The sequence below is a fragment of the Protomyctophum parallelum genome (genome assembly GCF_964188405.1).
Source record: "Protomyctophum parallelum genome assembly, chromosome: 23".
Taxonomy (NCBI): Eukaryota; Metazoa; Chordata; class Actinopteri; order Myctophiformes; family Myctophidae; genus Protomyctophum; species Protomyctophum parallelum.
Genome location: NC_139715.1, coordinates 24,840,905 through 24,912,993, shown reverse-complemented (window position 1 = coordinate 24,912,993; position 72,089 = coordinate 24,840,905). Strand labels below are relative to the sequence as shown.

The following is a 72,089-nucleotide window of genomic DNA, read 5'->3' as shown; positions in this document are numbered from 1 at the left end:
AGTCTGGCAGTGTGCCGTGGGTTCGACTCCCGATCCCGACGGACTTTACTGCATGTCCCCCCTCCCCGTCTCTCTCACCATTTCCTGTCAGCCTACTGTCTGTCCCTCTATAAAAATAACGGCGAAAGCCTAAATCCTAACAGTTTTCTGAAAAAGCTATGTTTCTATGTCAGTCGTTCTTCGATTTCTCAAAAAACAGCAGACCTACAAGCTTGTAGATCTGCTATTTTTCAATAGCTGAAGCATAACATAATGCTAAAACCAAAAGGGGTTGCGAGGGGATTGCCTCCACTTGCCGATCTCCATTACCTCCGTGACAGAGCATCTTATCCACTTAACTCCTACATACCTCTACCTAGCTGACTGGAGTCCCACAGGGCCTCTATACAGGCCCTGCTCACATTACCCTGCACTCCACTGCACCTAGTCCTCTTACGCCCCGTCAGCTGATTGATTGAACACTTTATTAACAGCAGAAAGTATACAGATCCTTTTAACAATCATGTTAAAAAGGATAACACAACAGGCCCCGAGGGCTTGTTTCCATTGTGGTCCTCCTGTCATACTCCTACTGTATGTACAAAAGTGCTTTACAATCATCATTTAAAAAATCATTATACATCAGCAACGCAGTCAGCACGGTCTTAGGAGCAACAGCAGACAGTACAGTCGTAGGAGCAACAGCAGACAGTACGGTCGTAGGAGCAACAGCAGACAGTACAGTCGTAGGAGCAACAGCAGACAGTACAGTCGTAGGAGCAACAGCAGACAGTACAGTCGTAGGAGCAACAGCAGACAGTACGGTCGTAGGAGCAACAGCAGACAGTGAGGTCGTAGGAGCAACAGCAGACAGTACGGTCGTAGGAGCAACAGCAGACAGTACAGTCGTAGGAGCAACAGCAGACAGTACGGTCGTAGGAGCAACAGCAGACAGCAACGCAGACAGAGTACAGCAGTCGTAGGGGCAACGCAGACAGAGTACAGCAGTCGTAGGGGCAACGCAGACAGAGTACAGCAGTCGTAGGGGCAGCAGACAGAGTACAGCAGTCGTAGGGGCAACGCAGACAGAGTACATCAGCATCCATGATGCTGCTACCAGACAGCCTGCTGCCATGCAGAGCAGACGTCCTTTAGGCAAACTCACCATCTGTGCGTGCGTGCGTGTGTGTGTGTGTGTGTGTGTGTGTGTGTGTGTGTGTGTGTGTGTGTGTGTGTGTGTGTGTGTGTGTGTGTGTGTGTGTGTGTTTGTATGTGTGTGTGTGTGTGTGTGTGTGTCTGTGTGTCTTTGTATTTCAAGCACACACAAGCAAGCACCTGTGAGTATACAAAAAAACGATACACACAAAATGTGTGTGTTTGTACCGCGCGCACACACACACACACACACACACACACACACACACACACACACACAGACACAGACACACACACAGAGGGAGTGATGCAGTGCAGAATGTTGGTGCTTTCATTAGCCAGATAGATATGGAGATACATAAAAGAGTTCTGCCTGGCCTGAACACTGTCTTCACATCACGTTCCAGACCCAGACATCTCACACACACACACACACACACACACACACAGCAGACCCAGACTTCACACGGATGTCTGCTGATGGTCGATGTCGCACCGCACAGGAAATAGCCGGGATTGTGAGAACGTACGCTCTAGACCACCGCTAAGAAGAACATATTCCATGTCCAGAGAGAAACCATAATTATCTAGAATGTAGGACAGTAAAGATAGGATAGAAAGTAGAAAGTTAGAAACCATATCTACAGTAACAGTACTCTGGTTTGGTGTTACCATGTGGTGTTACCATGTGGTCCTTAAATAGTTTCCGATCCCCGTTTGTAAAAATAATTTGTGAGGGAAAAGTAAAATGTCTTCATGTGACCACCGCGCTCTGACTAAAGGTGCGTTTCCCGTTCAAATCATATCATATCAATAACGGTAATGGGTCGCAGACACCAAGACTGCATTACAGTAATTTATTCTTGCATTTTGGACAGGAGACAAACGTTTTCGGCTATCCAGCCTTCATCAGTGTGACACTGATGAAGGCTGTCTCCTGTCTCCAAAATGCAAGAATAAATGACTGTAATGCAGTCGAGGTGTGCACGACCCATTACCGGAACAGTGAAATGTTAAAGATGGAGTGCCACAGTTTTTGTATTTTTCCAGTTTTTCATGTGTCTATGAGGTGACATTACTTCATTAGACACCCTGGAGTCGTTTTTATGTGCAATGGTGTATTAACTTTGTATTTAGGGTTTCTTCCTGGAGGCTAAACCTTTGAGTTGACAGTCAAACGTGCCAATGAAATAAACAGTAATATCATGACATCACACTATCAGCCCCTCCCATAACCCCTCCCCCTTTATCATACAACTACTGCCGTGGGTGCGGCTTCAGTTCAGGTGGATCACCAGTTTCACCACCCATCACCACCCACCAGGCAAACCGGGCATACTTAATGCACTGGTGGGCGTGCCCACATAAAAACAAATGTAACAAATACTGTACACTTTTTTGTTATACCTCCTTATATAACAATAAGACCTGATGATCATGTTTTAGATTGGAAAAAAATCACGGCACTCCATCTTTAAATGAGAATGATTGACAAACTTGTTTTACTGAGAACCTGCCGTAGATCCAGACAGGTACGGTTTTCATTCTAGTGTCAGGGTTTTTATAACTGGAATTAAGATAAACTACCTGATCGATAACTAGCATTAGTTTTTTAATCACTGCTGCAAGCAACATATAGAAAAGCATGGTTCCCTGCATGCACTCCCCCATGAGAATGCTCCACTGTTGTTGGCTGCGTGCTACTGCACTATGATCCACAACTCTGCACTTTATATTTATACTTCTTGCACGGTGTTGTATTTGTGTTGTTCGTATTTATTTGTTTTGTGAAAATAAGGAATGCACACACGCAAATGCCAAAGCAAATTCAAATTTAATTTGACATAGTGGCAAATTAGGGAATCTGAATCTGACATTATTTGTCATATCCCTTTTTGAACTGAAGCTATAGGCCTCTCTCCCACAGAACACATCGCATGTGAAAGCAGAGAGCCAGTGTACGCTTATATATGTATGGGAATTAAAAACAGAACTCCTCTGTCGCCGTTATCCATTATCAGAGTGTTGAGGAGTCACTGACTGAACTCAAGTGCTTTAGAATTTAGACGTATTATTGTCTGTAATATAGGAGTCTTGACAGGTCATTGTGTGTGGAGTCATTCTGAGAAAGACGTCCATTATACTATTATACTGGGGTCTGAGGAGGGGGAGGGGGGGAAGGGGTACCTCTTTAGAGACCCTCTGGACACTCCGCGAATGACCCCCGCGCGGATGACCCTGTGAATGACCCCGGAAGTAGGCGAGCTAAGGGCGCTGAGAGAGCCCAGGAGGACACAGCAGGCTAAAAGGTGGAAGCCATGGTGCCTTCATAGACATAAAAAGGTAGACGCCTCTTTTCCGGCTCTGGGGCGCGTGTCTCTGTTGAGGGCAAAACATTTTCCCCGAGATTCCTTAGCGAAGCGTGAGTGGAAGCTTGTCAAGCTTCCGCGTGCGTAACAGAAGTCACCCGGAAAAGACGCGCTGCGATTGGCCAGGAGTCACATGAGTATAACGTCACTCGGGCAGCGACGCAGCGTGCTTTCATGGCTTCCCTACGGCACTTCCTGCTTTACTTCTGCTTCATTGGAAGACACGTCGCTCCAACGAACTGCAGCGCCCAATGAGGCGTCTATATTTTGAGGGTTGCTATAAGCCCCTCCTATATTCAGCTATAAACCCCTCCTATATTCAGCTATAAGCCCCTCCTATATTCAGCTATAATGTAGATTCTTGTCCTAACACAAATATTAAATCCCATTGACAATGAATGGAGAATTTACGTCATATGTGTGTCTGAGCAAATCGGTATATTTGTGTTGATGGGACACTTCAATATATATGTTAAAACACTTTCGGGGCCTTAGATGGATCTATCCATCCTATCTAGGCTCCTATAACATCTCTGGGCACTACCAGGCGCTCAGTGCAGACGTATAGGGACTGGTGTCTACCAGGTACCAGTGCAGACGTAGAGGGACTGGTGTCTACCAGGTACCAGTGCAGACGTAGAGGGACTGGTGTCTACCAGGTACCAGTGCAGACGTATAGGGACTGGTGTCTACCAGGTACCAGTGCAGACGTAGAGGGACTGGTGTCTACCAGGTACCAGTGCAGACGTAGAGGGACTGGTGTCTACCAGGTACCAGTGCAGACGTAGAGGGACTGGTGTCTACCAGGTACCAGTGCAGACGTAGAGGGACTGGTGTCTACCAGGTACCAGTGCAGACGTATAGGGACTGGTGTCTACCAGGTACCAGTGCAGACGTAGAGGGACTGGTGTCTACCAGGTACCAGTGCAGACGTAGAGGGACTGGTGTCTACCAGGTACCAGTGCAGACGTAGAGGGACTGGTGTCTACCAGGTACCAGTGCAGACGTAGAGGGACTGGTGTCTACCAGGTACCAGTGCAGACGTAGAGGGACTGGTGTCTACCAGGTACCAGTGCAGACGTAGAGGGACTGATGTCTACCAGGTACCAGTGCAGACGTAGAGGGACTGGTGTCTACCAGGTACCAGTGCAGACGTAGAGGGACTGGTGTCTACCAGGTACCAGTGCAGACGTAGAGGGACTGGTGTCTACCAGGTACCAGTGCAGACGTAGAGGGACTGGTGTCTACCAGGTACCAGTGCAGACGTAGAGGGACTGGTGTCTACCAGGTACCAGTGCAGACGTAGAGGGACTAGGGACTGGTGTCTACCAGGTACCAGTGCAGACGTATAGGGACTGGTGTCTACCAGGTACCAGTGCAGACGTAGAGGGACTGGTGTCTACCAGGTACCAGTGCAGACGTAGAGGGACTGGTGTCTACCAGGTACCAGTGCAGACGTATAGGGACTGGTGTCTACCAGGTACCAGTGCAGACGTAGAGGGACTGGTGTCTACCAGGTACCAGTGCAGACGTAGAGGGACTGGTGTCTACCAGGTACCAGTGCAGACGTAGAGGGACTAGGGACTGGTGTCTACCAGGTACCAGTGCAGACGTATAGGGACTGGTGTCTACCAGGTACCAGTGCAGACGTAGAGGGACTGGTGTCTACCAGGTACCAGTGCAGACGTAGAGGGACTGGTGTCTACCAGGTACCAGTGCAGACGTATAGGGACTGGTGTCTACCAGGTACCAGTGCAGACGTAGAGGGACTGGTGTCTACCAGGTACCAGTGCAGACGTAGAGGGACTGGTGTCTACCAGGTACCAGTGCAGACGTAGAGGGACTGGTGTCTACCAGGTACCAGTGCAGACGTAGAGGGACTGGTGTCTACCAGGTACCAGTGCAGACGTAGAGGGACTGGTGTCTACCAGGTACCAGTGCAGACGTAGAGGGACTGGTGTCTACCAGGTACCAGTGCAGACGTAGAGGGACTGGTGTCTCCGCCCATGTCTGTCATGCCCACACGGTCACACCACTGCCAACAAGGCATGTCACATCCAAGCCTCCCGGTCCGCACAGCAGCAGATGGTGTGTGCACGTGTGTGTGTGCGCGCGTGTGTGTGTGTGGGGGGGGGGGATTAGCATGTGAATGTGGGCATGCTGAGCGACGGGGGGTCTGTCCCCCTCTTCACTGTGGTTAGGTGGGGCGAGCGAGAGAGACGAGGAGAAAGGGAGGCTCCGGAGAGAGAGAGAGAGAGAGAGAGAGACGAGCAGAATAATTGGTACCCTCCGCCTGACTGACAACAACAAAAGACGAGGAAAACGCCGGTGATTTAAACCAGTTAGACCTGAGGACCTTTGTCATGTCAAGGACCCCCAGAATTATCTGTATTGGGCCACGACCCCCATCTGAAAATATGTAGTTCCAGCGACCCCCTCCCAGAATCAAAGATTTGCGTTAAAAACGTTCACTGTGAAAGAATATATTCATTCTTGTGCCACATTTTCATGATTAAAAAAAGAAATTAGCAGATCTACAAGCTCGTAGCGTGCTATGATCTTGTAGATCTGCTATTTTTCAATAGATAAAGTTTTTTTTTAAATGGTTAAAACACCAAAAGGGGTACCGGCCCGAAATGGGTTAAAGCAGGCGTGACTCCGCAGGAGAAACTACTCAGTCTGGTGACGAAAAACGTTCAGTCACAATGAGCGACATTTTTAACGTCCATTGTTTGGTTATGCTTTATATCTTTTATGCAAATGTATATACTTTACTATCATGTGACAAACAAAGTATCCACGTGACAGCCTTATTTCCCCGTCGTGTGAATAATTGTACCACTTTAATCCAGGCACCATAATGATTAGCCAATTTAGATGAAATGTACAATTACTGTCCAACTTGCTCTCACCACCAACAGTTTTAAAAACATTTAAAGTTAAACCCATACGCACAGCATGTGGAGAAACAGGATATATAGGTGACAATGCACAGCCCCCCCGTCGGAAAACGAACCCGACTTACTCCCGAGCACAGCTCTGGCTTTGGGTCGTACAGAGATTGGACGGGCCTCAACAAGGTCCCCCTCACCCTCCCCAATATGCTCCCACAGAACCTCCCTGGGGGCGACCCGCTCATATTATATGCCTTCTCCAAAATCAACAAAACACATACACAGACCGGATATGCATACTATAGTCCCAGGCCTTCTCCAGGATCCCTGCAAGAGTATATAGATCTGGTCAGTTGTTTCCGCAGCCAGGACAGAATCCACATCGCTCCTCCTGAAGGTTCCACTATCGGCCCGGACGCTCCTTTGCACGTTTAGGTTTAGGTTTATTTATTTAGCATGTAGTACAAAAAATAGACAATAACATATCAAAGAACAAAAATACCATCCAAGGAAGGGAAGAAGCCAGAAGGCTTATTTTGAATCCTTTCCTGTAGGAAGAGGTCATTGGTTTAAAAGATTAAAAGTTCATAAAGAACAGTACATAAGTCTACAAGTTGGCAAAGGGGGGCAGCTGTGCACAGTGTGCAGTAAAGAAATAAAAACACAGACTGCACAAAAAACAGAAATAAACAATAAAACAACAAACACACAAAAGAAAATATAACGCATCAAGGTAAAACATGTAATCTACACTACAGAGAGGAAGAAATAAGATATTTTAAAGTACGTCGGCGTAAGCTTTCCCGGTGAGGGCTGAGTAATGTGATATGTAAAATGTGAATCAGATATGTAAATATGATATCTGATATAAATATGATATCTGATACATAAATATGATATTTAAATATGATAATATAATATGTAAATGTGAATCTGATATGTAAATGTAATTGCGTGTCTCCCAGCCAGGCAGGGGCCTGTACTTAGACCAGGGGTTCTCAACCCGTGGGTCGCGACCACTTCGGGGGGGGTCGCCAAATTATTTTGGGGGGTCACCAAATTATAAATAAAGGGGGGTTTTGTTAGTTTTTTTGCAACTGAATGGCTGGAAAATGGAAATGAAGAGTTTACATAGTACATGCATACACCTTCCCTAATGTATATCTGGTTTCAGTATTTATTTATGGTGTATTGTCTCCATTATTATTAACCGTCTTCCTGCCATTGCCGAAGCCCTTCGGCAATTGAAGCATTAATTTGATATTAACGCTTGCTGCCATTGCCGAAGCCCTTCGGCAATTGCTCTTTTATAGTGCTTATGATTGATCAAGCCATAATGCTACTCACGTTAGCCGGTTAGCTAGCAGTGTTGTTAGCACTGCAGTGGATCGTTCATATTAATTCACCGTCGCCATAAGAATCCATTCTATCCGTTTCTTTCAATCGCCTGTATCTCCTATTCCTTGTCCCAGATGGCATTTTTGGTCAAAACAGCGTTTCTTTGACGGCACGAGCCGACGTTGTGGAGTGCTAAAATGTACCGGCATGATTCGATCATGTAAACAAAGGTTGTCTTGGCAACGTAAAGCTGGCAGGGATAAGCTCACTTCCGGTTGAGGCAAAATGTGGCTTTTCAAAATAAGAGCTCAAATTAAAAAAATGCTGGCATGAATTAGGTCCTAATTTCTCAATAAATGGCAGCAGTAAAAGGGTTAAGGTTATTGTAGCAGTCAATTTATATTGGGGGTGGGGAGAGGGCGGGGGGGGGTCCCCGAGACATTGCCAAAGCATTTCCGGGGGTCCCCGGCCAAAAACGTTGAGAAGCCCTGACTTAGACCCCTCATTTCTCCCGTCTCCACCAAATATCTTCGCTGAAGATAGCCAATCTACAAGCTCAGAGTCACAACACTATATGAAAAATATTTACCTATTTATTAGACAATAGGGAGGATATGGTTCATGTGTTTAAAGAAGGTTGGCAGACATACTGTAGTCAGTGTAAAACAAATAACTGCTTTATCTCAACGCCATGTATAGAAGCAGTTCAGCTCAATGCATTTAACAGAATGTTATGGTCGGAAAAACAAGTCCTCTATGAACACAAACCTGTTGTCGTGGTATTGTATTTGACACAGAGAGAGATGACAATCAGACTCGTGTAGACAACACAGGTATAGAGATAGCGTCACAGCACATAGCAGGGAGATATGGACTGTCACGTGTCAAAGTGCCAGGTGAATTTTCTTTGAACCCATTTAGACCCAAGTTCGATTCTACAAAATGTATTCTAAATCATGACAGTTTTCAGAAAAATAAACATGTTTCTATGTCAGTGGTTCTCAACCTTTTCCATGTCAAGGACCACAAAAATTATATGTAATTGGCCGCCGACCCCCCCCCCCCATCTGAAAATATGTTGTTCCAGGGACCCCCCCCCCCCAGAAGCAAAGATTTGAGTTAAAAACGTTGGCTCTGAAAGAATATATATTCAAAGATTTGCGCCACATTTTCACGAATTTTCAAAAACAGCAGACCTACAAGCTCGTAGCGCGCCACTCGGTGGCGCGCTACAAGCTTGTAGATCTGCTATTTTTCAATAGCTAAAGTTTACCGTAACGCTTAAACCCAAAATGGTTTAATAATGCAACGTTTCGGTCCCTCCGGACCATGTTCAGGCAACTGCCAAGCAAGATGCCTGAAGGAGGTCCGGAAGGGACCGAAATGTTGCCTTATTAAAATGAAATACTCATGTACTGAGCAGATACACAGTGTGCGGGGTGTATTTCCATTCCTTTCATTGATGTCCACTGTCCTATCCTATACGCACCTATGCATACGCCTGACTTCTATGGTGTGCGGAAGCTTTTTCCTAAAGGGCCAAGTGTAAAATGACTTATACAGGATCTCTTGTCATGACTTAAGTTTTGAGGATTTGTTTTGTTGAGAACCAGAACTCTTATTGAAGAGTTCCTCAAACAGCCAATTCTGCGTAGGGCCTACTGTATATATGCTATCCTATTCTATGCTATCAGACTCCATACAGGATGTTTTGACATGGGCGCCGAGGTAAAACAGGACAATATTATCACAGTGTATACGGGTGAGTTTTCATCGACCTCTCAGGACGACTCGGGTGATTCCTTCTGCAGCTGCTGCTGCGAAAAAAAGAAGAGTTGGCTCTCCTGGCATTCCTCTGTGAAAACATCAGCCTCTTTAAACACAGAGAACAGCCCCATGTTCCATCAGACAGACCCAGAGAGACTGTTCCATGTTCTATCAGACAGAGCCAGAGAGACTGTTCCATGTTATATCAGACAGAGCAAGAGAGACTGTTCCATGTTCTATCAGACAGAGCCAGAGAGACTGTTCCATCAAACAAAGCCAGAGACTGTTCCATGTTCTATCAGACAGAGCCAGAGAGACTGTTCCATCAAACAGAGCCAGAGAGACTGTTCTATCAAACAGAGCCAGAGAGACTGTTCCATGTTCCATGTTCACACACACACACACACACACACACAATGCCCATTGTGCGTGTGAGCGAGGCTTGAAGGCGACAGTGCAACAATATACGATCTCCCTGGAGGCCGTTCCAACGTTTATGAAGCAGACATAAAGCTAATGACGGCAACGTTTTCATAGCAGCATTTATGATGGCTCTGGGTGTAATGAGGCGACTGGAGTCAAGTCAGCCCCTCCCCCACCAACCAGACCCCACCCCCACCTCCTCAACCAGACAATACAATGCCTGGAGATGCAATGTCATCCACATTTAATGTCTAACACAGTCTCTCCACCATTGCATGCACTCAGTCACTCAATGGTCTCTCTTTCTGTCTCTCTGTTTGTGTATGTCTGTCTCTCTGTTTCTGTCTGTCTGTCTGTCTCTCTTTTTGTGTCTGTCTGTCTCTCTGTTTCTGTCTCTCTGTCTGTCTCTCTGTTTCTGTCTGTCTGTCTCTCTGTTTCTGTCTGTCTGTCTCTCTGTTTGGATGAATTGTCATCATTACCTCCTGTTTTGGCCCAAACTAAAAGACCAATCAATGATGTCATAGTCCTTTGTCACCATGGAAACACCAATCAGGACAGCAGTGTCTCTTGAAGGGGAGGGGGGGTAGTTGCTATGTGAATGGGGGGGGAGGTAGTTGCTAGGTGAATGGGGGGGAGGGGGTTTGTTGCTAGGTGACAGATTCTTGTAAGGTAAATAAAGATCTTCAAACACATTTTCACATCTTTAACCTCTCGAACCCCAGCTTGCCGATCTGCAAGTTCAAAACAGGTCCGCGTTTTGAGCTTGTAGATCTGCCATTTTTCGGGAAGAGATTTGACGTCCCATTTTCGTCAGCGCTAAACCCCTTATCTCTACACTTCTTTGCCTTTTTTACTATTTTGAAAAACATGTTGTGAGCTTGTAGATCAGCTATTTGAACCATTTAGAAATGTTTTTCAAAACCCTTACAGGTCCGTAATCCTGAGAGTGTAACACATGGAACCAAATGGACCCTTACGGGTCCGTAACCCTGAGAGTGTAACACATGGAACCAAATGGACCCTTGCAGGTAGGACGGAGCCCGAAAATCGGGTCCATTACAAACCCGGTTCAGCATTTATCGAGACCCGAGTATCGATAAGCTTTTGGCTTATCGAGCCTCTTATCGGGTATAGCCGCAGCAGCTGGAGGGGGGGGCGTTAGGTGTGAACGGTTTTGCCGAATGGGGGGACAATTTAAAACAAATGCGGCTTGCTGTAGTTTGTGACTAACAGAAATTTGCATGCACAAGGCTGCCAAGCATGCAGGCTATCTTTCTCCCCCTCTCTTGGAAGTTAGACTGGACATGGCTACGCTCTACACTGACCGGGCCACGGTGGACTGTGACGCTCATGGTAACTCGCGCCTTTGGGCGGAACGGGTGGAAAAGTTTGGTCACATTTTAAAAGACAAGAGGGGAGCTAAATGCAATGATGTAGCACAGTTGTTAATTGTTAATTAGTAGGCTATACATGCACGAAAGGGAACATTTCGACAATGCTTAGGCATCTGTCAATAATGCATTGTATTAGACCCAAATGTATCGCATTCGGGTTTAATACAACTCCAAACACGGGAGCCGTCAGTAGTTCTTTAATCACTACTGCCGTCAGCTGCTGCAGCGAAACAACAGTCCACGTCCACCCAAGGCATGCGTGTGGTTTGCTTGCCTTGCTATACCCAGCAGGACTCCGTTGCCATCATTGTCTCCACCAGGCCGAAGGCATGTGGGGAGAGTATGTTTTGCACTCCGTCCGTCCGCGTGTCCGTCCGTCCGTTTGTGTGTGTGTCCGTGTGTCCGTGAACAGCTAATCTCGGCCACCGTTAACCCGGTCGATGCCATATTTTGCACACACACTCCCTGGATGCCAACGATGAACCTCTGCCCCAAACTTTCCAGAACGGCCTGTTATAGCGCCACCAGGAGGCTGCTTTGTGCAAAACAAGTTTTTGCACAGTACACCTACAGATTTTGTCCAAACATCACGCAAATTGGTACACAGTCTCTCTAGAGCCATTCAACGAAACGGGTCTTTCAGATTTATCAGACTCCATCCTGATTGGTTAAGATTGCCTTCCAAAGTTCACAGGAGTGCTCAGTTTCAAACAAAATGCTGCAAATCATGAACACATCGCGTGATTTCCGTGAAATTGTGCACCCACATTCCCACTAGGCCGAGGACGAAATGCCACATGAACAATTTCAACTCAACCTCAAGGTGGCGCTATAACTGGCCGAAAAGTGTTTTTACCTCTAACTGCACGGATCTGTGGATAACCTGGTGGAGACCTGTGCCCGGAAGGGCATTTTTTCTAGTTTCATAATCCAATTCCGTTCGGGAACCTCAAAACTCCCTGCCAAAGTTATAATATTATAACTCTGAGAGTGTGTAACACATGGAACCAAATGGACCCTTACTGGTCCGTAACTTAAGGGTCCATTTGGTTCAATTTGTGCACGACTCACAGTTATGACATTAAAAAAGGTCCCAGAACCACAAACATGGGGCTCCAGCGGGTTAATGGCCAGATGGCCAGTTCTCTGGTGACTATTTTTGGGACCTGGCCTCATCATCAATGGGACGTTTGAGTCCCGCAGTAGGAAATGACTTGTGAACCGAACCACCACCACACTGTACTGTACACTGTACTATTCCCTCCGACCTCAGCCAGGACACAGACAGACAGACAGCAGCACACAGAGGCCCTTCACATGGCCCAGGGGCTTAAAGAAAGAGCCCGTTCCTTTGAGAGGCTAGTTTCCATGGCAGGGGTTTGTTGCCGTGGTGAAGGAGGGGGAGGTGGGGGGGGGGTTCAGGGGTCCCCGTGAGGCCAATGGGCACTGTCAACACTAAGCATGTGGTCCAGAAGGGGCCAATGGGCACGGTCGACAGTAAAGTGGAGCTCAGCGAACAAGGCAATGGGAGGAAACACGATGTAGTAAACAGGGACTATAAGATGTTATGGACTTCACTACACTATACTCTGTATCTACAGCTGCAGTCTGGTTCAATGAATAACATTATATTTTAACCAAACTGTATGGTGGTGTTCTAATACATTATAACTAGTACATGATTGATTGATTGATTGATTGATTCTTTATTTAAGTGTCATGCTTCCGAAGAATATGGACTTACAGGACACTTATTACAGTTTACATAAACAATGAAAATAAACCGACATGACGGTTTGCAAACAAGTGAATACCACACACACACACACACACACACACACACACACACACACACACACACACACACACACACACACACACACACACACACACACACACACACACACACACACACACACACACACACACACACACACACACACACACACACACACACACACACACACACACACACTCTGCAGGAAGCTATACGGGTGGGCATTGAGTCCCTGGAGAGTCGGCCGTGGAAACACAGTTCCACGACTTTCCACCCCAAACTTCCTTGAATGGGTCAACGGAAGCACAGGCAGGCACACACACACACACACACACACACACACACACACACACAGACGCATGCACGCACAGCACACACACACGTGTAAAGAACCTGTGCATAACGGCGTGGAGAAACCTGATAGAGCAGCTGTGTGGGTTCTAACAATGTATGGCCTTCCAACAACGGGCCTCATTTATTAGAGCAAGAAGCAGTGGCCTGGTGTGTGTGTGTGTGTGTGTGTGTGTGGCCCCCGTGTTTGGCCCCCGTGCACTAACACTGTGCACTGTTTGGCCCCGTGCATCAATTCTTGATAATGACTGCTCCACTCTATAACAGGCTCAGAGCACCTGATTGGCTCATATTCAATCTGGCTAATCAAAGCCCCGGAGCACCGGATTGGCTGTGCTGCTTGGATGTTATGCTGTATCCAACATGACAGCCACGTATTGTAAACTAACACACAATGTCATGAAACAGTAAACAACATGCTTTCAAGAATGTTTTTGAGAACATTCAAAGCGAGTAAATAGACAATGTGCAGGATCCTAAAATGTATTCCATTTGGAACAACATCTTTTCAATTGGGGGTCGGCGGCCAATAATTGTCGGGGTACTTGACATGAAATATTGAGCACCACTGATATAGAAACATATGGTTTTTCAGAAAACTGTCAGGATTTAGAAGACATTTTTGTAAATTTCGACGTCAGGCCTAAATGGGTTAACCCAGCGCACTGCATGTTTGTAGAGACAGAAGGCTGTTTACCTTCCACATCTGGAAGACATAAGGATAATAATAATAATAATAGGGGGGGTCCGTGGGCACTGTTCAACGGCGAAAAAAGGAACGCTAGTCTTATCATTGTACTACATCATCATGCATCATCTCATACTGGCCAATCAGAATGCCTGTTGCCCGGACGGTTAGCTCAACCGTCTGGGCCACGCCCCCAGTGAGGCTCTCCAGCGTTGAAGCACTCTGCCCTAGTGGTTGGAGCGTGAACTGCAGGCGGACCCGTGGATTCATGAAGGGGAAACCCCGTGCAGCTGGGCTTTAACATTGAGCGCTCGTTTGCATTTGACCACCAACATTTGGTGAGGCGTGCCGAGGGTTTGACTCCCGATCCCGGTGTCCCCCCCCCCCCCCCCCCAATGTCCTGGCAGATTACTTTCAACCTATCAATAAAGGCAGAAAAAGCCACAAAAACTAATAAAAATAAAAAATAATAATAATGCCTGTGTTGCCTGTGATTGGTTAGCTGATTTGCTCGTTTACATATGACGTACATTTTCCCTTCACGGTCAATCGCGTTAATTTACGTCATATTTGACGGAATGTTTACCTAATTTCCCCTTTCATCGCCAATGGCAAATCTTGAGACGTGTGTGTGTGGGGACAAAAGCTGTTTATAGGAGGGGCTAGAGCCCCTAAAAAAAAAAACATGTTGGACCCAGCTGGCCTCATATATAGTAACAGGAAACGCCATTACTGTCCGGAGTATGTCAACAGCCCAGTTGTCTGCATTCTTCCACGCCAATTAGGAGGAGCAGAGCCCTTAACGAGAGGGAGCACTGGGGTGCATGTCACATGGATACGCAATTACGCACGCACGCACGCACGCTTAAAGAGAGAGCACTGGGTGCATGCTAGCTATGAATGGAGATGGACACACACACAGACGCACATGCACGCACGTACACACACACACGCACGCACACACACACACACGCGCACGCATGCACACACGCACAAACACTACATACGTACTGTAAATGGCAGTGTGAGTATTCCACACATTCTTCTGCATTCACGCAGGAATGTCATGCGTTGCTCCAACTATAAAGGCATGTTGAGCAGGAAGGAAGGCGTCATGTCTGTCTCTGTCATGCACAGCGTCTTAACGACGGCTCTCACACACAGAGGAACCTCAACCCAGTGCAGCGTATTTATATACTGCACTTTTTATTGTGCTAAATGTGACGTGTGGTACTGAACATCAACCAGGACGAGCACATCGCCAACAAGCGTCTGTACGGGGCATTACCAAGTGTATCAGAGAAGATAGCAGTAAGGAGGATGAGACTAGCTGGCCACTGCCACCGACACCAAGAACTTCCGGGCAAAAAACTTGTACTGTGGGAACCAAAACATGGGCATCGATGGCGAGGACGTCCCACACCTAAACATGGGCATCGATGGAGAGGACGTCCCACACCTACTGCCTACCTACGTGGACGTACTAAAGAAATATGCTGGTGCAGAAAGAAAGCACAAATGAGCTGGCCAGATTTATGGAGAACCGAGATGACTGGAGACGCCGATGGAGGGCTCGTCTGAGGACGACGTAGAGAAAGATAAGAGAGACACCGGTTAACAATCCGTGGGGATTTCCTTGAGTTAGAGGATTATGAAACCAGTTCGTCTCATAGTGATTATGAGACCTGTAACCACTGGCACTTTGAAATACTAAAATATCTAAAAACACATATTACCCCAAGAAACCCCAGGAAAGTGTTTCTTGTCTCCCCTAACATAATTAAAATAAGATCTGGTTGCAAAAGGGGTGAAGTGGCCCTTTAACATTATTACAATGCAGTTCGTGCCGAGCGTATAACGCCATAAAACATAATAATTAATAATAATTTGGATTCATATATATCTTCTTCCCAAAAGGACTTTCAAACTAGGAAGGGTATGGCCTGGCCAGCCTGCACTGACATGCATAAGATCTGGTCACCCATCGACTAATCTAATATACGGCAACCTTCCCCGCGTTTCTTCACTAGTCCCATCCAGAAGAACACAGTTTGCCGGCCACTGCTACAGAGCTGACAATGAGGTTATATCTTATATACCTATCTATCTATCTATATACAGTACCTTCTTCTCTGGAGTCCTGCCTCAAAGCAGACCAGAGGTAGAAAACTGTTGTTCCCTGATGTCATCGCTATAGGGACAGCAGGAACTAGGGATGGCAATGAAGGACCGGAAAGTCTGGCGTGGCATTGTGAAATCCATGATCTCGACCACAGTCGAAAAATGATGAAATGATGATAACGCCATATTACGGCGTGCCGTCGTAATTCCAGATTCGTCATAATTTCGACAGAGGTTCTAATTATGATCTGGGACGTTGTTTGTGAGGGTTTCTGGTAGGGTTTTCATATCTGCCGATTCCGATATTATACAGAGGAACACAATGGAAATAAGCCTATAGGCCCTGTAGAGGCTTGGCCCAAAGCCTGTTAATAAAGTATTCAATCAATCAAAATCAATGGTAGATTTAGTCAACTAAAATCTTATGATATTTAGTCTAATAAAACTAGACTAACTAAAACACTCCAGGTGACAAAAATGTGGCATAGTCTCTCTCTCTCTCTCTAGAGGTGTGCACGCTCTGTGAGGAATGGAATATGACAGAAGCTGTCAGGACGGGTTTGGGAGACAGGTTGCTTTGTTAGGAGGAACCTTGGCACCGCCGCCGCCATGCCATGTGTGCCCCCGAGTTCCATGCCCAGCGGAGCACATCTCCTCCCTTCGTCAAAGTGCCCTTGAGCAATATTCTCAGTCATCACAGGCTCCCTCCAGGCAGGGTGTCAGCCCTAACCCAGGCAGAGAGGGAGCAGGGTGTCAGCCCTAACCCAGGCAGGGAGGGAGCAGGGTGTCAGCCCTAACCCAGGCAGGGAGGGAGCAGGGTGTCACCCCTAACCCGGGCAGGGAGGGAGCAGGGTGTCACCCCTAACCCGGGCAGGGAGGGAGCAGGGTGTCACCCCTAACCCAGGCAGGGAGGGAGCAGGGTGTCACCCCTAACCCAGGCAGGGAGGGAGCAGGGTGTCACCCCTAACCCAGGCAGGGAGGGAGCAGGGTGTCAGCCCTAACCCAGGCAGGGAGGGAGCAGGGTGTCAGCCCTAACCCAGGCAGGGAGGGAGCAGGGTGTCAGCCCTAACCCAGGCAGGGAGGGAGCAGGGTGTCAGCCCTAACCCAGGCAGGGTGTCACCCCTAACCCAGGCAGGGTGTCAGCCCTAACCCAGGCAGGGAGGGTGCAGGGTGTCACCCCTAACCCAGGCAGGGTGTCACCCCTAACCCGGGCAGGGAGGGAGCAGGGTGTCACCCCTAACCCAGGCAGGGAGGGAGCAGGGTGTCAGCCCTAACCCAGGCAGGGTGTCACCCCTAACCCGGGCAGGGAGGGAGCAGGGTGTCACCCCTAACCCAGGCAGGGAGGGAGCAGGGTGTCAGCCCTAACCCAGGCAGGGAGGGAGCAGGGTGTCACCCCTAACCCAGGCAGGGTGTCAGCCCTAACCCAGGCAGGGTGTCAGCCCTAACCCAGGCAGGGAGGGAGCAGGGTGTCAGCGGAAATGCCTCCGCGCTAAAATGTGCCATGATGGAGAGGGCTGTCAGCCTGGCACATACTGTGCATGGGCGAGGGGCTGGCACGCACTGTGGGCAAAGCAATCCATGAAATATTGACATGTTTTCCTTCCACTTAGATTAGGAGGTCAGTTAATGGTGGAGGAATATATACCGAAGGGATGGCACCGATTTCTCAATGTTGTTCATTTCAAGGAAACCCCACTTTGATTCGGATCCCGATTTAATGATTTTGTCATTATTATTTTTGATCTTTGACCTCAATCTGAGAAGATTTTCATTGTAATTTGGTCCAGAATACACTCTGTAGGCAACTCTACGGCTCTCTAGTCGTAGTTAGTTCTCTAGTTATACTGTGTACTTGTACATGGCATGGACATTTTCAGTTCAGTATAGGGACTCCCCGGGGGTCCCCGACCGCATGTTGAGGACCACTGGGCCCGCATGTCGTATTAAATGGTAAATGGTGCATTTGTTCAACGCCTTTATCCAAAGCACTTTACATAGAGTGAGTGTGGAGATATAGTGGCCCTCTGGAGTGAGTGTGGAACTATAGCGGCCCCTGGAGTGAGTGTGGAACTATAGTGGCCCTCTGGAGTGATTGTGGAGATATAGTGGCCCTCTGGAGTGAGTGTGGAACTATAGTGGCCCTCTGGAGTGAGTGTGGAACTATAGTGGCCCTCTGGAGTGAGTGTGGAACTATAGTGGCCCTCTGGAGTGAGTGTGGAGATATAGTGGCCCTCTGGAGTGAGTGTGGAGATATAGTGGCCCTCTGGAGTGAGTGTGGAACTATAGTGGCCCTCTGGAGTGAGTGTGGTACTATAGTGGCCCTCTGGAGTGAGTGTGGAACTATAGCGGCCCTCTGGAGTGAGTGTGGAACTATAGTGGCCCTCTGGAGTGAGTGTGGAACTATAGCGGCCCTCTGGAGTGAGTGTGGTACTATAGTGGCCCTCTGGAGTGAGTGTGGAACTATAGTGGCCCTCTGGAGTGAGTGTGGAACTATAGTGTCCCTCTGGAGTGAGTGTGGAACTATAGTGTCCCTCTGGAGTGAGTGTGGAACTATAGTGTCCCTCTGGAGTGAGTGTGGAACTATAGTGGCCCTCTGGAGTGAGTGTGGATTGGAACTATAGCGGCCCTCTGGAGTGAGTGTGGAACTATAGTGGCCCTCTGGAGTGAGTGTGGAACTATAGTGGCCCTCTGGAGTGAGTGTGGAACTATAGTGGCCCTCTGGAGTGAGTGTGGAGATATAGTGGCCCTCTGGAGTGAGTGTGGAGATATAGTGGCCCTCTGGAGTGAGTGTGGAACTATAGTGGCCCTCTGGAGTGAGTGTGGTACTATAGTGGCCCTCTGGAGTGAGTGTGGAACTATAGCGGCCCTCTGGAGTGAGTGTGGAACTATAGCGGCCCTCTGGAGTGAGTGTGGAACTATAGCGGCCCTCTGGAGTGAGTGTGGTACTATAGTGGCCCTCTGGAGTGAGTGTGGAACTATAGTGGCCCTCTGGAGTGAGTGTGGAACTATAGTGTCCCTCTGGAGTGAGTGTGGAACTATAGTGTCCCTCTGGAGTGAGTGTGGAACTATAGTGTCCCTCTGGAGTGAGTGTGGAACTATAGTGGCCCTCTGGAGTGAGTGTGGATTGGAACTATAGCGGCCCTCTGGAGTGAGTGTGGAACTATAGTGGCCCTCTGGAGTGAATGTGGAACTATAGTGGCCCTCTGGAGTGAGTGTGGAACTATAGTGGCCCTCTGGAGTGAGTGTGGAACTATAGTGGCCCTCTGGAGTGAGTGTGGAACTATAGTGGCCCTCTGGAGTGAGTGTGGAACTATAGTGGCACTCTGGAGTGAGTGTGGAACTATAGTGTATAACTCCATCATCAAAGTCACCCATCCCGGAGCTGCACCACATCAGGGTGAACTCACGATGAGCAAAGTATGTTTCTGTTGCTCAGGCTTCCATCCTGTTGGAAGGAGGACCCCCAGCCAACATGTGGCCCTCAGAAAGAAAGCCCGACTGAAAACGCACGGCAGCGTCAGAGCTTCAGAACAAGGGCTGTTTTCTTTCACTTTCTTGTCCAGGGCCATGGGTGTTAAGAGATTGTGATTGGAATGCACTAATAATACAATCAATGGAGGAATGTCTGTGCGTGCATGCATGTGTGCGTGCGTGTGCGCGCACAATAATTCCTTTCTCCTGTCCCCCCCCCCCCCCGCCCCCCCCCCAAAAAAACCCTAGAATGTTTTCATATTTGGACTTGGGAAAACGACTTGTAAAATGTTCTCTACTGTTAGTCGGAGCTTTGTATCTCGCTGTGAGGCTGCTGGCCTACAAAGAGTCAGCTTTCATGTCAGATCCGTCGATGCACTCATTGCCACTCAAAGCCCAGAGCTAATGGAAAGATGATGCACATTTTCACTCGCCATCTAGGATTTCTCTTTGTGTATTTATTTTAATTTGCTTCCAACAAGAACTGTCTTATCATAGGATAAGATAGGATATAAAAGAGGACATTCGGTGAGCAACAGCAATATACAGGAGAGCTACAAGAGTGAACAACCGAAAACCACATTATGTATATTAAAATAATCTAATTTAACTGAGCAATACATGCTTTACCACGCCCAACCACAACCATGCAATACAAACCAACGGTCTTGACTTCAGATACTGTAAGAAGATGGCATTAAGAACGAATTACATGTATTGTTGACAGTGCAGCCTCAGCCATGCCATGATGGGAGGTTGCAGTGTCATCAACAGCTAGGGGTCATCACAATGTTGTCTTGTGGTGGACATTTTCGCCACGGACATACAAAATGAGTGGACGATAATATTACCAGGTAGACAAAACAGTGTTGGTGAGGTGCTGGCCTAAGGCAGTAAACAAGTAAAAATTAGAAAAAGGCTGCACACTCGTAGCTACGATGCTGTATATTTATTAAGAATCCAACGTTTCGACCTAGGAGATCTTCTGGGACTACCAGAAAATAAATAGATATCCCTTAATAACAGGTCTGTGACTCAGAGAGTGTACAAATGGAACCAAACGGACCCTTACAGGTCTGTAACTCTGAGAGTGTACAAATGGAAGAGTTTAGGAGGTCTTTGCAAATAAAGCATTTGAGAACCACTAGTACTCGTTGGACTTCTAATGTGCCGTTAGTGTCATATTAAATAATTGTCATACATATTCTGAAGAAAACCTGGAGACTTGACATTCAGTAAGTGGATGTTATGATCAAAATAAAAACATTATAACTGTGTAAAACAGAAACATTTGCCACGGACGGACACACGGACATGTCGGTGACCCCGGACTGGTCATCAAGGACAGACAGACCTCTCCAAACCAATGTCTGCGTGTCAGAAGCAACATTCACATAGCCTACTATAGCCACAATTTGAAACTCTAGATTATTTTTTATATTGGGATGAATCTAGAGTTGCAATGCCCTCCATTGACTCCCCACTCATCCAAGTGGGATCCAGCTTCCTCCACAAGGTTACTGCAGATCTACAAGCTCACAGCTTCCTCCACAAGGTTACTGCAGATCTACAAGCTCACAGCTTCCTCCACAAGGTTACTGCAGATCTACAAGCTCACAGCTTCCTCCACAAGGTTACTGCAGATCTACAAGCTCACAGCTTCCTCCACAAGGTTACTGCAGATCTACAAGCTCACAGCTTCCTCCACAAGGTTACTGCAGATCTACAAGCTCACAGCTTCCTCCACAAGGTTACTGCAGATCTACAAGCTCACAGCTTCCTCCACACTCACTAGAGCCGGCTTTCATTTCAGCACCATACAGGGTGGACAGAACACCACGCACGCACGCGTGCACACACTCACACACACACACACACACACACACACACACACACACACACACACACGGTGGATAGAACACCCCCCCCCCCCCCCCACACACACACACACACACACACACACACACACACACACACACACACACACACACACACACACACACACAGGGTTGACAGAACAGAGAGAGAGAGAGAGAGAAAGAGAGAGAGAGGCTATCATACAGGCGTGGACAGAACAAAAGATACAGCCTTCCTCCTGCACATTCTCTCTCTTTCCCCCAAAGTGGAACAAGATAAAAGAAAAAATAGAAAACTCGCGAATATTCCAAGACCAACCTGAACCAACTATGGGGGGGGGGGGACAATCTATAGACAAATGAGTGCAAATTACTGCTAATAATTACTTAATTGGCAAAGTCTCTCGTTGATATCAAATCCATTCAGGTCTTTATAGTTGATTCACATGAACATGCATGAGATGAGTAACATAATAATATAACACACAGCAATAATAATAGTAATAATGTGCGCAGAGAAATCAGCAGAGGTTTACAGACACAAGACAAGTGGACACAGAGAGAGATAGAGAGGGAGAGAGCCGTGCTGGACAACCAGTAGCCCCAATACGTTCCCTCGGTCCCTACGCTCATTCTGTAGCTCAGAATGAGCGTAGGGACTGAGGGAACATATTGGGGCTACAACAAGCAGCCTTAAAAAGTCTGCAGTGCAGCAGAGATTCAGAGAAAGACATTATTCCTCTGTTTGTTCACCAGCTGGAACTGATATAAACCACAAAAAACTGAACAAGGCGGACAGCATGTTTGTTCATAGATGCTGCTGTGGAAAAAACCCTTCGTTTTAACCAATGAAATAATGACAAGAAACCGCTTTACCTGATAGCGAGCCGAGCCGGTTCAACGGAGACACTGGAATACCCTGCTCTGTGTGTGTGTGTGTGTGTGTGTGTGTGTGTGTGTGTGTGTGTGTGCGTGCGTGCGTGCTACTATGATGTCCCCTCCCACTGCAAACCAGACTACCGTAAAGCGACGAGTGTTGGCGCACGTGAGATTGTTTTTTTTTTTTTTAATGCAGCAACCAGTTCCCTGACTCGATCCCTGTGCTAACCATAGACTGTAAAAAGGTGCTAACACGCAGGTGCATGGACACACGCGCGTACGCACACACACACACACACACACACACACACACACACACACACACACACACACACACACACACACACACACACACACACACACACACACACACACACACACACTTCAGTAGTAGTCAAAGAAAGCGTATAATACAGTCAGCAGGTGCCACCAGTGTCACCAAGCTACAAAATATAGGCCTAGCCATCGTTTCTAAAAGGGCATAATATAGATCATTTTTATTTTCATTTCCTTTTGCCTTTTAGTGACTATGAGGCTAAAACACTGCAGTGATTCATCCAGCTCTGAGACACTGGGTGTGGCTGGCTGTTGCTGTGGAGAGGAGAGGAGAGGAGAGGGAGAGGGAGAGGGAGAGGGAGAGGGGTGTGGAGGAGAGGAGAGGAGAGAGAGGGGAGGAGAGGACAGGAGAGGAGAGGGGTGTGGAGGAGAGGAGAGGATATGTGTGTGTGTGTGTGTGTGTGTGTGTGTGTGTGTGTGTGTGTGTGTGTGTGTGTGTGTGTGTGTGTGTGTGTGTGTGTGTGTGGAGGGAAGATGGATGAGTGAAAGGGAGGGGCCGGAAAGAAAGCAGAAAAACAAGAAATGGCAAGAAAAAATTTCAAAACCCCAAATCTCTGTCACTCGCTCACTCAAACACCAGTTCCCTGACTCCCTGTGCTAACACACAGGTGCATGGACACAAGCGTGTATGCACGCACGCACGCACACTTCAGTAGTGGTCAAAGGAAGTGTCTAATAGGCCTACAGTCAGCAGGTGCCACCAGTGTGGTTCTCGAACTTTTTCATGTCATTGACCCCCAAATTGACATTTATCAGCCTGCAGACCCCCGTTTTCAAACACCCCAAGGTTGACAGCCTATATTTTAACGGCATTTCTATCTCCGGGACCCCAATTTATATTATAAAATCAAAGTTAATTTAACTCTGAGTGTATACAAATGGAAATGGTTCCAGTTACAGACCCATAAGAGGGTCCATTTGGTTCCTAACTTTCATTTAGCTGGGGCCCGCCTGGAACTCCCTCAAGGATCCCTATAGGAACCAGTGTTGTAGCCAGGGTGTAGAGATCTCTGGACAGACTGCAGCATGGAATATTCTTATGGTTGTATCCTTTATCCATGCACACACTGCCATCTACTGGTAGACAACGGTACTAACTGTATAAGTAATGTAGTTGTGTACTGTAGTAGTGTACTGCACTGGACTTCAGTGTTGATTGACATTCAATTTAAATTTTAGTTTTAGTCATCGTGTCTTGAATAGTTTTAATTTCAGTCACATTTTAGTCACCTGGAATGTTTTAGTGTTACTAGTTTTAGTCGACTAAATGTCATAAGATTTTAGTCGACTAAATCTACAGCTGATTGACGGAATCAACACTGCTGGATTTCAACCCATTTCATATCAAGGTCCGTTATTTGTTCAGCATCAGAGAGAGAGATACAACATGCACATCACATCAGTCAGTGAACACAGAAGCTGCACCGAATGCATATCAAATCTGCACCTACCACATGAACAGTGGCTATAGTTTATTAGTTTTAGCCACACATAGCCATAGTATATACAGTAACTCCTGCATGGAACCAAATAAATACGTATGTTATAATTCTGTGAAGTTACCCAAACTGAAATAAAAACAAAGAAAATTGAATATTTTGGATCATGGTAAATTCAGGTACATTGGGGTACCAGTGAAAAGCTATAAGGCAAAAAAACACACATTTGAATTATGCTTTAAGTAGCATGTGACATGTCACGAAAAACTCCCCTTGGGCTAAAAACGGCCATAGCCACTTGGCACTTGCCCAAATGTGATGACTTCATCACATTTGGGAAGACGGCTCAGCACGTTGTGAGCTTGTATAGATCTATTTTCAAAACAAGAAAAAAAAGTGTCAAATGTGGAATATTGCTACTGGCAAAAATATATGATTTTAATTTAGTGGCAAAGTGAGTTTAAGGTTACTTAATGCCAATATTCTTCCACTCTGAGACTCTGAGCTGAGACGTGGATACCTTGCCACTCTTCTCTAGATCTAAGGCTGTGAAACCAAACCAAATTTACTTTAGTAATTCTGCACGCAGGTCCATGTCTGCTGCAATTTCCCTTTCTGTTCCTTCTTCTTCTCCTCCTTCCGTTCACAGTTCTTTCTCGTTTCTCGTATATAGACGTTTAGAAACTATTTAGAAACGGGGTTTACAATGCTTGAACGTATCCATAAAAGTAAAAAAACATATTTTTGTGGGGAAAAAAATAAATATATTATTTATTTATTTTCTTTAGACTTGAGAAGTGGGGGGAGGCAGGGAGTGCACACTTATGCCATATCACAATAGCAAATATCCTATTGTATGTCAAGACTCATGACATACAATAGCCTACATTACAATACAATACAAGACAAACGCAAACACAGTTATTAATCCAACAATACAATAGAGCCAGGGGAGCAGAAAACATTAAAGAGTGAACACAAAGCAACAGTTCTCCACAGCTTTCTTATTTAGAAGAACTGAAAGAATTTGCTGAAGGCACGCTGCGTCATGCGACCCCTCCATATGTCTCGCTGTCACTCCAGTGACTACTGGCCAATCACACAACTTTAAGTTTTTATCCAGTGTGGACACGCTGCTGGTGTGTCTTCAGATCACCTGACTGAGTGAAACTCTTGTCACAATGTAAACAGCGGAATGGTTCTCCAGTGTGGACGAGCAGGTGTCTCTTCAGATTACCTGACAAACTGAAACTCTTGTCACAATGTAAACAGCGGAATGGTTTTTCTCCAGTGTGGACGAGCTGGTGTCTCTTCAGATCACCTGACAAACTGAAACTCTTGTCACAATGTAAACAGCAGAATGGTTTTTCTCCAGTGTGGACGAGCTGGTGTCTCTTCAGATCACCTGACCGAGTGAAACTCTTGTCACAATGTAAACAGCGGAATGTTTTTTCTCCAGCGTGGACGAGCTGGTGTGTCTTCAGATGACCTGACTGAGTGAAACTCTTATCACAATGTAAACAGCGGAATGGTTTTTCTCTAGTGTGGACGAGCTGGTGTGTCTTCAGATGACCTGACCGAGTGAAACTCTTGTCACAATGTAAACAGCGGAATGTTTTTTCTCCAGTGTGGACGAGCTGGTGTCTCTTCAGATCACCTGACCGAGTGAAACTCTTGTCACAATGTAAACAGCGGAATGGCTTTTCTCCAGTGTGGACGAGCTGGTGTCTCTTCAGATCAACTGACCGACTCTCCCTGGCCTCCTCCCTGTCATCACTGTCTGTTGTATCAGAGTCTGATGACAGGAGCTGCTCATCTCTGGATGGAAGTGATGTTCCACAGTCCGCTTGTGTGGAGGTTCCGGCCACAGGCTCTGCTGCACCCTGGTCTGCAATGAAAGAATACAATAAGGACTTTAATAATAACGACTTTGATGTGACAGGAATAAAGACTTTATTAAAACACATTGACTGCCAGGATTCAGAGCGTTTTTCCACCAACCTTTGAAAAATCATAGAATATTCTGCGTCGCTCCTAGATAGGTAAAATAATCCTGATCCCGGCCTACGCAACAATCTGTTTGAAAGCTACAGGCTCTGGTGTAGAGCGAGCGCTGCACACAGTTGTCCAAAGGAACATAGACATATATAAAGGCTAGATAGCTCAAGGCTCTGACGTAGTTCACCCGGCGGCCATCTTGCTGAGGGGCTACAGTTCAATATGTTCAATGACAGCTCAAACAAAAATAGTAATAATCAATAATAATTATTATTAATAATAATAATAGTAAATATCACCCTGTGCTCATACTGTGCACAAATGGATTAGCCTACATAAATCTTTGTGTTTGCACACAAAATGCATTTGTATAATAAAAAAATAAAAAAGCGCTTCGTGTGCACGCTGTGCGGCCCTCCACACACAATCATTCTACAGTTGTGGCCCCTGACCTAATCTAGTTGAATACCCCTGGCCTAGAGGAAGCCTTTATGACCAAGCATTGTAGTGTCTCTGTTATAATTGGCGGAGATGCTGTTACCTACGGTATACCCAGAGTAATATAGTAAGAGAGAGGCGTTGACTCCCATTGTAACAATGGAATGCGGAAGTTCCAATGTTTGGAACTATAACCCAAAAGGCACCCGCATTGCGGCGAGATCAAAACGTGTCGCCACACTATTCCACTCGTCGTATACCCATAGATAGATGCTGAGTGGCATGTGCCTATTGTAACATGAAAACACATGGCATGATTAGTGTAACTGTATTTATCTCCTTTGTGTGGACATAAATAAATGGTTAAAATGTGTGTTTTAAGTATGTAAGCTTGGATGCAATATACAGGTTTACAGCCGGTGAAGGACAGATCACAGTGTATGTGCCATTTGATCCGAGCATTCTTGTATTTAAATCTAGGTTTCAAAATCGACTCTGACCTAAAGATGGACAAACAGATAATTTGATAAATGAGGTAGTAAGAAAGAGCTTCTTCCAGCTTAGGAGGCTATCTAAGGTTAAGTCTTGTCTATCCCGCTCTGTGTTTGAAACTGTAATTCATGCTTTTATGACATCCCTCCTTGACTACTGTAATGCCCTGTACAGTATATTGGAGTAAACCAGGTTTCCATCTCTCGATTACAGCTAGTCCAGAACGCCGCTGCTAGGTTACTTACAGGCACACGTAAGCAAGACCACATCAGCCCTGTACTAGCCTCCCTCCGCGATACAGGATTGACTTCAAAGTATTGCTCTTTGTTTTTAAATGTCTAAATGGTTTGGCACCCATTATTTATCTGAACTGCTGAAACCCTATGCTCCGACATGGACGCTCAGGTCCTCTGACCAGCTTCTCCTGGTGGTGCCTAAAACCAGGCTGAAGCTCAGAGGGAACCGAGCTTTTGCAGTGGCAGCTCCCAAGCTCTGGAATGAGCTGCCTCTGCACATAAGACAAGCCCCACCCTCCAGGTCTTTAAGTCACGCCTCAAGACTTACCTTTATTCCTTGGCATTTCCAAGCAGAGTATGAGATGTTTTGATGTTTAATGTGACACTGTGCATGTTGTTTGTGGTTTTTCAATGAAGTTGTGTTTTTTAATGTTTTACTGTAAAGCTCTTTGGTACAACGTTGTTTTAAAATGTGCTATATAAATAAAGGTGGTATGGTATGGTATGGTAAATAAAACACTATTGCTACCCTGTACAACTTGACTACAGGTTTACACCAGCAGTAAATAAAACAGTACTTACGTATACGGTCCAACTTCAGTACAGGCTGCTGTACCTCTGTTTGGCAGGCCACCTCCCTGTGGTGCCCTGTGGAATTCACCAGAAGAAAGAACTTCTGTTTATCATTCAGCAAACCTTACATGATTTATTTTGGGGGGGAAAGAGGCACTTAAGGCAAAAGCATCAAGAGGGGCTCGCAAAATGTTTTAGCTCTCCCAGAATTGCATTATGAATCACTTATCAATTATTTTTTAACATTGAGATTTTTTTTTTTTTTATCCTTGAGAACATTTGGGATTTGTTTGCTTGTTTTAGTACAAAAGTTGTAGTCAACAAAACATTTAAAAAGAAAAACGGTAAAAAAAAACAGTAGCAGACCTGGTATGGAGTCCAACACCTGCCCCAGGAACAAGTTCCTTGGGAGGGCGTCGAGCACACCTTCCACCGGCGTGCGACACACAGGGCAGGCTGGCTGGCTGGTGCTGAGGACTTTCTCCTGGAGGCACTGCCGGTGGAAGGTGTGCTGACAGGAGAGCATCTTCACATGGAACAGAAGCAACAGAAAACCTCATGACTCTCAACAACGAACTGCTTTTGTCACATAATCTGATTAGTGAAACAGTGTGAAAGCAAAGCAGACCCTCCTCCACCCTAAACCTAATCCTGTTACATACAATACATACAGCCGACCAGTTGAAAGAAAGCGCTTCGGACCTTTGGTGTGTCAGAAAAGCGTGCGCACCCCAACTTTTTCACGACCCATTAGGGTCCATCTGTACACTCTCAGAGTTAGACACATAAGGGTCCATTTGGTTCCAAACTATCATTTAGCTGGGGACCCCCTGGAACTCCCTGAAGGACCCCTGGGGGTCCCCGGACACCACTTTGGGAACAACTGTCAACTGAGGCCATTCATGTTTCATGGAAGTCGCTTCTGAACATGAATCCTATTGCTAGTTTGACCACTTAAAATAATCTTAAAATAACTAATAACTGAAAAATAGCAGATCTACAAGCTCACAACAACTCGCAGCACGGCGTGCTGTGAGCTTGTAGATCTGATATTTGCAGGGCCGTGACTACTGGCTTCTATGGAATCCCCAAATGACTGAAATGCTGTAGTGAGGACTGAGAACTTTAATCCATGCCTTGTTGGAGGTCCGGTCATTCCGCTCCAAGCAGAGCGCACACTCCAGCAACGGTTCCAGCCAAGCGGGGAGAGAACTTGGCTGGGCGCCCTGCGGGGCGGTGATGTTGATGCCTGTGGAGGAGGAGGAGGCTGAAGACATCTATGCGCTCTTGGTCCGATGGCTCTTCAGGCTCTGGGTCGTCTGTGGGAAATGAAAAAAACAGCCCGTCTTTATAGGACATTCAGCAACAGTGCCCCTAGCAGTCAGGGTTGTGTACGCGCGCGCGCACACACACACACACACACACACACACACACACACACACACACACACACGAAATGTTTATTTATGTCCACATAATGAGAAGTACAGGAATACCTTGTACAAAGGACATAAACACTGCCAGTGCAGTTTGACAGTGGGAGAGCAGCCAGTTACAACGTGCATGGACGGCAAAGCATGGTTACATACAGTACAGCTGACATGTCGGACACCGGGCAGCAGACATAAATCATGGATAAAGGAAACAACGCCTCCTCCAAATTGAGCGGCTGCCTATAATGGCTGAAACTGAGCAATACCTGCTTGGCTCTCCTTTTGGAAAGGCCGGCCATTTGTAAGCCCCTCACAACCAACTTATGCACATGCCCTAGGCTGCCAAAGATAAAAAAAACTAAAAGTTTACATCTGTAGCCTAGCTGTGAGATGGTCTGCATTAGCTGCTGATACTTCAGCACTTTGGCTAGAAAGGCTTCTTCCAGGCTATAGTCAAAGGTACAGCCGACCTCGAGAATGAACACCTCTCTATGGTTTTCATTTACAACAATGACATCAGGGGTGTTAGCTGAAATGTTAGAGAACACAGAATCATCATTAAACAGGTTAAACATCCTCGGCTTCACAGTAGAATGCTTATAAAGCATGATGGAGGACCTGAAAATGGAAGAGATGTCTTTCGATATCAAATCCACTATTCTGTCATGCCTACATATGTAAAGGCCCCTGTAAACATGGCAACCATTTAAGATGTGGGACATGGTTTCAGCTATTTGTTCATGGCCATGATGGATACAGTGAGGAGCATGATTGTCTGGAAACCAGATGGAGAGATTAAGTTTAGAAGGTAGAACCTGAGATTACAGCTTTCAAATTAAAAACAACAATGCACTCATCAATGGCAACATTTTTGAACACAGAACTTGTGAGTATTGGCATACACAGCCAGGGACATTTATTTCTAGGCTGTTTCTGGCTCTTCTTTTAGACAGTAGGCTATGTATTCATAAATACTAAAAATGAAATTGAATTGCCGTGGTCCATTACTTTCTCTGAACAATATTAGACCAGTGTCAATGTAAAGGACTGACTTTACATAGCTATATCCATATTCACGGTGAAAGACAATTTAGTGGGAAGAAGACAGAAATTATGTGTCCTTGGATCTGGAGAGGGAAGTCTGGAGCTCTCTGGTGGAGCTGTTGCCCCCGTGATCCGACTACGGATAAGGGGTTGTCATAATCAACACCAATAGCTTATTTTAAACATGGTATCAGCCCGTTTTGCCCGACTTGATACCGGCAATAGCATGTCAAGCATGTATTAAAAAAAATAGAATCAACTCGTGTGGTGTTATTGGCCTCCTTCTACACAGGTGATCCAACAGCTTAACCATTCAAAGGTTCAAGAAGACAAACCAGGCGCATCGTCGACCTGAGCATTTACATACACACTGACACAAAATTGTACAATAAACTTACAGATGTGGCCGTCTGCTTCTGGTCAAGAGGAAGGCAGAAAAGACACTTGAAAGACAATATATAAATTCAAGCTATTATTATTATTATTATAAAGTGAGCTATACCAAGCATTACACACACTCACTGAGAAGCAGCACACTGAAACACACTAAGCTGAATCCAACTACTAATTAGGCTGCTAAGAAAATGAATGAGTGAGTTGCAAAATCAAAACACGCCAGCAGGTGGCAAACTTTTCACGTGAACACAAAGGTTACCGCACAGCTTTAAAATACATTCTATAGAATTTAGCCATGGCACCTATAGGGCCATGACACCTCATACTGCATCTCTGCTAACTGCACATCCATGCGGGTCACTCAGCTGTTGAACTTGTGGCTTGAATGGCCCTGATCCTAAAGGCCTCACGTGGGCTTTTTCGGCGTCCTCCTCACGGCGAACACAGGCTGGGGCGCTAACCCAACCTGGTAAGTATAGGTATTAATTTGATCATTATTCTAGCAGCTATAGTTACATTTCACATTCAACATCTGTCTGAGTTGAGATTAGGCCTACAAATAGTCCGGCATCCGACAGGCTTCTTTTGTTAAAGTGGGAAATTTGGTATATAGTCTTTTTTATTGGCCTAAAATATTGTCTACATACATTCATGAACCCACATTAGCCTACCCACTTGATGACCGTACTGGGCAAATCATTTTATAGGGGTTTCTTGTGACTCTCCCATTAACATCCTATGGCAGGCAAAAATGTCAAACTTTCTTTTTGCTTCAAGTAGCATGTGACATGTCAAACTAGGGGGGTTTCATCATTCTGAATCCATTCCAAGCATTAGTTTTGCACAAAATGCACTCCTTGGGCTAAAAGCAGCCATAGCCATGTGCCCAAAATGTGCCCAAAATGTGCTGACCTCATCACATTTTGTCATGACGTCTATGGCCGTTTTTAGCCCAAGGAGTGCATTTTGTGTAAAACTAATGCTTGGAATGGATTCAGAATCATGAAAAGCCCCTAGTTTGACATGTCGCATGCTACTTAAAGCAAAAGTAAAGTTAGATTTTTTTTTAGATTTCTCAAATGGTTGCCATGTACAGTATACAGACATGGGCCTATACATAAAGTGGACATGACAATAGTCTGGATTTGAAGACATCGCTTCCATGTCCAGGTCCTCCATCATGCTGTGTGAAGCCAAGCATGTTTAAAAACTGGCAGAAATCTAGAACTCCAGACGGGAGTCAGAAGAACTGTGAAATGTGAATAGGAGCAGTCCACACACAATGTTAATTTATTTATTGAATAACTTGATGGATGGATGGGCGGTTACATACAGTACTGTAGGGCAGCTGGTTTCTCGCAGACTGGTATTAAATCTGTATGTACTTTCTGTGGGAAACGAGTTGATATTTCATGTGTACTTACTACCGCTGAAGCAGATGACAAACATCAAATACAAAACACAGACGAGATCTATATTGCAATGCATACACAGGCCTGTATAGGAAATAAATATACACTCGTTGGAATGGCTACTTATGTTAAATCTTAGAAAAGGGAAATTATTGCCCAACGATGTTGCTTTTGCTACACAGTGCAAAAAAGTACGTCATTGTAAAAATAAAAATAAAACAATACATTTACAATATCTGAAAGCACAGAAATTACTAACTGTCAAGAACATGGATTTGTTTCTTATGAGTAACCTCTAATAATAAAAAATAGAAAGGCTGCAACAACATTAACGTGCTAACTTTCCATGCAGTTTCAGGGTTTACCTTTAAGCCAGTCTCCCCCTGCATGTTGCCTAATTCATTCACTCTGTTGCGTACCAAAAATAGCTCACCAATTCATCGCAAGCTTGTACATCGGCAATTCTTTGTCACGAAACACGTCACACAAAAAAAGTAGGCTTAACCTCTCATTTACTAAAATACCCGTCATGCCAATCTCAGATATCAATGCAGAGAACCAAGCAGGACGTCGTTGGCCCAGCATGGGTTCCAGCCTGTTACGTGGCTACGTAACGTAACAGGAGACATTATTAAATACCAGTCTGCTGCCTCCTGCTGGCCAGACCGAGTAGCGAAGTGACGAAACAGATTCACGGAACGCAGCGATTCAGGCAGGAACCCAGGCTAGCAAGACGTGGGTACGACAGTACAAAAATAACAGAGAGAGAGAGAGAGAGAGGCGTGAACGAAACTGGGATAGGCCCTCTCGTTTAGATCTTGGTTTGCTTGTCATCTTCATCTTGCTTGGTCTGCTCTTCGTCGGAGCTGGAACTAGACTCTCGCCTAGACCTCTTCTCCTCGCCCTCGCTCTTGGCCGAGTCCTTCCTCTGCGTCATCTCCACCTCCATGCTCTTCTTCCTCTCCTCGGACTCCATGTTGGCGAAGCGGGCTTCGATCTCGGTGGGGTCCACGTAGGTGTAGAAGTACGCCATGAAGGAGAAGATGACGCACACGGCCAGCAGCAGAGAGGCGAACAGGATGTACTCGGCCCACTGCAGGCGAGACATGAAACACATCAAGCAACTTCCTTAACTAATTTGACCTGAGATCAGATTCTAAAAATGTCTGTTTGAAAATGACAGTTTTCTAAAAAAGCTTTCTATGTCAGTCGTTTTCAAAAATAGCAGACCTACAGACCTTGTAGATCTGCTATTTTTCAATAGCTAAAGCACAACATAATGCTAATACCAAAATGTGTTCCCGCCCACAATGGGTTAACTAATTTGTACACACTCAGAGTTAAATTAACATTGAGTTTACAATATAAATTGGGGGTCCCAGAAATAGAAATGCCATTAAATTGTGGGTCCGTAGACTAATGCATGTCAAACTGGGGGTCCTTGAAATTAAACGGGTTGAGAATCACTTATAGCCGTGAAAACCTTCTCTTATGGGAGTCCCTGGCATATCTTTTCAAATGGGGGGTCCGTGGGCTAACTAGTGTCAGTCTGGGGGTCCTTGACATGACACAGTTTGGGAACCACTGCTGTAATCCACCAACCTGATCTGGAAGCTGTGCTCCCTCGGCGATAATCAGCACGATGAAGTTGCCCACGGCAACGGTAAACAACCACCCAGCCTGCAGCACAGACTTCATGTTGCTTGGTGCCTACAGGGGGCGATAACAATCATTTGTCTTTAATCCTTATATATATCTTCCTATTTGACAGCAAATGTGAAATCTGTACGGAAATCACTCTTGAGCACATGCACGCACGCGCGCACAGTTGCACACACACGCGGGCACAAACAATTTTACTATTTAGCAGACGCTCATAATCCAGAGCGATTTACATTAAGCAAGAACAAAAAGCATGACAATACATCATATACATACAAAAGTTATCATGAATCATACATAAGCTAAGAACGTAACAGTGGAATATCTATATAATTAAACTATGCATATAGGCTACTATATATATAGTGCTATGTTTACATAAAAATGCTATAGGTCTACATAAACTGCTATCTAAGTCTACATAAAATGATAAAAGTTCAGACTTTGACTATACGCCTGTAGGAGGTCGAGGCTAGGGCAAGGTACTACGCCGAGTATGGAGTCTAAGATGGAGTCTGAAGAGGTGCGTTTTCAGACTGCGGCGGAAGACTGGGAGTGAATCTGTAGTTCTGACTGCAATGGGATCCATAGTTTTTGGAGCCGGAAGGGAGAAGAGTTTGGGGACGTGTCTTTTGGAACCAGAAGGGAGAAGAGTTTGGGGACGTGTGTTTTGGAGCCAGAAGGGAGAAGAGTTTGGGGACGTGTGGAGCCAGAAGGGAGAAGAGTTTGGGGACGTGTGGAACCAGAAGGGAGAAGAGTTTGGGGACGTGTGGAGCCAGAAGGGAGAAGAGTTTGGGGACGTGTGGAGCCAGAAGGGAGAAGAGTTTGGGGACGTGTGGAGCCAGAAGGGAGAAGAGTTTGGGGACGTGTGGAACCAGAAGGGAGAAGAGTTTGGGGACGTGTGGAACCAGAAGGGAGAAGAGTTTGGAGACGTGTGTTTTGGAGCCAGAAGGGAGAAGAGTTTGGAGACGTGTGTTTTGGAGCCAGAAGGGAGAAGAGTTTGGAGACGTGTGGAACCAGAAGGGAGAAGAGTTTGGAGACGTGTGGAACCAGAAGGGAGAAGAGTTTGGAGACGTGTGGAACCAGAAGGGAGAAGAGTTTGGAGACGTGTGGAGCCAGAAGGGAGAAGAGTTTGGAGACGTGTGGAACACACACCTGTGAGTAGGAGAACTCCAGGCCAGTGACGGAGAAAACCACCTCCCCTGCAGTCATGAAGAAGTACTGCGGGATCTGCCATGCCATGTGGACGGTGTTGGGGTTGATGTCCTTCACGGCTCTGATGCCCTCGCACTGGAACACGCAGACACATCATCATCATGACACGCAGACACATCATCATCATGACACGCAGACACATTATCATCATGACACGCAGACACATCATCATCATGACACGCAGACATGCATACACATTATCATCATGACACGCAGACACATCATCATCATGACACACAGACACATCATCATCATGACACGCAGACACATCATCATCATGACACGCAGACACATCATCATCATGACACGCAGACACATCATGACACGCAGACACATCATCATGACACGCAGACACATCATCATGACACGCAGACACATCATGAAATCCCATAAGAGGGCACTTTTGGACAAATATATCCAATTTGCTATTTTTGGAAAAGCGTGAAAAAGTGACGCAAATCTTCAGAGCGAACGTTTGTAACTCATATCTTTTCAGATGGTGGTCGGCGGCCAATTACATATATTTTTGGGGGTCCTTGACATGAAAATGTTTGAGAACCACTGACTGTCGGGATTTAGACATTTGGATACCATAATCGTCCTAATGGGTTAATGTGCAGTGAGCGAGGTTCCGGGTCAGTGAAGTGACAGAGAATCGAAGCATACAGACCCCCTTTCCACCGGTTGGTTCCCAATGGGAACCGGTTCAGTTCTTTTTGGTTCTTAGTCCATGAGCCAGAGCTAAAAAAATGGTGGGGAAAACTAGACCTATATTAAATTGTTTATAGGATCAATACAAGTAAATTAATACATGATAACCCTTCCACAGTAGTAAATCTTTCATATCTTCGATTATTTTGCACATTTTCCTACATAATGCCTCATTTGCATATTAAAACATAAAATGTGTAAGTGTAATACAATAAATCATTGTCTTCGTGTAAGTACTCAATTGGGGCAGTTTCATGGTGATAACAATCTAATATAGGTATGATTTTGCACACTCAATTCATAATAATTAACGTTCCAATTTTGGAGCTCTGGCTCATGGACTAAGAACCAAAAATATTGGGAACCAACCGGTGGAAAAGGGGGCCACAGTGAGCAAAGTAATTCATGTCAGTAAAGTGACAGAAGCATAGCATGTGAGTGAGGTCACTCGTCAGCAAAGAGACATAGAACATATTGTGCGAGGTAACTCACTTTTCCTCCTCCAATTTCGCCCCCAAATATTACATTGGAGGGAATGACCATAGTGTAGGAGCTGCCCATGCCAAACTCCTGAGTGAAGGTACACACTTGAGCCACGCGGCTCTGGATCCTAAACTCGGCCCTGAAATACAATGAAAGATTCTGTGAGAGGTGTAATGATATGTAGAGGAAACGTGATTCTGTGAGAAGTGTAATGATATGTAGAGGAATCGTGATTCTGTGAGAGGTGTAATGATATATAGAGGAATCATGATTCTGTGAGAGGTGTAATGATATATAGAGGAATCATGATTCTGTGGGAGGTGTAATGATATGTAGAGGAATCATGATTCTGTGGGAGGTGTAATGATATGTAGAGGAATCATGATTCTGTGAGAGGTGTAATGATATATAGAGGAATCCTGATTCTGTGAGAGGTGTAATGATATATAGAGGAATCATGATTCTGTGAGAGGTGTAATGATATATAGAGGAATCATGATTCTGTGAGAGGTGTAATGATATATAGAGGAATCATGATTCTGTGAGAGGTGTAATGATATGTAGAGGAATCATGATTGTGTGAGAGGTGTAATGATATATAGAGGAATCATGATTCTGTGAGAGGTGTAATGATATATAGAGGAATCCTGATTCTGTGAGAGGTGTAATGATATATAGAGGAATCATGATTCTGTGAGAGGTGTAATGATATATAGAGGAATCATGATTCTGTGAGAGGTGTAATGATATATAGAGGAATCATGATTCTGTGAGAGGTGTAATGATATGTAGAGGAATCATGATTGTGTGAGAGGTGTAATGATATATAGAGGAATCATGATTCTGTGAGAGGTGTAATGATATATAGAGGAATCATGATTCTGTGAGAGGTGTAATGATATGTAGAGGAATCATGATTGTGTGAGAGGTGTAATGATATATAGAGGAATCATGATTCTGTGGGAGGTGTAATGATATATAGAGGAATCATGATTCTGTGAGAGGTGTAATGATAAAAGGAATCATGATTGTGTGAGAGGTGTAATGATAAAAGGAATCATGATTCTGTGAGAGGTGTAATGATATATAGAGGAATCATGATTCTGTGAGAGGTGTAATGATATATAGAGGAATCATGATTCTGTGAGAGGTGTAATGATATATAGAGGAATCATGATTCTGTGAGAGGTGTAATGATATATAGAGGAATCATGATTCTGTGAGAGGTGTAATGATAAAAGGAATCATGATTCTGTGAGAGGTGTAATGATATATAGAGGAATCATGATTCTGTGAGAGGTGTAATGATATATAGAGGAATCATGATTCTGTGAGAGGTGTAATGATAAAAGGAATCATGATTCTGTGAGAGGTGTAATGATATATAGAGGAATCATGATTCTGTGAGAGGTGTAATGATATGTAGAGGAATCATGATTCTGTGAGAGGTGTAATGATAAAAGGAATCATGATTCTGTGAGAGGTGTAATGATATATAGAGGAATCATGATTCTGTGAGAGGTGTAATGATATGTAGAGGAATCGTGATTCTGTGAGAGGTGTAATGATATATAGAGGAATCATGATTCTGTGAGAGGTGTAATGATAAAAGGAATCATGATTCTGTGAGCGGATGCTGGTGTAAACTTACAGGCCCTTGGGTAACAGCTTGTACTCCGACATGTTCATGTACTCGATGAACGGAAATTTCTCATCCCCTACGGTGACGTTCAAATCGGCACGATAACCGTTCACAAATCTGGAGGGAGAGAAGTTGTCGACAAACCAAAAGTAGATCTTTACCACGATACTGTATGTTTACTGTACTGAGCACTCTGGCTCAGTACAGTAAACAGTCAACGCATGCAGTACGGACAGTGACAGCACTTCTTTGAAAATGTGTCACTCAAAATATCATCATTATCCTAATCATACAGCTCAGTGATGCTGATTGATGAAAACGTGAGACGTTTTTTTTTACACAGAAATAGCAATGCCTAGGCCTGGTTCCCAAACCTTTTCATGTCTAGGACCCCCAAATTGACATGAATCAGCCCACAGACCTCAATTTGAAGAGATAATGCCAGGGACCCCCATAAGAGAAGATTGTTACAGCTCTAGCAGTGATTCTCAACCCATTTAATTTCCAGTTTGACATGCATTAGTCTACGGGCCCCCATTTAATGGCATTTCTATCTCTGAGATCTGGACGATGGAGAAGGCCACTATATTCCCACATATTCCCCCCTAGGGCCATATATTACTGTCGTAGCAAAAATAGCCGATCTACAAGCCAACGAGTCGCAGCGCGTTGTGGGCTTGTAGATCTGCTATTTTCACCATGCAACCAAGTGTAAAATGACTTATACTGGATCTATTGTCCACTAGTCCCTTCCTAACATTTTAGTCTAGTTAGTGTGGTTGCCCGAATGGGCAACCAGACTCTTGTAACTGTGACACTTTATTATTATTTTCTCACTGGAGTAGTCTTTATTTTGACGCTTTATACCTCCCACACTGTACGCTGTACGCACTTGAGCCATATGTCAAATTGACCGGAAAAATCGGGAATCGTGTGCTTGTATTTTGTTAAGAGAAATGTTGTATAGTTTAATTGATATGAATTTATTAGTGAATTAAATTTCCCCATTGACATGAATGGGAAAAGGCAAAAATTCACATAAAAGTATTTGTTCCTCGGAGACTGTAATCACTACAGTTACAAAACTTTTAGGGATATTTCAACATTATCACTAAAATTATTTAACCCTAAAATTTTATCGGTCGGCCTCATGGTGGCGCTATAACAGCCCACTTTACCTTTTGGCTTATAACTCTTGAACCGTAGGTCGTAAAATCAAAATTATTTTTTCCCTGGATTCCTTGGGTCATGACGCATCTCCCCATATAGGCCACGCCCATTTCCGCCATGATAGATTTTCCGCCATTTTGAATTCTGTCCAAAACACACTTTTTGCTTTTCCTCCTACAGATTTTGTCCAAATCTCACAGAAATCGGCACACGTGATCTCTGGACCCATCCAATTAAAACTGAGCCGCAGAATTTTGAAAGTGCGTATCGTTCGGCCGTAATCGTCTTCCGAAGTTAGTAGGAGGGGCCTATATCACAAAAAATGCCATAAATCACGAACGGAATGTCCAATCCATCCCAAATTTCAATCACATGTCCGGGGTGGTTCAATCAACCAAGTTCTAAAAGCAATTCCATTTTCATCCATAGGGGGCGCCGCAAATGCGAGAAATGTAACCGTTTGTCGCAAAAACATGAATTTCGGGGGTTAAATCCCCTCCGAATTACTTACGCATGATCTAAGGCGTGACTTGAAATTGTAATTGGCTGGCAATACTAGTGGGAGGGGCATATGTAAGCCACTGCGGCAACCACACTCTGCAATTTTTTAAAATTGCGAATTTTCTAGTTATTGGTTGTTGACCAAATTGTCAGTATATTTAGTCTCAGTTTTAGTCATCATAGCTTAGTTTTCATTTAGTTTTCGTCAGTAAAAAAAGGTAGTCGACAAACATTTTTCGTCTTAGTTTTAGTCGACGAAAACAACACTGCTACAGTATATGAGAGTTTTGCACTTGCCTGATTGCATTGTCGCCCTGCTCTGGCTTGGCTGACAGGTCTAGAAACTGCATGGTGAGAGAGAGAGAACAAGGAAAGATCAATACAGGTCTAGAAACTGCATGGTGAGACAGAGAACAACAAGGAAAGATCAAGGGATTGACATCAAGAGACTATAATAATAATGATTTGCACTTTTCCAAGTGCTCAAAACACATTCACACACAGTGTCTTCCATCTTAAAGATACTTTACCGTAGTGGTGGTAATAGTGGTAGTGGTAATATTGGCGGCAGTGTCGTCCATCTTAAAGATACTTTACCGTAGTGGTGGTAATAGTGGCGGCAGTGTCTTCCATCTTAAAGATGATGCTGGTCTGTCGCTTGCCGTCTTGTAGCTCCACTCCTGTGATGGTGGCGGTGGAGTTTCCCGAGGTCACAGAGAGGTCAAACGGTTTGTCGAAGGTCAGGTATTCTTCTGTGGACTGAGGAGAGGAGCAGAACACAACAGTGGTGGAACAAAGTACTCAATTTGTTTTACTTAAGTAAAAGTATCGATACTGCAATGTAGAACTATACTTCGTCACAAGCAAAAGTGCAGAATTAGATGTTTTCTAATCAAAATTAAAATCGCCAAAGTAACTAGTAACTATAAAGTTTTCAAATAATTGTACTAATGTACTAATGCATGTCAAACTGGGGGTCCTTGAAATTAAAATGGTTGATAATCACTGCTAGAGCCGTAAAAATCTTCTCTTATGGGGTTTCCCTGGCATATCCTTTTCAAATGGGGGTCCGTGGGCAAATACATGAAAATGTGGGGGTCCTTGACATGAAAGAGTTTGAGAAGCACTGTTCTATTTACCATGAAGGAACCAATTTTCATGGGTTCCCTGTCACCGGCCTTGATGTCCGTCAAACCATCCATCATGTTGATGTACTTCACCTGCGCTGCTTCACCGGACGGGAACTTAGGGAGAGTTGTCTGACAGAGAAGAACACAGAGATGACAAGATGTCAGTTTAACTAGAAGAACACAGAGATGACAAGATGTCAGTTTAACTAGAAGAACACAGAGATGACAAGATGTCAATTTAACATGAAGAACACAGAGATGACAAGATGTCAGTTTAACTAGAAGAACACAGAGATGACAAGATGTCAGGTTAACTAGAAGAACACAGAGATGACAAGATGTCAATTTAACATGAAGAACACAGAGATGACAAGATGTCAATCTAACATGAAGAACACAGAGATGACAAGATGTCAGTTTAACTAGAAGAACACAGAGATGACAAGATGTCAATTTAACATGAAGAACACAGAGATGACAAGATGTCAGTTTAACTAGAAGAACACAGAGATGACAAGATGTCAGGTTAACATGAAGAACACAGAGATGACAAGATGTCAGGTTAACATGAAGAACACAGAGATGACAAGATGTCAGTTTAACTAGAAGAACACAGAGATGACAAGATGTCAGGTTAACATGAAGAACACAGAGATGACAAGATGTCAGGTTAACATGAAGAACACAGAGATGACAAGATGTCAGTTTAACTAGAAGAACACAGAGATGACAAGATGTCAGGTTAACATGAAGAACACAGAGATGACAAGATGTCAATTTAACATGAAGAACACAGAGATGACAAGATGTCAGGTTAACTAGAAGAACACAGAGATGACAAGATGTCAGGTTAACATGAAGAACACAGAGATGACAAGATGTCAGTTTAACTAGAAGAACACAGAGATGACAAGATGTCAGGTTAACATGAAGAACACAGAGATGACAAGATGTCAGGTTAACATGAAGAACACAGAGATGACAAGATGTCAGGTTAAGGTGAAGAACACAGAGATGACAAGATGCAGTGTTGATTTTGGCAGCACATTTGGATTTTAGTTTTAGTCGTAGTCTCTTGAATAGTTTTCATTTAGTTTTAGTCACATTTTAGTCACCTGGAATGTCTTAGTGTTAGTCTAGTTTTAGTCGATTAAATATCATAGGATTTTAGTCGACTAAATCTACAGTTGATTTAGTCGACTAAAATGCCTTCTGGCGGGCCTTGATTCTGTCGTAATGACTGTTTTTACATTGCTGAAAATAGCCGATCCACAAGCACACGTTGTTGCCTGGATCAACACAGGTCTCCTCCAGGTCTGCTCAAGAGGGGCGCAACAACGCAAGCGTAAAACAAAAAGCGAAACGGAATCCAGGTCTGGTGAGTTGCGGGCGTGTCCGCGTAACGAGCATGCGCGCAACAAATTCACGGGACCGCGCTCACGTAAATACGCTTGCGTTGTCGACTGCTCCGAGCAAAAACGCAGGTCTCATTGAAAATGAACTATATGCGCGTTTTATCGCTCCCTGTTTGCAAGGCCCTTTAATGTCAAGTTCCTTCTTGAGAGAGAGAGAGAGAGGGCATATATATACGCGCAAAGAAGCAGCAAGGAAGAGCGGAGAGCTCTCTTCCGGGTTTTTAAGACAACTGGTGGATGGAAATGGCTTCAACTTGCAGCGTAGGTAAATGTTTTCCATTTTTTTGTGCCGACGCTGCAAGTTGAAGCGTCATTTCCATCCGAGAAACCTGGACTATGCGAGTGATGTGTCTCAGTGGACCTATACTCACATCAATCTCGATCTGGATGAAGGCAGCAATAACAAAAGCGAGAGCAGCCAGCATCATCCCCACGGTCATTCTCTTCAACGGACTGTATTGGACACACACATACACACACACACACACGTTTATTTATTTACATTAACATGGCAACTTGAACAATGACTAGTGCTTCATCCCCTAAAGACACAAGGAACTCACGTGAAGTTGAGCTTGCACTTGGCAATAAGAGGATAGATGCAGCTGTCCACGATGGGAACCAGGGCCAGAATCAAGATGGGATTCACAGTCTAGCGGAGAGAGAGAGAGAGAGAGAGAGAGAGAGAGAGAGAGAGAGAGAGAGAGAGAGAGAGAGAGAGAGAGAGAGAGAGAGAGAGAGAGAGAGAGAGAGAGAGAGAGAGAGAGAGAGAGAGAGGAGGGGGGGGGGAGAGGGGAGTTGCACCACACGGTTCACACAGGTGTGATTTTTACTATACGGGTGGCCTGGACACTACTACAGGTATATGTCAGATTTATGATCCTGACAAAATGGCCGTTTAAATTGCATTTGAAAAAGCTGGTAGATTGTAGAATGGTCCAAATGTGGGGATGTTTCTCACCTGCATTTGGTCCGGCATAATGGTCATGAATCCCTGTGAAGGAGAGAGGAACGCAGTGAGGAGTCATACAGATAATACGTCCAAATAATAGTCAGCCTTTGTGGCATTGCCGTGGCATTCAAAACTCTATACCGGTTGTGCTTATAGTCTAGAGATGTCCCGATACTGTATCGGTATCGGGAAAAGTATCGGCCCTTATTTGTCATATCGGTGAATATGCCAGTCTAACCAGCGGTTGATACTATGGCAGGTAAATAAAATGTTGGGACATGTGGAGTTTGCTTTGGAGTTGCCCAAACTGCAAGTGCACATTTTGAGTGAGGAGTCTGCTATAAACACAACACGAGATATATAGCTATAGATAGCTATAAACACAACATGAGATCACGACACTGGTATCGGTATTGGTTATCGGTTAGCGGCTAACTTGAGGTATCGGGATCGGATCGGAAGCAGAAAAAGTGTATCGGCACATCAAAATGGTTTATTCAGTGCACTCTCAGCGCGTCACCAAGCGACATGCACGTTGAGAGCTTGTAGACTCAACAAGCTCTCAACGCGCGTGTCGCTCTACAATGTTGAGCAACTATTTTCACCATTTGTTTCGGGACGAAAAGAGAAAATGTTTGGAAAATGTTTGCCTATAAATGACATTCACCAAAAATATGGATGCCACGTTGAAAGTGGATAATAAATGAATGAATTACATACATACAATAAAATGCACATCACATGTGATGACATTTCATTCATTTGCAAAAACGATTCAGAGCTGGATACAATTAGCATGAAGAAATAACTGAATGCAAGGTTAAATGTGAACACTAGGGGGGCAACATTTTCCATCGAATGCCGGCCCGGAAATAAAAGCACTTACAAAGTCACCGTCCATGGTGGTGGCTTGGAGGGTCCACCTGGAGCCCTGTGGAGGTACAAATACATACCATTACGAATACACCTTTATATACAAACACACCGCTCTGACATTTAAGCTTTTTTATTATTAGAAAGGTGCTAGGACAGGTGTGTGTGTGACTGACAATTTGGTGTGAACTACATCTTCCTGAGAGTCGTGTGTGCGTGCGTGCGTGTGTGCGTGCGTGCGTGCTTGCGTGCGTGCGTTAGAGACAGAGACAGAGACAGAGACAGAGAGAGAGAGAGGGACAGAGAGAGAGAGAGAGAGAGAGAGAGAGAGAGAGAGAGAGAGACATAGGCCTACCTGCTGGTCGAACAGAGCCCAGAACATGGGCAGAGGGATGTAGAGGAACAGAACCTTCAGCACCATTTTCACCTGAGCTATGAGCAGTTTCTGTACAGACATATATAACAGCAGCGTTAGGGGGAGTGTGTTATAGAAATATATATAACAGCAGAGTTAGGGGGAGTGTGTTATAGAAATATATAACAGCAGAGTTAGGGGGAGTGTGTTATAGAAATATATAACAGCAGAGTTAGGGGGAGTGTGTTATAGAAATATATAACAGCAGAGTTAGGGGGAGTGTGTTATAGAAATATATAACAGCAGCGACAGCGTTAGGGGGAGTGTGTTATAGAAATATATAACAGCAGCGTTAGGGGGAGTGTGTTATAGAAATATATATAACAGCAGAGTTAGGGGGAGTGTGTTATAGAAATATATAACAGCAGCGTTAGGGGGAGTGTGTTATAGAAATATATAACAGCAGCGTTAGGGGGAGTTGAAAATATAAATGGTTGAATATCACATGCTAGAGTCATAAAAATCTTCTCTTATGGGGGTCCCTGTTATATTATCTATATAATTATATATTATCTAATGTGGGGTCCGTGGGCTAATTACTAATTAGTGTGAATTTGGTGGTGCCTGACATTAAAAAGGTTTGGGACCCAGTGTCTTACGTCATATTTCTCGTCTGCCCAGTAAGGTTTAGGTCAGTGTCTTACGTCATATTTCTCGTCTGCCCAGTAAGGTTTAGGTCAGTGTCTTACGTCATATTTCTCGTCTGCCCAGTCCATCCAGTGCTCCCTCTTTGGGAAAGCTTTGCCACGATGCCTGAAGCGATTCTTGATCGCAAACTATACACAAAGAGTGGAGAGAGACATGTACAAAAATAATAATAATCACAATCACAGACTAACTGACTGCAGCAGAGAACGTTTAATTTCTTTCATTTGCCTAAAATGTACAATACAAATAACATTTGACTTGGAAAAAGGGCTGTTTGTTGTGAATGTTGAATTCAACCAAATGGCATAATTAGTTTAAAGATTTTTTCCTAACCTGACTACGCCAGATTGCAGCAGTACTGAGTTCACCAGTTCCCTCCTCCTACCTGCATCTGGGCTCTCTCAAGCAGAAACGACAAAAATCTGTGGGGTGACTTACCCAGATGCACTTGCAGACCTCCAGCATGATGTTGCCTTTGGGGTCAGTCTTGATGTACATGCCGTTGCCGACGATAAAAACGACTGGAGACAAAAAACAAATCAAATAAAAAACGTTAATCCCTCTTTTCACGCAGTATACGAGCATTGCAGTCCCGCCCCCTTTCAGAAGGACGAGTGGCCCAGGAAATAATTCCCTGTTCATTTTCCCCATAGACGTTTCAAAAAGTATTTATTTAAAGACGTTTACGCCGCGGACAAAGCCAACTCGAGTTGTGACAAATCATGACAATAAACACAATCGTTTGGGCAGGTCAAATAATTAGTAAGAAAATAATGTTGTACCCTTCCTTTTTTCTTCTTCTTACTAATTATTTGATCGGCCCAAAGCATTGTGTTTATTGTCATGATTTGTCACAACTCGAGTTGGCTTTGTCCGCGGCGTAAACGTCTTTTCCTATGGGAAAAAATTCTGGGGAATTATTTCCTACGGGGAAAATTTATGGGGAAATATTTCCTATGGGGAAAATGAATGGGGAATTATTTCCTATGGAGAAAATGAATGGGGAATTATTTCCTAATTGATTTCACAAATTAACTAACTGGGTTATAACTGCAGTTCTTTGGACGGCCCTGTAGTTTTTATCCTGGAAAATGATTGTATGAAAGTAGAAGGAACTCACGCAGAGCCACCACCATGAGGGCTGCAGGGACCCCGAAGGCCAGCGGGTAGCACTCCTTCTTGGTGTGAATGCCACACTCCTGGGCTGGAGAGCACAGCGTGCACGCACACGCACACGCACACACACACACACACACACACACACACACACACACACACACACACACACACGGTTGTGTTAGCATAATATGCTAACAAAAAAAAACAAGCAACCAAGCAGTCATCATATTATGATGACTGCTTGGTTGCTTGTTTTTTTTTGTCAAATATGTTTTTATTGAACAGATTATAAATTATTACAAACATTATGATATGAAATACTTTTTTTATGAAACAAAATGAAAGAAAAAATAAACAAGACAAAAAAGAGAAAGAAATCCCTTAACCCTCCCACCCATACTGCTCAGTGACACTGCATACTATAATAAGATGATAGAAAGCTCATGGAAAACATCTGAAAAGAAAATGGCGTACAGTCAACCATATCAATGGTATCCTGTCTATTAATCGTTTCTACTCGGGTAGGAGGGGCAGCCAAACCTTATCAAACTGGCTCTCCCTGTTTCTCAGGAAATACCTTATTCTCTCAAGATGAAGTGTACTAGTCATTTCATTTAACCAGTGCTTAAATGCAGGAGCCTCCTCCTTCTTCCAGTGTGTCAGAATTAGTTTTTTCGCTGTAATCAGACCATATGAGAAGAGTTGTTTCTGTGCTCTCGTCAACATAGGCATGGAGTCTGACAAACCCAGAATTATTAGTACAGGATCGGGGTCAATATGAATACTCAAAATATCAGAGAGCGTCTCAAATATCTTAATCCAATATCTTTGTATCCGAGGGCAAAGGGCGAAGCTATGAAGAAGATTTGCATCTATTGTATTACATTTGTCACAATGCGAAGAAATATCAGGGTATATGTTATGTAATTTTAATTTGGAATAATGGAGTCTATGTATGACTCGAAACTGGATAAGGCAATGTCTGGAATTGATAGAGCACGCATTAATTTATTCAAGGCTGTCTTCCCAGAGCTCGTCTGAAATTGAAGTCCCCAGCTCATTTTCCCATGCCAGCTTAATAGCTGATGTAGTAGGTAGGTTTGCCACTTGAAATGATTCATAAAGATGTGACACCCTCACGTCTGGTACTGTATTATTAAGAAGGAACCTATCTAGGGATGAAGGTGTAGCTCTCTCAAAAGTGGGAGAAAAGTTACGGATGTAGTTCCTAACCTGTAGAAACCTAAAAAAGTTACTCCTAGGGAGTCTATATTTTTCCTGCAGTTGAGCAAATGAGGCAAAAGTTCCACCCATATATAAGTCTCCAATTGTGCGTATACCCAAACCCTTCCACTGTGCAAACGTATCATCCAGTTGGGATGGTAGAAATGAGGGGTTATCAGCTATAGGGAGCAGAAAAGATAGTGAGTTGTTCCTAAAATATGTTTTGATTTGTTTCCAGATTCTTATCATACTGTGAATAACAAGGGATCCATTGTAAATGGATTTATCTAATTTCACGGGGGATAATATTATTGAACTTAAACATTATGGGCGACATTTCTCCTGCTCCCATTGTAGCCAACGGGGAGTTTCAGCTGTGTTGTTTAACCAGGCCGAAATTGCTCTAACATTGGATGACCAGTAATATAGGCAGAAATCTGGCAGAGCAAGCCCACCGACCTGCTTCGGTTTACATAGATGGGATTTTTTGATCCTATGTTTTTTGTATTCCCAGATAAAGGGAAAGACAATTGAGTCTAAGCGTTTGAAGAAGGACTTGGGTATAAACACAGGGAGGCATTGGAAAAGGTACAACAGTTGGGGAAGAAACTGCTTGGTTGCTTGTTAAGTTCTACATTCATTGTCTAACTCTAAATGCCTATTCATAGTCTGGATTTTCGGTGGTGAGGTGACCACCACTCCGGTGGCGAGCTGACCACCGGAGCTGAAATAGCGTTGAGCGGTGGTGAGTAAAAACAGAGAGAAGGGCTGGAGCGGTGGCGGTGGTTTGCTCTTCACCGCGGCTCGTGACGTCATGTTGTAGTTCGGTGGTCACCTCACCACCGAAAATCCAGACTATGTATGAGCCTTAACCTGGCTTGAACATGATTCGCTACGCACCACCAAGATACCCATCATACCCATGTACTGTACCTGTCAGAATACTTCTGTAGAAGCCATCTTCACTGTTTAGTTTGTATATTTATTAGTAATATTATCGTTGTAATTGTTGTAGTTATTATTTGGCATTATTGGGCATTGGTTTGCCAACGAAGTCCACGATCACAACAACAGAGGGAGTTCGACAAGCCACGTGCAACCCAGCCTCGTCTCTAACAAGGGATTCAATTAATTTTCCTCACATCCCATCTCTCAGTGGTTTTCAACCAGTGGTCCACCAGAGGACCACCAGAGAGCCATGAGGGGGTTCCAGGTGGTCCCCATGCAGCTAAATGATGGAGAGTTGGTGACCAAACTTTAACTCTTGAGAGCGTAAAATGAAACCAAATGGACACATGATCTGCATTGCTTAATTTACAAGAAGTCTACACAATTCAACGTTTGCCTGTTATCTCTCCTAATGGTACCAACATCATGTTATCGGGGGACCAACATCATGTTATCTCTCCTAATGGTACCAACATCATGTTATCTCTCCTAATGGTACCAACATCATGTTATCTCTCCTAATGGTACCAACATCATGTTATCTCTCCTAATGGTACCAACATCATGTTACCTCTCCTAATGGTACCAACATCATGTTACCTCTCCTAATGGTACCAACATCATGTTATCTCTCCTAATGGTACCAACATCATGTTGTCTCTCCTAATGGTACCAACATCATGTTATCTCTCCTAATGGTACCAACATCATGTTGTCTCTCCTAATGGTACCAAGTTACCAACATCATGTTATCTCTCCTAATGGTACCAACATCATGTTATCTCTCCTAATGGTACCAACATCATGTTATCTCTCCTAATGGTACCAACATCATGTTACCTCTCCTAATGGTACCAACATCATGTTATCTCTCCTAATGGTACCAACATCATATTATCGGGGTACCAACATCATGTTATCTCTCCTAATGGTACCAACATCATGTTATCTCTCCTAATGGTACCAACATCATGTTATCTCTCCTAATGGTACCAACATCATGTTACCTCTCCTAATGGTACCAACATCATGTTATCTCTCCTAATGGTACCAACATCATGTTATCTCTCCTAATGGTACCAACATCATGTTACCTCTCCTAATGGTACCAACATCATGTTATCTCTCCTAATGGTACCAACATCATGTTATCTCTCCTAATGGTACCAACATCATGTTATCTCTCCTAATGGTACCAACATCATGTTATCTCTCCTAATGGTACCAACATCATCTTATCGGGGGACCAACATCATGTTATCTCTCCTAATGGTACCAACATCATGTTATCTCTCCTAATGGTACCAACATCATGTTATCTCTCCTAATGGTACCAACATCATGTTATCTCTCCTAATGGTACCAACATCATGTTATCTCTCCTAATGGTACCAACATCATGTTACCTCTCCTAATGGTACCAACATCATGTTACCTCTCCTAATGGTACCAACATCATGTTATCTCTCCTAATGGTACCAACATCATGTTGTCTCTCCTAATGGTACCAACATCATGTTATCTCTCCTAATGGTACCAACATCATGTTGTCTCTCCTAATGGTACCAAGTTACCAACATCATGTTATCTCTCCTAATGGTACCAACATCATGTTATCTCTCCTAATGGTACCAACATCATGTTATCTCTCCTAATGGTACCAACATCATGTTACCTCTCCTAATGGTACCAACATCATGTTATCTCTCCTAATGGTACCAACATCATATTATCGGGGTACCAACATCATGTTATCTCTCCTAATGGTACCAACATCATGTTATCTCTCCTAATGGTACCAACATCATGTTATCTCTCCTAATGGTACCTACCAACATCATGTTACCTCTCCTAATGGTACCAACATCATGTTATCTCTCCTAATGGTACCAACATCATGTTATCTCTCCTAATGGTACCAACATCATGTTACCTCTCCTAATGGTACCAACATCATGTTATCTCTCCTAATGGTACCAACATCATGTTATCTCTCCTAATGGTACCAACATCATGTTATCTCTCCTAATGGTACCAACATCATGTTATCTCTCCTAATGGTACCAACATCATGTTATCTCTCCTAATGGTACCAACATCATGTTACCTCTCCTAATGGTACCAACATCATGTTATCTCTCCTAATGGTACCAACATCATGTTATCTCTCCTAATGGTACCAACATCATGTTATCTCTCCTAATGGTACCAACATCATGTTATCTCTCCTAATGGTACCAACATCATGTTACCTCTCCTAATGGTACCAACATCATGTTATCTCTCCTAATGGTACCAACATCATGTTATCTCTCCTAATGGTACCAACATCATGTTATCTCTCCTAATGGTACCAACATCATGTTATCTCTCCTAATGGTACCAACATCATGTTGTCTCTCCTAATGGTACCAACATCATGTTATCTCTCCTAATGGTACCAACATCATGTTATCTTTCCTAATGGTACCAACATCATGTTATCTCTCCTAATGGTACCAACATCATGTTATCTCTCCTAATGGTACCAACATCATGTTATCTCTCCTAATGGTACCAACATCATGTTATCTCTCCTAATGGTACCAACATCATGTTATCTTTCCTAATGGTACCAACATCATGTTATCTCTCCTAATGGTACCAACATCATGTTATCTCTCCTAATGGTACCAACATCATGTTATCTCTCCTAATGGTACCAACATCATGTTATCTCTCCTAATGGTACCAACATCATGTTATCTCTCCTAATGGTACCAACATCAATACAGAATGGAATTGTGGACAAAATCTTGCCCAACGACAACAACAATATCCGTTAGTTTTGGATCTGAGAGGCTAAATGTCATCAAATGGTGGTCCGTGGCTCAAACACCCAATAAATAATTGGGCCTTGATATGAAAAGGGTTGAAAACCACTGCCTTATCTTATCTTAACACCGGCTACCAGGTCCTTACCTCTCAGGAAGGGGGTGATGATGGTGGACAGCAGACTTCCAGCGTTGATGGACAGATAGAAGATGGAGAAGAAGGTTCCTCTCTGCTTCTCCTGTCCGACACAGGGAGGGAAAGAGAGGCTTTAGAAAGCAGACAGTGTCTACAGGGCATAGCGGTGGGCGTGGATTTCTGGCACCACTGCCATTCATTTTTCTCATTGAGATTTACACAAATATTTAAGCCTATAAATCATGTAATATCGATATCATCATATCATATATGGCTAGTACAGAATTCATTTCATATGTTGATCTGACCCCCCCCCCCCCACCCATGCCAAAGCGCCAGCGCTCGCCCAGCAGTCTGCTGTCACCCAGGTGACATCCCCCTTTCAGGGCGTGGTCACTTACTGGTACTGTACACACTGCAGCATGTGGTGTCACATCTCTAACTGGTACTGTACACACTGCAGCATGTGGTGTCACATCTCTAACTGGTACTGTACACACTGCAGCATGTGGTGTCACATCTCTAACTGGTACTGTACACACTGCAGCATGTGGTGTCACATCTCTAACTGGTACTGTACACACTGCAGCATGTGGTGTCACATCTCTTACTGGTACTGTACACACTGCAGCATGTGGTGTCACATCTCTAACTGGTACTGTACACACTGCAGCATGTGGTGTCACATCTCTAACTGGTACTGTACACACTGCAGCATGTGGTGTCACATCTCTAACTGGTACTGTACACACTGCAGCATGTGGTGTCACATCTCTAACTGGTACTGTACACACTGCAGCATGTGGTGTCACATCTCTAACTGGTACTGTACACACTGCAGCATGTGGTGTCACATCTCTAACTGGTACTGTACACACTGCAGCATGTGGTGTCACATCTCTTACTGGTACTGTACACACTGCATGTGGTGTCACATCTCTAACTGGTACTGTACACACTGCATGTGGTGTCACATCTATAACTGGTACTGTACACACTGCAGCATGTGGTGTCACATCTCTTACTGGTACTGTACACACTGCAGCATGTGGTGTCACATCTCTTACTGGTACTGTACACACTGCATGTGGTGTCACATCTCTAACTGGTACTGTACACACTGCATGTGGTGTCACATCTATAACTGGTACTGTACACACTGCAGCATGTGGTGTCACATCTCTAACTGGTACTGTACACACTGCAGCATGTAGTGTCACATGCTTTACGTATACAGTACAGCACAATGAGCACATACAGTATGTTTATGCAATAGGCCTTACTGAACATCAAAAGTTTGTAGGAGTTCAAAAGACAACAAGCAATGGAAGTGCAAAGTACAATTATTGTCTACTCTATAGTTATCTGCCAGTTTCGCTTTAGCAGATAAGCTAAAGCAGGTTTCAGATCAAATCAAGGACGAATAATCAATTAACCAATTGCTGAAGATGGCAAAGACAGAAAAGACAGTTTTATTGATTCAATCAATTGATAATAGAAAAAAACATCTGCTGTTAAATAAATATAGGGTTTAAGTGGTTAATTGAATCCTTTGTACGGAGTTACGTAATGGCAACCTTCCAGGGATCATCAGCGCTGTCCGCGGCCTTGAACCGACGTCGTAAAGAAACAGAGACAAGCTGTGCTAGAGGTGCTACTGATAACTGTGTGTGTGTGTGTGTGTGTGTGTGTGTGTGTGTGTGTGTGTGTGTGTGTGTGTGTGTGTGTGTGTGTGTGTGTGTGTGTGCGTGTGCGTGTGTGCGTGCACTACAGGTGCTGTCGCTGATTGTTAATAAACAACAGCTTTGGAATGAATACCTGACAGCAGTGCTGACTCAAAGCATTTGCTTCTGATAAGTGTGTGTGCGTGTGTGTGTGTGTGTGTGTGTGTGATAGAGAAAGATAGAGTGAGGCAGAGGGTGACAGAGAGAAACACCTGTACCTGTGCCATTATGTGTGCACGTGTGTATGGACGTGCATGGCGGGGCACGGGGGAGCGCATGGGAACTGGTACAAGAAGTACGCGACTCTGTTATTCTCGCGCCAGTTCCCGTGCGTTTGTGTCCCCTCTACTAACTGCCACCCTATATATGTGTCCTATATAGATGCACCTGTGCTGTGCGTGCGTGCATGTGTGCGTGCGTGCATGTGTGCGTGCGTGTGTGCGTGCGTGTGTGCGTGCGTGCGTGCGTGTGTGCGTGAGTGAGTGTGTGCGTGTGTGCGGTGCAGTGTTGTTTTCGCCGACTAAAACTAAGATGAAAAATGTTCGTCGACTACCTTTTTTCTACACTGATGAAAACTAAATGAAAACTAAGCCTCAATGATGACTCAAACTAAGACTAAATATACTGACAATTTAGTCAACAAATAAAAACTAGACTAAAATGTTAGGAAGGGACTAGTGGACAACCGATCCAGTATCATTTTACACTTAGTTGCATGCTGAAAATAGCTTGTAGATCGGCTATTTTCAGCAAGTGAGTCATTACGACGGCATCAAGGCCCGCCAAAACATTTTGTTCGACTAAATCAACTGTAGATTTAGTCAACCAAAATCGAATGGCATTTAGTCGACTAAAACTAGACTAACACTAAAACATTCCAGGTGACTAAAATGTGACTAAAACTAAATTAAAACTATTCAAAAGACTATGACTAGAACTCACCTGGTGGTCTTCAAACTGGTCTCCACCGAAGGCTGCCACGCAGGGCTTGATGCCTCCCGTTCCTAGAGCGATGAGGACCAGACCCACCATGGACAGGGCCCTGGGTGAAATAATATACAATAGAATATACATCTAAAATACATCTATTTTAGGAAATATCATTCTACGCCTTTTCCAGTACGATAAAATGTGACTTAAATCATAAATGACAACTTTTTTGTTTTGTTTCTTTCAACCAAGGTTCATGATTTAGGTTGTTATCAGAGAAAGTAAAAGATGAGTGTTCATTTTTAAGTGGTGCAACCACTTCCTTAAGTGACTATGTGTGTTGGTGGGTGGGTGGGTGGCTGTTGGTTGTTTTTCACCACCTGTGCGCAACCTAACACACACACACAAACACACACACACGCACATATTAACTGTATATATGGTGATTTTGGGTGTGCCAGTACAGTACAGTACAGTAGAGGGTACAGTAGAGGGACCCCCACACGGTAACTCTCTCATTTCTCAACCGCGGGGCGGCTCGCCGGAATCGGGCCGGCCCCGTGGGTGCGTTCCTGTGGGTCTGGAACGTTTCTAATCGTTATCATGTTCAACACATTTTCAAGAAACATTCCCCAAATAAAAAGCAAAGGTTTGCATGAACTAAAAACAAAAAATTCAATGATTCTTTTGAGTAATTTCACAAAGAAGTGAAACAAAAATCAAAGAAACTCCATGAATTACGTGCCACGTTGTGAGCTTGTAGATCGGCTATTTTCATAGTATAGGCTATAGTTTGGGTTCCCCCGGGTGGCGAAAGGTCTAAATCTCTGTTTTTGCCTCACGGGGCTACATCGTTAGTGAACCGTTGGCCTTGTGGCGTGTTTCTCAACTCACACGTGGAAGGTCAGGTTGTCGGGCACGCCGTCCTTGTTGTGGTCTGTGATGTCGTGTATGGCGCTCACCGCCATGACGACCTGTCCCGCGGTGTACACGATGGAGAGGTAGACAATGGTCCTGCACAGGGGAGAGAGGAGGAGGAACATCATCATCATCATTTTTCGACCGTGGTCGAGATCTACTGTACATGGCACCACGAACCCCAAAAGGGGTTCCCATCCTGAATGAGTAAATACAATAAAAGTATATATCTTTGCAATAACTACAACACACGCATACATACATACATACAGTAGATGCAATAATCAAATAAGACATCAATCAGATCAGTATAAAATAAATAAAATTAAGTAGCCGTTATTTTACATTGTGAAACCTCAATACTTGAGGAGAGGATGTTGAATGAATGATATAAAAACCTTTCTTTATCTAAACAAAAATTATCTTTGAACCGTGTTGCCATATCTCCGTCTGTGTGTCCTTAATAAACCTCTTATCAATCTATTTACCTTAGTCAGTACAGCTGTGTCATACAACTCTAGACGGACCTGCCCCCAAAGTTATTAGTGCAGCCGGGACCGGCAGCCTGCAGCTAAAACTCAACAGACCCGAAAATGAAGGCCCGGCACGCATCAAACCCTGTACACTCAAGAGAATGTCCCCGCTGCCACCCTTAGATCTCCATCTATGGAGCTCACCTGCACTGACATTCCATATGTTGATCTGACCTCATCAAACCCTGTACACTAAAGACATGATGCTCCTTATATGGCCAGTACAGAATGCATTCGTGCGTTGATCTGACCCCCCCATGCCAAAGCGCCAGCGCTCGCCCAGCAGTCAAGCCGCCAACGAGACGGATGCGTGCACGCGACCGTGCCTTAATTCTCACCTTTAGGCGTCTTACTGGTATAAGTATGTCTCTGGTTGCAGAGTGTGGTCTGGGTGCAGAGTTCCGCGGTGCGCATGTCATAATTTAGGAGGCATGCAGCCAAGCATGACTAGGTCACTACTACGCGATTGGCTGGTGGCGTTTCAGCAACGTTTTAGAGTATGGGGTCAGACTCCCATTGGCTTAGGCAGCGTTTTAGTATGGGGTCCGACTCCCATTGGCTTAGGCAGCGTTTCAGTATGGGGTCCGACTCCCATTGGCTTAGGCAGCGTTTTAGTATGGGGTCCGACTCCCATTGGCTTAGGCAGCGTTTTAGTATGGGGTCCGACTCCCATTGGCTTAGGCAGCGTTTTAGTATGGGGTCCGACTCCCATTGGCTTAGTCAGCGTTTCAGAGTATGGGGTCCGACTCCCATTGGCTTAGGCAGCATTTTAGAGTATGGGGTCCGACCCCCATTGGCTTAGGGGGCAGGCAATCATGACTAGGTCGCTAACAGAGTAATATAGCTTATATAAGTTGACTCCCATTGTGCTCATTCTATATATCTCATTCTATATAGCTCAATGGGATAGTTCCAATGTTTGGAACTATAGCCCATTAGCCCATAGGCACCCGCTTTGCGGCGAGATCAAAGCGTATCGCTGCTCTCCTACTCTACACTCTGGTCACTAATATAAAACGGGCCTGTTGCCCTGTCAGGTTTTACCTGACGAAAAAACAAACTTGACGTTGTTACTCACTTGAACTTGCCGAGCCAGGAGTCGGCCACGATGGCTCCCAGGATGGGCGTCAGATAGCAGAGGGCCACGAAGGTGTGGTAGATGGAGGTGGCCATGTCATCATCCCACTGCAGGAAGTACCTGAAATACAGCACCAACACCGCTACGGAGAGAGAGAGAGAGAGAGAAAGGAGGTGTGAGGGGGGGAAAACACAGTATACACTCACCTTTAGAATGACACAAAGTTCCCATATACTGTATGATGTGAACTTGGAACATGTTATTCTTATCAACGTTGATACAATTCACTAATCGTATATAATCTCACCTCGCATGCCATAGTAGGAGAATCGTTCACAGAACTCGTTGACCACAATGAAGAAAATGCTGATGGGGTAGCCGAAGATGGTTGCCTGAGAGGAGGAAGAAGTGGACAATATAAGGAAACGTACTGTAGACGCGTTTATCGTATGTCGGGCAGTCATATCAGTTACTGTACATTTGGACCGATAGATAATAGGTGTTGTCCTTAGCTTAAAGGACCACTTCACCACTTTTCAACCTATCTTCATATAGTTGGTCCTCACTAATGTTCATGATAAAATAGCACAATATTTTTCTACTCCGAGTCTGTGTCTCATAGAAGGGCTGTGGGCAGTTCAGAAACCCGTCCACCACTGACATCATTAGGCAGATTGTTTTTAAAACAATATTTAGATTTGTATTATCGTGAGAACGATGGCTTCCATTTTCACACAACTTTTCAGGACTAGAAAGCCTGCAGTTTCTATTAGCTTGGATTCCACATCGATGATGTCACTGGTGGTCAGTGTTATGAACTACCCACAGCATTCCTATGAGACACAGAGTGGTTTCTGAACTGCCCTCCTATGAGAGACAAACAAATGGTGCCATTTTATCATGATTATTAGTGAGGACCAATTATATGAAGATAGGTTGAAAAATGGTGAAGTGGTCCTTTAATATTTTACCCTACATTCTACAACTATTCAGTGTAAACTTTCAATGTAAACTCTTAAACATTATTTCAGCAGCACAGCCATCAATGCAGGAACAAAATAGTGTACATTGGACGAGCACGCACACACGCAAGCACGCACGCACATGGCTATGGTTAAAACAAAACAAAGCAGCAAAATTAATAATAATAATAGCAATTACACTCATCTTTTACTTTCTCTAATAACATGAACCTTGATTGAAAAAAAACAAAAACAAGTTGTCCTTTAAGCGAAAATCGAGTGGGGTAAATAATGTCAGAAAACAGACAGTTTGTGGAGGCGACAGCAACGTACCCGTTTCTTGGGTTTCTTCCCTTCGTCTGCATGGAAAAAACAAAGAGCAACACTTTAGTTTAGCACAGACTAGAGCCCTATCGTTTAACAATGTTAAACAACACTTACAACAACACAGCAAATACACAGTGTGCGGGTGTATTCTATTGCTTTCATTGATGTCCACTGGCCTATACACACACCTGTGTGCATACGCCTGATTTATAGGCGTGTGAAAGTTCTCCTACAATACATACGGTAATGCCACAATACTAAAATCGAATTGCTCGAAATGAAAGTTCAGAATCGACATTTATGTATTTAAAAAAAAATATATAGAAATGGATTGATTTATTGATTAATCAATTCATTCATTCATGCATTATGTCAGAAAGACTGGCTGCATTGAAGTGTATGATTGGACTTTTCATGATCTAGACTATATTGTTTCAAATAGTTTTCAAATGTTCTAGTATAATACAATAAACCATAATAAATAAAACAGTAACTTGGGAACCAAAATCACAATACATCGCAATATCAAATCAAATCGCAATATAAATTGAATCGGCACCCTAGGTAAATCGGGAGGTAGGCCTAAGTGAATCGTCCGCGTCCCAACCCCTAAAATGTACTGTATCTGTTTATTCTCATACAAATTTCATTTAAAAAAAATATGAATTCAAGATGAAGCCATAATGGCATCCTACTTGCTCCGGCTTCACTGCATCCATCCTGCCTGGCAGAGGAATTATCCCGATTCTAACGACTCGACTTAAAATAATTCCCAGGATAACATTTCCAGATGATGTGAGGAGGGTCCATATGGATGTGGTGCCATGCAGTTTGTATCCCAGCCATGAAAGGGACCCACCTGCCATGGTCGCTGTGTCTGTGACTTATAATTCCTGGTCCCTCCTTCAGCGTTATCCTTTAGTAAGACAAGATAAAAGACCCAGAGACGAGTGACAGCTGTCAGAGAGAGTGTAAAGGACCCAGAGATGAGTGACAGCTGTCAGAGAGAGTGTAAAGGACTGAGGCCGAGCCCAGGGTTGGCCTCTTACTTGTATACTGTACTGTGACCTCCCACAATGCCACATGGATGCTGGACTGTGCACCTCACACAGACGTTGTATATGCCGTGCATCCATAGCCGGCTTGGTTAAATGTTGATTGCTTTATTTTAACTTTATTTTGTCTTCCTTTATTAGTGATTCAGTTCTTGATTTGTTTTATTGACTATTGACTTGTTTTACTTTTATTGTTGTTAAAGCACTTTGTGAAAGAAAGGTGCTCTATAAATAAACTTTACTTCCACCGTGTGTACAGTACCTCACACACTTGCACGGTTCTGCTTCCACCGATCGATTATTTTAATTAATTAAATTTTAATTACATAAATTATTTTAAGCTTATAGAATCGAGACAACATCCAGGATCCTGGTGAATCATGACCATAAAACATTACATTCTGTGAGAAAAAAAGAAAAGGAAAAAAGAAAAATGCAAAACAATTGCTATTTATTATTAAATATATTATCACACATGGGGGAGAATATGAGTCAGTTATTGCATTAAAAGGCTGCACAATTTACATAGGCAGTTATCTTTTTTATAACTTATTAGTATTTTTGCTACATCGTACTGCAACCTAATATCTACCTATCAGACCTCACGGCACACAGCATCGTAAACACAGGTAAGTGACTCTGCACACATGAGTTGTGTGTGTGTGTGTGTGGGTGCATGCACGTGATTTTTCAGCATTAGCGTGTGTGTGTGTGTGTGAGAGAGTTATTACTTTATGACTCTGCCTGGGAACCAACACGTGACAGTCTTGTCTTCCAGGGAAACACCTCCACCTCCCTCTGTATGGACAGACAGACTACAGCAGGGGTGGGCAACTGGCGGTCCAGGGACCAGGGGCCACACGCGGCCCCGACCTTCACTTAATGTGGCCCTCAGGTTAATGTCAGGATACTGATATTATAATATTGGTTTCAGCTGTTACAATTCCACAACATGCAAACATGACCCGCTTTAATTACTTCAGTCTAAATTAGTAGCTCAATGCTCAACACAAGTATAATTAAAGGCATTTGAAATGACATAGAAATGTTAATTTTCAGGATTCCAATTCAAAAATAGCAAAAATTTAAGATTTCAATTTGAATATAGCAAAAATTGCTGATCTTGTAGATCGGCTATTTTTGCTACGACAGTGCCCTATAGGGAGTGAGTGTGGAAATAGTGGCCCTCTCCATCGTCAAAGTTACCCACCCCTGGACTACAGAGTCAGAGAGCTGAGCTCTGTATGGACAGACAGACTACAGTGCCATAGAGCTGAGCTCTGTATGGACAGACAGACTACAGTGTCATAGAGCTGAGCTCTGTATGGACAGACAGACAGACAGACTACAGTGTCATAGAGCTGAGCTCTGTATGGACAGACAGACATACTACAGTGCCATAGAGCTGAGCTCTGTATGGACAGACAGACTACAGTGCCATAGAGCTGAGCTCTGTATGGACAGACAGACTACAGTGCCATAGAGCTGAGCTCTGTATGGACAGACAGACTACAGTGCCATAGAGCTGAGCTCTGTATGGACAGACAGACTACAGTGTCATAGAGCTGAGCTCTGTATGGACAGACAGACTACAGTGTCATAGAGCTGAGCTCTGTATGGACAGATAGACTACAGAGTCAGAGAGCTGAGCTCTGTATGGACAGACAGACTACAGTGCCATAGAGCTGAGCTCTGTATGGACAGATAGAGCTCTGTATGGACAGATAGAGCTCTGTATGGACAGATAGAGCTCTGTATGGACAGATAGAGCTCTGTATGGACAGACAGACTACAGTGCCATAGAGCTGAGCTCTGTATGGACAGATAGAGCTCTGTATGGACAGACAGACTACAGTGCCATAGAGCTGAGCTCTGTATGGACAGATAGAGCTCTGTATGGACAGATAGAGCTCTGTATGGACAGACAGACTACAGTGCCATAGAGCTGAGCTCTGTATGGACAGATAGAGCTCTGTATGGACAGATAGAGCTCTGTATGGACAGACAGACTACAGTGCCATAGAGCTGAGCTCTGTATGGACAGATAGAGCTCTGTATGGACAGACAGACTACAGTGCCATAGAGCTGAGCTCTGTATGGACAGATAGAGCTCTGTATGGACAGATAGAGCTCTGTATGGACAGATAGAGCTCTGTATGGACAGATAGACTACAGAGTCAGAGAGCTGAGCTCTGTATGGACAGACAGACAGACAGACAGACAGACTACAGTGCCATAGAGCTGAGCTCTGTATGGACAGACAGACAGACAGACTACAGTGCCATAGAGCTGAGCTCTGTATGGACAGATAGAGCTCTGTATGGACAGATAGAGCTCTGTATGGACAGATAGAGCTCTGTATGGACAGATAGACTACAGAGTCAGAGAGCTGAGCTCTGTATGGACAGACAGACAGACAGACTACAGTGCCATAGAGCTGAGCTCTGATGAAGTCACAACACACAGAAACTAACGGAGTGCTTCTCAAAGGTCAGCCTCAGTGTCTTTATGGCCATAAACCTGTGATGTCATGAAGAACGGAGGGGTCGGGAAAACCATGCCTCTGATTTTCATACTATTCATATTTGATAATATCACCGTTTAACAATTTTAATAAACATATAACCACGTTTATTTTGGCATCCCTATAGCGGGGCATTGTATGTTTGTAGATCTACAATTAGTTGTAAGACAAAGTTTAGGGTTAAGACCAATGTGATGTCCAATGTTGATATTGCTTTAAAATGATACTGAACCAGAGGCACTGATAGTCGAGTGGTTAAGCTGCATGGCACTTGAGTGACGGTTGAGTGTCTGTAGCTGCAGCTTCATAGATAAGAGAGTCTGAACGAGGGCTTATCCGCCATTTGTCTCAGTTTTGACTTCAAGTTCAACAATGAAGAGATGCCTCTCTTGTTGTTTTTTTACGTTCCGCCAAAACCTTAATTAACGGACAGGCACTCACTCACAGGTGTGCAGTGACACTCACTCACAGCACAGGTGTGTCTGTGACACTCACAGGTGTGCAGTGACACTCACTCACAGGTGTGCAGTGACACTCACACACAGGTGTGCAGTGACACTCACTCACAGGTGTGCAGTGACACTCACTCACAGGTGTGCAGTGACACTCACTCACAGCACAGGTGTGTCTGTGACACTCACAGGTGTGCAGTGACACTCACTCACAGGTGCTACCAGTAAAACATCACAATGCAATATGAAAATGCTAAATAAATAAATACAAATAATGAAATAACTAAATCTATTGCCTTTACTTACCTGGATTAGGGTTAGGGTTACACTGCTTGCGAGTGGCTGCAGTGATGAATAAACTAAAAATGAGAATCACAAGGTCACATTTCTTACAAGTAAGGTTTTATTTAAAAGTTTCAGAACATATGTACAAGAGCAGTTATTAGATAAAAAATGCATTCTATTTTCATATTTATACTTATAGAATAAAAAAACCAAACAAGGCATCTATTTGACAGACAAATAAAGAAACAAGAGGGTAAAAAAAAAACCTCACCCATTGTCTGACCCTTCTATGTCTATGCATTCATTGCACAGTCCATTGTATTGGTCATGGTCTTTGGCCCGAGCGGTCAGTATATATCGTAGGTAGGCTAATCTTACAGTAGAAAAAATATTGCACGCACTTTTACTTTAGCAAGAAAATAGGTAAGAACATTGCGGTTTTTCTTGGTCTTACATTAATCAGCTCCAACAGGCATTTTATTATTAGATCTAAAATAGAATGGAAAAATCTCACGAAGAAAAGATGTTCGATGTCAGCACCTATACGAAACAAGATGACCAAAGCCATATCTAAAATACATTGTGAAAATATATTTTCAGCATCCAAAATACATTTTCAAACTATATATTCTTTGGCCAGTTCCTTTCTCTTTTATATATATATTTTTTTAAATATAAATGTGAAACGTATAATAATTATGTGGGTTTGTTGTCCAAGACAGCAGCGAAGATGAAAACCGGATGCTCTTTTCTGGACATAAACCAATGAATCTGCACTAATGTGTCTATTGCAAAATAAATGAGATGAGAAACTTACTGCGCTTCAGCTGAGGAATATTACGCAGGTATGCATGTATTACAGTAGTGCCATTTCCTTTTCAACACCATAAAGGTTCCTGTAACAAAATACTGTAAATGAACGCGACCCAATAGAGCGTCGCAGTCCCGCCCCCTTTCATGACGACGAGAGACCCAGAAGTGAATTCCCCGTTCATTTTCCTCAGACCTTTCAACAAGTATTTATTTAAAGACGTTTACGCCGCGGACAAAGCCAACTCGGGTTGTGACAAATCATGACAACAAACACAATATTTTGGGCCGAACAAATCATTACAAAGAAGCAAAACAACAAAAAAGGTGCAGTTTTGTTTTTCTTATTTCTAATTATTTGTTCGGCCCAAGACATTGTGTTTCTTGTCATGATTTGTCACAACTCCAGTTGGCTTTGTACTACGCTAAAAAGGTCTTTAAATAAATACTTTTTGAAATGTCTATGAGGAAAATGAACGGGGAATCATTTCCTGGGTCCTTAGGGTGGCGGGACTGTGGCTGCTCTATACGCGACCCACAAGAGAAAAACGGATACAAAGAGAGGGAGAGCGTTTGTTATAAACCAGAACCAGGCCAGTTTGTTTTGCCATACGGGGGAGCTTCGGCCAGGCAGGCGGGTGGAGCTTAGTTAGTCAGTCATGCACAGTTTGCACACACGAGTATGATTGATTAGGTTTAGATTCTGACATCCTGCTGCAGCAGCCCTATAAGCAGACCGAAACAAACTAACTGGCGACGAGCGTAGTTGCAGCTGGGTCTGAAAACAAGCATGGAACGTCGTGCCTGAATTACTACTGTCCAAAGACAAAAGCAGTGGTTTTCATCCAGTGGGTCTGGGGACCATGCACCAGTGGTCTTTGAGGGGGTTCCTGAGGTGGTCCCCAGCTAAGTGAAGGAGAGTTGGTAACCAAATAGACCCTTTTAGATGTTTAACTCAAATGTAAGATTATTTTTAAACATCGGCATTACTTAATTTGCAAGAAGTCTACACAATTATCAACGTTTGCCTGTTATCTCTCCTAATGGTATCAACTATCAACATCATGTTATCTCTCCTAATGGTACCAAAATCATGTTAATGGTACCAACATCATGTTATCTCTCCTAATGGTACCAACATCAATACAGCATGGAATTGTGGACAAAATCTTATCCAACGACAACAGAATATTCAGCTTTGGTACTGAGTATCTTAATCAGTGCTAAACACTTAATCCCTAAACTTCTTTTCCTTTTTTAACTATTTTGAGAAACATTTTTGAATAGTTCAAATAGACGATCTATAAGCTCACAACGTGTTCATGTAGCTCACCTAGTTGAACAATTTTAATGTGTTCTTCAAATTACCCAAACTTTGGTATTTTTGTTTTTTCAAAAATATTTTTACGGTAGTAAAAAAAAGGCAAAGACGTTTAGGGATAAGGGTTTTGACGATAATAGGGCCCTAAATCTCATCATCATAATGGTGGTCCGTGGCTCACATGCCGAATAAACAAATGGGCCCTTTGATGTGAAAGGGGTTGAAAACCACTGGATTCACTAGACAGAGTCTCCATAGGAAACAAGAGCACGAAGATACTGGCGCTGTGTGTGTGTGTGTGTGTGTGTGTGTGTGTGTGTGTGTGTGTATGTGTGTGTGTGTGTGTGTGTGTGTGCGCGCGCAGGGGGTTCGGGGGTTGAGCTTGAGCGTCACATTTCTTTTCCAACCGTTTCGAAGAGCATGGAATGTACGGGAAGAAGAGAGGAACCACCAAAGGCTAAACGCTGTGCGTCCATAAGACAGCTTCACTTATTAGAAGACAGCTTCACTTATTAGAAGACAGCTTCACATATTGTCACAATACCTAGAATGCGGTGCACTCACGCGTGCTGCACACCCATTTTGACCAGGGACGTGCAAACATAGACGTCAACAGGGGCTTCAGCACCTGCCCCTTTACCCGTCTGTAAAACAACTGCCCTTTCCAGACCACGAATGGAAGCATTTACTACACGGTGAAAGACTACTACACAAGCTCTCAACGCGTCGCAGTGCGACGCGTTGAGAGCTTGTAGATCAGCTATTTGCTATTTTTGTCCAAAAGTGCTCCTCTTACGGGATTTCAGCCCCTGCCTCTCCAACACTCTATGCACATCCCTGATTTTGACTGGCACGTCCATTAACCAATCACAGCCGGCGGTGGTAAGGGAGGAGGCGGGGCCGTGCCCGTCATAGATAGATAGATATAAGAAAGGCTATAGAATGGCTCGCCCGTGCTGCTGCTGGCCAATGGGGAGCGACGTCGCTACGTGGCGGCCATCTTGCTCCAGTCCAGCTAGCTCGCTCGCTCATGACATTGTGTCTATGGGGCACCATGCACCTTTTAAATAACCACTCATAACATTGTGTCTATGGGGCACCATGCACCTTTTAAATAACCACTCATAACATTGTGTCTATGGGGCATCATGTACTTTTTAAATAACCACTCATAACATTGTGTCTATGGGGCATGTACTTTTTAAATAACCACTCATAACATTGTGTCTATGGGGCATGTACTTTTTAAATAACCACTCATAACATTGTGTCTATGGGGCTTCATGTACTTTTTAAATAACCACTCATAACATTGTGTCTATGGGGCATGTACTTTTTAAATAACCACTCATAACATTGTGTCTATGGGGCATGTACTTTTTAAATAACCACTCATAACATTGTGTCTATGGGGCTTCATGTACTTTTTAAATAACCACTCATAACATTGTGTCTATGGGGCATGTACTTTTTAAATAACCACTCATAACATTGTGTCTATGGGGCATCATGTACTTTATAAATAACCACTCATAACATTGTGTCTATGGGGCATCATGTACTTTTTAAATAACCACTCATAACATTGTCTATGGGGCATGTACTTTTTAAATAACCACTCATAACATTGTGTCTATGGGGCATCATGTACTTTATAAATAACCACTCATAACATTGTGTCTATGGGGCATCATGTACTTTTTAAATAACCACTCATGACATTGTGTCTATGGGGCATCATGTACTTTTTAAATAACCACTCATAACATTGTGTCTATGGGGCATGTACTTTTTAAATAACCACTCATAACATTGTGTCTATGGGGCATGTACTTTTTAAATAACCACTCATAACATTGTGTCTATGGGGCATGTACTTTTTAAATAACCACTCATAACATTGTGTCTATTTTTTTTTAAATAACCATAACGTGCTCAATTTCCAAACCGATTTTCAAACGGTTTGGTTTGTTATAAACGCCAGAGACGTCAGCATAATTACATGCTTTTATATGACAAAATAACATTAAGCCGATAAACATCCTGAATCATATAGACACGTTGATAACGTTTGTGATAAACCAAACCGTTTGATCGAGGTATTTGAGCGAGTATTTTTGGTTTGAGCTGCCATAGAACATACTGTAGCAAGATGGCCGCCAGTGAACCGACGCCGGAGACTCCGCCTTGCGTCCATCTAGCCTTTATATATAGGTCTATGGTGACCCAACGGGGGTGACCCAACGGGGGGGAACGTTCCAGGGTCAGAGGATGGTGGTGGAGCCGGCGTGTGCGTTGTTGGCGCTGGTTGGCGTGCCGCTGATGGCGTTAAAAATACCCACGGAGTCCGACAGCGTTGTCCTGGAGCCGTCGTCCACAGGGTTGATCTGTAGGACAACAGCAGACGGTGGAAAACGTACTTGAGTAAAAATATCAATACTGCAATATAGAACTACTCTGTTACAAGTAAAAGTTCCGGAATTCAAAATGTACTTAAAAGTGCGTATGGCCTCAAAGTAGAAAGTACTTATTATGCAGAATGTCCCATTTCAATGGCATGTATAAATGTTTATATAAATAAATAGCCGATCTACAAGCAGATCGTCTATTTTCAAATGGTCGAAATGTGTATAGGGCGTAAATGTGTATAGTGGGTAATAATCAAAATCTACAAAATAAATAGTACGTTTTTAAATAACTGTAGTGGAATAAAAGTATAATATTTGCCTCAATATTTACTGCAAAATTGTACATATATACATTTTGCATACAAAGTGGAAATTGCACAGTAGGAGGAACACACATTTATTATCAACATAGACATTACGTAGAATTAGCATAGACTTCATTTAACAGCAACACAAAAATGAAAAAAGCGGCTTTACCATCCGATCTGTCCGGGGCAGCAGAGAGACGGGAGGAGACGAGAGGATGGTTAGTGACATAATGTTCAGAAGGAGAGCAGAGGACGTGTTTCCATAATGCCGTTAACATTTATTAGCCACCAAAAGAAGAGAAACACTGAAAAAGCAGAGGGTTAAGATTCTTGCGTGAGGAAGCAGGTTGTTAGTAGCTCTCTGGGTTTGCATGACGCGGCCGCCTAGATGTTCGACGAGTGGCGTCTAGTACATAGATCTTTACAATAAATGACGAGTGGCGTCTAGTACATAGATCTTTACAATAAATGACGAGTGGCGTCTAGTACATACAGTAGATCTTTACAATAAATGACGAGTGGCGTCTAGTACATAGATCTTTACAATAAATGACGAGTGGCGTCTAGTACATAGATCTTTACAATAAATGACGAGTGGCGTCTAGTACATACAGTAGATCTTTACAATAAATGACGAGTGGCGTCTAGTACATACAGTAGATCTTTACAATAAATGACGAGTGGTGTCTAGTACATACAGTAGATCTTTACAATAAATGACGAGTGGCGTCTAGTACATACAGTAGATCTTTACAATAAATGACGAGTGGTGTCTAGTACATACAGTAGATCTTTACAATAAATGACGAGTGGTGTCTAGTACATACAGTAGATCTTTACAATAAATGCCGTAATGAAAGGAAAGTGTTTCAAACTCAATGTGCTAATTATATGCACACAGGATAACTCTTCCTACTTCAGGTGTTCCCGATGATACTAATTAAGGCTCTGTTCCATTTAGTGTGCTGTGGTTCTCAAACTTGGAACGGAAACGAGACCGCAAGCACCTTTTTTCTCCAGTGATATCCTTTTGGACTCTCTTGAGCTCTCTGCATAATGGCGGACAGCTCTCTGTAGCGTTACCTGTTCGTGCATAATGGCGGACAGCTCTCTGGCCAGCTCTCGGTAGCTCGCCTTCATCTCGTCGTGATATTCCTGCTGGTCCTCTTTGATCAGACGCTCGTTGATCAGCAGCGCCTGACCGCAGGCGTCCACAAACTGCCTGAAGACAAATACACATACAGCGGCGTTCTGACTATCAAGCGCATGTGTGGCTCAGTTGTACAATTGAACAGGTATACGTAAAGTGTGAAGTAAGACGCCGTGAAGGCGAGAAGCGACCACTGAGTCCCTAAAGGGTCCCTAACCCTAACCCAGGATTTAGTAGACATTTTGTAGAATCGTCCTCAGGTCTAAATGGGTTACAAAGTAAGGAAGCAGATTGGAAGGAAGTCAGGGTTTGTCGTATGAGAGGAGACATTAAGTACCTGAAGACCTCCTTCAGTTGCTTGACCTTGTTGTCAGGATACTTCTTGGCACTGCTGTCATCTAGGAAGGCTCTGGCGTAGGCTAGCGGACCGGCATTCACCTGGCGCACGCACACACACACACACACACACACACACACACACACACACACACACACACACACACACACACACACACACACACACACACACACACACACACACACACACACACACACACACACACACACACACACACACACACACACACAGACACACACACACACACAGGTCAGTATTATACAGGATTACACAGGATTACACTACTTCCTTCCTGGACTACAATGATGATTGATTGATTCTTTATCTAAGTATCATGCTTCCGAAGAAGCCCAGCCCATAATTATGGACTTACAGGACACCTTTTACACTTTACACAATGACAATAAATGGCAATAAACCCACATGACAGTTCATCAAACAATGATCAGGTGATTACTAAACTAACTGATACCCCCCAATATTCTTACATGGCAGACTACAGATTACAAAATGCTAGCCTAGATGTTGTCTCAGTATAAGACAGCCCATCCCCTAATGACCCAACAGTACAGTACAGTACAGTACCTGGACACTGATGCTAATGACCCAACAGTACAGTGGGTCAAATGACCCAACAGTACAGTGGGTGTAATGACCCAACAGTACAGTGTAATGACCCAACAGTACAGTGTAATGACCCAACAGTACAGTGTAATGACCCAACAGTACAGTGTAATGACCCAACAGTACAGTGTAATGACCCAACAGTACAGTGTAATGACCAGGGCTCCAGACTAACTTTTTTCACCACCGTCCCGGAACCGTCCCAAAATACAATTTGAACCGTCCCAAAGTAAATGTATACCGTCCCGGGGGAAAAAAAGTACAAAAAAGCACCACTCAATTTGTGAAATGAATAATTGTATTCCTATTGTAATAGAAATACAATTAAGCCAAACAAATAATGTACTGTATTGAATACATGCAGTACATTATTTGTTTGGCTTCATGTTTCTTCTGTAGATACACTGATTTAGTCAAAATGCTCCCAGATGAAAAATAGGGCTTGGTTAAAAATGTTAATCGAATTATTCTTTGTAATTAATTAATCTAAATTAATCATATTTTAATCGCATATCAATATTCGACCTGAGAACAGTGATATTTATTTTCAAATGGATGTTGTTATTTTGGTGTAGCCTACCAGTGAATCAATGAATAGTGACTACAGTAGCTTATAAAACTTTGGTGTAGGCTACTTGATCAAGACCAACAGATAACGTGCAGCAATGCAGGTATATGAATACTCAAATGTCTATTACATGGTTGGCATGAGAAAACAAATAAAAACTACTTTATTAGGGGGAATACTAAGACGAAGGATCAATATAATAATAATAATAATAAATACAATCAATAAAAACTGTGGAATGAGAGCGTTTTGGGGTGTGCATTCCACAGTGTTGGGGCAGCAATTCCAGAACAATCTGAGCATTAGAAAACATCTGTTGCTTCAGAGGATATATACTTATGTAATGTCGATGCCAGCGAGTGCAGTTATACTTTCATCCGACGGAGCATTGGTCCGAACGACAACCTACCTCCTCCCTCACCCTAACCTCCAACCTCCCCCGGGGCAGACACCTAAACCTAACCGCAACCCTCTCCCGACCCGCAGCGCACCTCGGAGCATTGCTCCTTGCTCTGTCGGATGATAGTATGCCTCCCCCGATGCCAGCTAGCAAGCCTAGCATGGAAGCTAACGTTAAACGTTGGTGTAGTACTGTAGCCCCATGTCCATATGGAACCTTTCTGTGGCACACAACCATGGTTTTATGCACGCTTCCAACCGATAGTTTTTCAATCTAAATGTCCCATCCACGGGGCAAAAGCAATATAATTCCTATGATTCCGTTGGGTGAATGTATAGTGTGTGCATTGTTGTTGCTGTTGTCTCTGACGGCACGGCAAATTCTCATGCTGCTCATCGCTGCACACGAAATGCGCATTTTCAGTGTAAAAACTCCTCTCGTCCCGAAACCGTCCCGAATGAGATACAATTACGTCCCAAGTAGATATTTAACAGTCCCCGGGACGTCGGGACGCCGTTAATCTCGAGCCCTGGTAATGACCACAGTGTAATGACCCAACAGTACAGTGTAATGACCACAGTGTAATGACCCAACAGTACAGTGTAATGACCACAGTGTAATGACCCAGCAGTACAGTGTAATGACCACAGTGTAATGACCCAACAGTACAGTGTAATGACCACAGTGTAATGACCCAACAGTACAGTGTAATGACCACAGTGTAATGACCCAACAGTACAGTGTAATGACCACAGTGTAATGACCCAACAGTACAGTGTAATGACCACAGTGTAATGACCCAACAGTACAGTGTAATGACCACAGTGTAATGACCCAACAGTACAGTGTAATGACCACAGTGTAATGACCCAACAGTACAGTGTAATGACCCAACAGTACAGTGTAATGACCACAGTGTAATGACCCAACAGTACAGTGTAATGACCCAACAGTACAGTGTAATGACCACAGTGTAATGACCACAGTGTAATGACCCAACAGTACAGTGTAATGACCCAACAGTACAGTGTAATGACCCAACAGTACAGTGTAATGACCCAACAGTACAGTGTAATGACCACAGTGTAATGACCCAGCAGGACAGTGTAATGACCCAACAGTACAGTGTAATGACCACAGTGTAATGACCCAACAGTACAGTGTAATGACCCAACAGTACAGTGTAATGACCCAACAGTACAGTGTAATGACCCAACAGTACAGTGTAATGACCCAACAGTACAGTGTAATGACCACAGTGTAATGACCCAACAGTACAGTGTAATGACCACAGTGTAATGACCCAACAGTACAGTGTAATGACCCAACACAGTACAGTGTAATGACCACAGTGTAATGACCCAGCAGTACAGTGTAATGACCCAACAGTACAGTGTAATGACCAGTGTAATGACCCAACAGTACAGTGTAATGACCACAGTGTAATGACCCAACAGTACAGTGTAATGACCACAGTGTAATGACCCAACAGTACAGTGTAATGACCACAGTGTAATGACCCAACAGTACAGTGTAATGACCACAGTGTAATGACCCAACAGTACAGTGTAATGACCCAACAGTACAGTGTAATGACCACAGTGTAATTACCACAGTGTAATGACCCAGCAGTACCGTACCTGGACACTGATGCTGCCCTGCAGCTTGAGCTGCAGCCGTATCATGTCCACGTCGGAGGCCGAGCAGAGCAGCCGCAGCTCGGCCACCTTGGCACTCATCTCGTCGATGGCCACCTCGATGGGGCTCATGTCCGTACCGTGCTGGTACATCACCGCAATACGCTTCTTCACGTACGGGAAGCAGTGGGTGGCTGGAGAGGAGAGGGGTGAGGAGAGTATATATGATGATTTTGGGTGTGACAGTACAGTACAGTACAGTACAGTACAGGGACCCCCACACGGTAACTCTGTCATTTCTTTGACATTTTGTTTGTCCGTTTCGGACGCGGGGCGGCTCGCCAGAACCGGCCCGACCCCATGGGACCCCCACCACTCACTTCACACGGGTGTGATTTTTA

At 44.0% G+C, this 72,089-nt stretch overlaps 3 protein-coding genes across 7 annotated transcripts in view; all 3 read right to left on the bottom strand.

Moving 5' to 3' along the window:
* Positions 1–22,506, bottom strand: part of LOC310854082 (uncharacterized protein) — a 91,079-nt gene extending 68,573 nt beyond the window's left edge. For all 3 annotated transcript variants that reach the window (XM_083758564.1, XM_083758566.1, XM_083758565.1), the window contains exon 1: positions 22,460–22,506. The gene's annotated coding sequence lies outside the window, so the exon portion shown is untranslated. The remainder of the gene's footprint in view (positions 1–22,459) is intronic.
* A 9,740-nt stretch (positions 22,507–32,246) lies between these two features.
* On the bottom strand, positions 32,247–58,689 carry LOC310854325 (solute carrier family 15 member 1-like). The gene is made up of 23 exons (XM_083758922.1): positions 58,648–58,689; positions 57,795–57,820; positions 56,807–56,891; positions 56,500–56,641; positions 54,865–54,984; positions 53,983–54,082; positions 51,329–51,419; positions 46,197–46,280; positions 45,515–45,597; positions 45,118–45,204; positions 44,369–44,458; positions 44,027–44,071; positions 43,150–43,182; positions 42,752–42,840; positions 42,560–42,641; positions 40,783–40,902; positions 40,241–40,402; positions 39,941–39,987; positions 37,982–38,089; positions 36,340–36,469; positions 35,077–35,211; positions 33,862–33,969; positions 32,247–33,352 (listed from the first exon to the last, which is right to left on the bottom strand). The coding sequence occupies exons 1-23, from the start codon at positions 58,652–58,654 to the stop codon at positions 33,071–33,073; spliced, it is 2,256 nt and encodes a 751-aa protein (XP_083615048.1). The 5' UTR covers positions 58,655–58,689; the 3' UTR covers positions 32,247–33,070.
* A 4,162-nt stretch (positions 58,690–62,851) lies between these two features.
* LOC310854411 (dedicator of cytokinesis protein 9-like) overlaps positions 62,852–72,089 on the bottom strand; it is a 134,417-nt gene continuing 125,179 nt past the window's right edge. For all 3 annotated transcript variants that reach the window (XM_083759045.1, XM_083759043.1, XM_083759044.1), the window contains exons 50-53: positions 71,692–71,882; positions 68,439–68,539; positions 68,035–68,173; positions 62,852–66,622 (exon numbers count right to left, since the gene is read on the bottom strand). In XM_083759045.1, coding sequence (XP_083615171.1) covers positions 66,500–66,622; positions 68,035–68,173; positions 68,439–68,539; positions 71,692–71,882 — 554 coding nt within the window. In that variant the 3' untranslated portion in view covers positions 62,852–66,499. The remainder of the gene's footprint in view (positions 66,623–68,034; positions 68,174–68,438; positions 68,540–71,691; positions 71,883–72,089) is intronic.

What these genes read in the sequence shown, in the direction of transcription:
- LOC310854325 (XM_083758922.1), bottom strand. An exon ending in TTATGCCGGACCAAATGCAG is followed by an intron (nt 42,841 to 43,149) that starts GTGAGAAACATC and finishes TCTCTCCGCTAG; the next exon opens with ACTGTGAATCCCATCTTGAT. An exon ending in GCGAAATTGGAGGAGGAAAA is followed by an intron (nt 35,212 to 36,339) that starts GTGAGTTACCTC and finishes TGCGTGTTCCAG; the next exon opens with TGCGAGGGCATCAGAGCCGT.